This window comes from Haliotis cracherodii, unplaced genomic scaffold (genome assembly GCF_022045235.1).
Source record: "Haliotis cracherodii isolate W230 unplaced genomic scaffold, xgHalCrac1.p SCAF_10, whole genome shotgun sequence".
In the NCBI taxonomy this organism is placed as follows: Eukaryota; Metazoa; Mollusca; class Gastropoda; order Lepetellida; family Haliotidae; genus Haliotis; species Haliotis cracherodii.
In genome coordinates this window covers 59,240,889-59,312,977 of record NW_027266265.1, presented here as the reverse complement: position 1 = coordinate 59,312,977, position 72,089 = coordinate 59,240,889, and the positions used below count along the sequence as shown (strand labels likewise).

The 72,089-nt window shown below is 39.4% G+C and overlaps 3 protein-coding genes across 4 annotated transcripts; all 3 read left to right on the top strand.

Moving 5' to 3' along the window:
* Window positions 1-20,659: 20,659 nt before the first annotated feature.
* LOC139453076 (uncharacterized) lies at window positions 20,660-22,066 on the top strand. 2 transcript variants are annotated; one of them, XM_071234710.1, is made up of 3 exons: window positions 20,660-21,262; window positions 21,386-21,609; window positions 21,920-22,066. In XM_071234710.1, exons 1-3 carry the CDS (start codon window positions 20,886-20,888, stop codon window positions 21,928-21,930), a joined length of 612 nt encoding a protein of 203 aa, XP_071090811.1. In that variant the 5' UTR covers window positions 20,660-20,885; the 3' UTR covers window positions 21,931-22,066. The 2 variants fall into 2 exon arrangements, with proteins under 2 accessions (XP_071090811.1, XP_071090803.1); XM_071234702.1 differs by having other exon boundaries at window positions 21,386-22,066.
* Window positions 22,067-27,137: 5,071 nt separating this feature from the next.
* LOC139453943 (uncharacterized) lies at window positions 27,138-32,134 on the top strand. Its single transcript, XM_071235385.1, has 5 exons — window positions 27,138-27,182; window positions 29,478-29,598; window positions 29,871-29,938; window positions 31,431-31,616; window positions 32,018-32,134. Exons 1-5 carry the CDS (start codon window positions 27,138-27,140, stop codon window positions 32,132-32,134), a joined length of 537 nt encoding a protein of 178 aa, XP_071091486.1.
* Window positions 32,135-36,251: 4,117 nt separating this feature from the next.
* Window positions 36,252-69,646, top strand: LOC139453942 (uncharacterized). The gene is made up of 48 exons (XM_071235384.1): window positions 36,252-36,349; window positions 38,322-38,423; window positions 39,027-39,047; window positions 39,218-39,250; window positions 39,944-39,964; window positions 40,434-40,488; window positions 40,723-40,799; window positions 41,544-41,576; window positions 42,076-42,096; window positions 42,874-42,931; window positions 43,757-43,812; window positions 44,197-44,217; window positions 44,512-44,578; window positions 44,920-44,975; window positions 45,674-45,740; window positions 47,245-47,300; window positions 47,999-48,065; window positions 48,410-48,465; window positions 49,164-49,230; window positions 49,572-49,627; window positions 50,326-50,392; window positions 51,897-51,952; window positions 52,651-52,717; window positions 53,061-53,116; window positions 53,815-53,881; window positions 54,225-54,280; window positions 54,979-55,045; window positions 55,387-55,442; window positions 56,141-56,207; window positions 56,549-56,604; window positions 57,303-57,369; window positions 57,711-57,766; window positions 58,465-58,531; window positions 58,873-58,928; window positions 59,627-59,693; window positions 60,035-60,090; window positions 60,789-60,855; window positions 61,197-61,252; window positions 61,951-62,017; window positions 62,359-62,414; window positions 63,113-63,179; window positions 63,521-63,576; window positions 64,275-64,341; window positions 66,031-66,118; window positions 67,298-67,421; window positions 67,618-67,685; window positions 68,248-68,442; window positions 69,477-69,646. The coding sequence occupies exons 1-48, from the start codon at window positions 36,256-36,258 to the stop codon at window positions 69,609-69,611; spliced, it is 3,114 nt and encodes a 1,037-aa protein (XP_071091485.1). The 5' UTR covers window positions 36,252-36,255; the 3' UTR covers window positions 69,612-69,646.
* Window positions 69,647-72,089: the final 2,443 nt, after the last annotated feature.

The window sequence follows — 72,089 nt, the reverse complement described above, 5'->3', positions numbered from 1 at the left end:
GGAAAGCATTCTGTTCCTAAAATCACAAATTAAATACGCTCTCTGCAATGAGTGTGCTGAGTGTCCCACGCCTATTGTATGTACATATGTATACACCACATGTTTGACATTCGCCAACTACCGTATTTTCCTCAATATCAGAAGCCGGTCTGTATTAGAGAATCTAGTTCTATTGTAAGTAAAAGTTGTTTTTTTGGCTTTTAGTTTTTCTTCAGCTGTTCAGAGCTTCAAATAGAGGAAATACGGTAAGCCTGCAGCTTTCGAGAGCCGTATAGAATATCGGGAGACATTGCACTGCAGCGTATATGTCATATGTTTTGTTTTGTTTTTTGTTGGTTGTTCTTTGGGTTTTTTTTAGCTATATTAGGTATACTGTTTCAAACCTATGTGTACGTGTAAATAAACGTCTGATGTGTTTTCCGAAATGTTGCGAATTGGAAGCTCATTGTTGCTCCCTACCGACGAAATGATCTTGACATTGCATCCACATCCCTAGAACTTGAGACCAGCAAAACTTTACATCTGTACATCTCATATATTTGAGATGGGTGGCGACAAAGTGCATTTCTTCTCGACACATGCATAATAATACGTTTTGCGTATATTTTAAATAAGATTTAGGGAATTTTCTTTCAAAAGAGGGAATTTGCGAATCATGGCGTTCACACTAATCTTTGATGATACTACATCGAATTTCAGGTTTCAAATTGGGAATGATCCTCAAGGTCTGAGTAATCAGATTTTAGTCTTTAATGTATCTCGTCAAGTGAAGGATATTTTCATCTACTTCCTGTCCGAAATTGACAGTTTCCAACAGAAAAGTTTCTCCATGGCATACAACGCCCAATTATCACTCGCCATCGATGACACGTTATTCATTTGTGACAGGCAAATGAAAACACTATCTGTTCAAACCACGGGATATAACCATATCGCTCTGTTGGCTGTTAGTGATCTCAAGGAAGCCGTTGAGCAGATCATTTCAAGCGTCACAACACTCCAACTTACCGAGTTTCGCAACAGATTTGTTCATTTGAATTAAGGTAAGTTTTTCAAGATTACTCCAGTTGGATTATTAAAAAAACACGTTTAACACCTGATATGAAATTTCATACAGGTTTTATTTGTCAAATAACGAGTTTCGATTTCGATATAAGCTGTCTAAATAAGCTCTAAGGCTCCCAGTCTCCTGCTCAGTTCATTCACTGACATTCAACTTCAGACAATAGACTGGTTTTTGTTTTAAGAAATAGTGAGTGAGTGAGTGAGTTGGGTTTAACGCCACTTTTAACACTATTCCAGTTATATCGCGGCGTGTCAGCTTAATGTGGGAGGAAAGCCCGAAGTGATGCAGGTCTCGGACGTTTACCACTTCGGTGAAACCTACGAGCTAGGGTATGGTGCCGACAAACCTAGAAACATAATCGGGGCGAACCAGGATTCGAACCCACATTTTTCTGACGTGACCAAGGGACGCAACTCTGCACAGCGACTGGGTCCCCCGTGCCCCCGTTTTAAGACATAAAAAACAAACAGGTCAAAGAAGATTACATAGTTCTTTAATAAAAAAAACGAACAATGACATACATTTAACTGTCATATCCCTTATCAACGTAAAGTACATGATCTAAGATTATATAGTAACACATGGTAAGTTTTTTCAAGAAATTCCTTCTCTCCTCGATTTACCGAGAAATTCACCTCTATTGAATACACAGTTCTATGATTACAGCTATCTTCTACTGCTAGATTCCGATAAGTTTTTTCCTGGAAGTTCACAGGAGGGCGGGAATCGTCCTCTATTGAATACACAGTTCTATGATTACAGGCCTCTTCTACTGCTAACTTCTGTAAGTTTTTTCATGAAAGTTCACAGGGAAATCCTCTTTCTCTACTGAGCTGTAGATACTGGTCACTGAAAATAAAAAGAAGTAAGCAATGCATTAAATCAGTATAGAACAACAACAGAACCAACAGATAATTGTTCAAACACTCATTCTTTAAAACAATATTTATTCTGTGATCTAATATATTATGAAACTAAGTACCTAGATTGGTATTGTATGGGCTGAATCACAAGTTAATTGCTGCGTTACTAAGCAAACTCATTAAGGGTTGTTAATGTAATCACATTAAGTTAGCTCATTTACTCAGTGATAAAACGATTGTGTGACTAACCTACATACGTCAATGCATGTATTAAGTCATGGATGAGAAATTGTGATATCATGGACATGTGAACTAGTTAGGCAATCAATAATTTCTAACCTGTCCATATACCTACATATAAAATAAAAATTCCTATTATCTTTCAATTTAATTCTTTCTTGTTAATTGTATGCAGACAATTAGGTCTTGCATGAGTGGTTGACCTGCGTCATCCGTAGTGTTTTGTTGTCATGGTCACAGATAGCCACGACCAAGGTCATAGCACGCAGAGTTCTAAAATTCCATCAAATAGTTTAGCATGCATATTATTATTATATTATATATCACTTTTGGTTGAGAACAGTGAAACGTTGCACCATTTCGCAATATAGACATTGTCATCCATAATAGTAAATCTTACTTGACAAAGGAACATAATTCTACATTGACTATACAAATTCTACATTGACTATACAGAAAAATAAATACTTTTTAAATGTTAGTATAGTAACAGATGTGATTGATAATGCGTGTTGACTTAATAGTAGAATAAAACCAGTCCATTATCATAAATAATTGAAAAATAATTCTCACCTCACCTCACATGTGAGTGGAATCTTCAAGGGCATCCAAGTATTGATGGTTCAGGAGAACATCAAATCTGTTATCACCTACTTTCTTCTCGACAGTCGATAGGATAATCTTGCAAACATCTTCATCGTGGATTTTGAAAGTTTCAGAGGACAAGATCTCTAATACTATGTTTTTGGGTAGATCACTCACTTTGCATCGGATTGTACATTCCTGGAGACCACCGTTATCGTCTAGCTTAGACATAAGCTCTTCCTTTGAAACAATAACGACTTCAGGTTTAAAGACCTTGTTGGTGACGATGATATCATCAACTTCTGTTGACGTCCGCTTTAGAGACTTTGCCATAATTTGAGGATGATGGTGATGGTGTTTAGGCGTGGTTCAGATAGAATGTGTTCAGACTTGAAATATACGTTCTTTATAGTCTTTCTTGTTTTGTTTTTTTCTTCTTCTCACAGGGGTTATTTACTTGATGGGAGTGTCACAGTAGTTTCAGATACGGTTTTGTTAATATGAGCAGTTCCCTTTTCAAAACAGTCTCGTGTTTACACGAGTGTTGTTTTTTTTTTCCTTTCAACTGTCCGTATACGTCTTGTTGATACAGCTGTTAAAATATAATCTGTAGGTTCACTCGAATAACAGTAACTAGAGACGTTACAAATACGCCCTCGTTGATTTAAGTATTTCCTTTCAAAACAATCTCGTGTTTACACAAGTGTTTTTCCTTTCAACTGTCCAGGAAACGCCTTGTATTTCCTTTCAAGACAGTATCATGGTTACGCAAGTGTTTTTCCTTTCAGCTGTTTTGGAAGGCCCTTCCGTGGGAACTGCACCATCACAATGTTGACGTAGTTGTTATCTTTCACTCATGTGAAATCTGTAGGTTCACTGTCCTCCATCTCAACAGTCGGGGAAAAAAATATGTAACTTGTTCTGTGTGTCTAAAACGTTCTGCTTTAATGAAATTAAAACCACTGGCTTCTTTATCGATATCACACGTACGGGTTAAGCGTCGCTCCTTTTAGATTTTTTATTTTTGGGTTAGGTAGTATGTAACCCAGACACGAACTGAGCAATGTGGTCCACATGTTGGAATTGGTTTGGTTTAGACTCAAATTCACGATGCAAGTTGTCACTACGATATAAATGATAACGATTTGAGAAAAAAAGACAGCTTCTGTTTTGGGTATTCTTTTCCCAAAGAGCTTCCATGAGTCGGTTGAGGTGGAACAAGTCATGGATGTGTGTACTGCTGACTCCTCCATGGTAAATGAAAAAAACTATCACCAACTCCTGCATTTATTCATATATTTGTCTTCATATACATGTGACCTTTCTCAAACACTAACTGGAGACGGCCTTGTTGATATGAGTAGTTCCCTTTTCAAAACAGACTCGTGTTTACACAAGTGTTTTTTCCTTTCAACTGTCTGGGAATGCCTTGTTGATACAACTGATAAAAAATAATCTGCAGGTTCACTCGAATAACAGTAACTGGAGACGTTTCTAACACGCCCTCGTTGATTTAAGTATTTCCTTTCAAAACAGCCTCGTGTTTACACAAGTGTTTTTCCTTTCAACTGTCCCGGAATGTCTTGTTGATACAACTGATAAAAAATAATCTGTAGCTTCATTCCAATAACAGTAAATGGTGACGTTTCTAACACGCCTCGTTGATTTAAGTATTTCCTTTCAAAACACCCTCGTGTTGACACAAGTGTTTTATCCTTTCAACTGTCCCGGAATGCCTTGTTGATACAACTGATAAAAAATAATCTGTAGCTTCACTCACTCGACTAACAGTAACTGGAGACGTTTCAAATACGCGCTCGTTGATTTAAGTATTTCCTTTCAAAACACCCTCGTGTTTACAAAAGTGTTTTTCCTTTCAACTGTCCGGGAATGCCTTGTTGATACAACTGATAAAAAATAATCTGAGTAACTGGAGACGTTTCAAATACGCGCTCGTTGATTTAAGTATTTACTTTCAAAACAATCTCGTGTTTACACAAGTGTTTTCCTTTCACCTGTCCGGAAATGGTTTGTTGATACAACTGTTAAACGAGGTCACTGATCGCATGACAACAACACCACCACCCCCCCCCCCCTCCCCAAGGTCAAAGTTATGTGACGTCATCAGTCACGTGAGGTTACTAGGTGCACTTGTGACGTCATCAAATGTGGATGTGTGGATGGATACATCTTAAATATATACTACTTACGTGGATCTAGCACCAAGCGCAAGCACCAGGTACGTGGATCTAGCACCAAGCGCAAGCACCAGGCACTACAGCTGGTGCATCTGGACAATGGTCCTTCATTATTACCTTCAGTTGGCTAAGTTTCTACTTTGCACTAATTCAGTTGTTCACATATGTATAACTGCTGTCCGTATCATACTATGGTCAGATTAGCAAGAACTTTGCATGCTATGACATCGGTTTTGCTCTGGTTGGAGGTCTACGTGTTATTCTCTGGTGGCTGTGCCCTGGTGAGAAGTCTACGTGTTATTCTCTGATTGCTGTGCCCTGGTGAGAGGTCTACTTGTTATTCTCTGGTGGCTGTGCCCTGGTGAGAAGTCTACGTGTTATTCTCTGATGGTTAACTCGATCTGACATGCCGTCCTTTTATCGACTTTCCAGCCTCGAACTTCCAAAGAGCCTACGATGTATATCTCTACATGAAATTTCTTTATTATTGTGCACGTGTTGTTATTCAGCTGCTCTTGGGATGCATTTGTTAGGCTACACTTTGTTCCTGTGCACCTGCTGTTATGAACTGTGTATGTGAAGAATATTTCCTCAAGTGTAGTGCCCAGACTTTTATTCACAGGTTTACCTGATCCAGACCCGTGGATTCACATCCGACAGTGATATAATTGTAATATTTGTGAATGAGGTGTTCAATCTAAATACCTCCGTTTATTACGATCAAAGGTTGTCTGTTTGACATTCAGTTGATAAGTAATTTGTTTATTTGCGACTTTTACTGGCAGGTCATCGCACAGGAAACAGCGGGTTGGTCCACTATCTGTGTACCTCTGACAAAGAGTAATACGCGTGCATCTGACATAGATTAATACATGTACATCTGACAGAGTCATACATGTACATCTGAGATAGATTAATACATGTACATCTGACAGATTCATACATGTACATCTGACATAGAGTAATACATGTACATCTGACATAGATTAATACATGTACATCTGACATAGAGTCATACATGTACATCTGACATAGACTCTATCAGGAAGAGGAGTTTTCTGGACACCCAGTATGAGTGAATTCGGCTTCCATAGTTTCATGAACCCAAATTTGTCCACATGCCACAAGGAAAGCGTGCTTTACGTGTTGCTGTACCCTATCAATAGTAAAATTCAAGTTTCAGACACGTGGCTGGATTTTGCTCCTGTGTGAGATTCCCCTTCCAATAGAGAGGTTCAAAATCAGCCATGGTGAGGAGAAACGCTGAAAGATGGAAAGTGATAGGCATGAAAACTGATGGCATGTCATGCAGGGCCATTGCAAGATAAATGGGTCGTCATCACAGTGTTATCACTCGTTTGATTGTCAAACATGGTCAAACCAATGATGTCAATGACAGGCATAGGTCTGGTAGGCCAAGAAAGACCTCTAACAGAGAGGATAAACGTCTTTTCAGGATAGTCAGACGAAATCCATTTGCACCCGAGTGCATTGGATTACCCCTCAGAGACTCATGACGATGACCGTAAGGCGTCGCCTCAGAGCGGCTGGTTAGAACGCCAGAAGACCAGTAAAACGTCCTCAACTGAGTGAGAGGCACATGCGGAATCGTCTGATATGGTGTCGTGCCCGTGGTCGATGGAACTTGGTCAACTGGGGAAGGATCCATTGGCTACGAACTGTTGATGGTCGAATACGTGTTTGGAGGCAACGTAACACTCGTTTTTCACCAAAGAACATTCAGAAGACCTTAGCATGTGGCGGGGGTCTGTCATGATATGAGGTTGTGTTTCTTTCGGCTGAAAACCTCCGCTGGTGACAATTCGTGGAAACCTGAATGGCCAACAATACCAAGATGCCGTTCTTCGTCCAGTGGTAGTCCCTCATTTTGACAACCATCCTCTTCAGACAAGACCTGTTTACATGGACGACAATGCTAGACCACACACATCTCGGGCAGTTTTGGCTTATTTGCATCAAGAAGCTATTGTCACTGTTCCTTGACTGGCATATAGTCCGGATCGTAATCCGATTGAGCATCTCTGGGACATTCTTGGACGGAAAATCAGACATCGTGATCCCCCAGTTCAAAATCTCGCTGGACTTGAAGCTGTACTTCATGAAGAATGGATCCGTTTGCCTCAGAGAAGCATTCAACGACTTGTAATGAGTATGAGGCATAGAGTTGAAGCTGTGGTCAATGTCCGTGGATCGTACACACGTTACTGACGTTTATGTGTTGCAATAGACTCTGCACTCCCTAGGGTGTCTATGTGACACCTGATATGGTCTGCTGATATAATGACAGTTACATGTCAAAAAAAGTTTTTTAATGTTTTCTAATCCTTCAATTTCTGGACTTCGGGAAAATTCCTTTCTGCTCATATTCTTTTGGAACACAAGATTAACTTGCTTTGGGACAACTTTTGCATCATATACGGCTTATAACAATCGTATATCTCGTTATAATAGTCATTATTAAGTGCCAAATGTAAAAGCTCACAAATATGGTGGGTGACGCTTAACTTTTGTGCATGTGTGTATAATAAAAGGTCAGCAATTATGTAGGGAAACATTGGATCTCAGGTATTTCTCGTCATATGTAGCACAACTTATGGCATTGCAGCTCCTCTGGTGACCGGGTCACTGTCTTATAACACCCCTCTGTGAGAGAGTTCTGTGTCAAGTAAACTCAGAATCAGAACTTTATAATATTTGACTTTCTTCAAAGACTGAAACAAACCATTTGGAATAATTGTTTTACTAATTCTGATTTCAGACATCGGAAACATCGCCCAAAGTAAGCCATATTGTTTTTGCATATTTCTTAATGTTTAAATTTCCTATCAGCAATTGTTGTATGCAATAAAGAGCTGGGAGAGTAGAGTAGAGATTTCAGTGAAATTCAAGAATACGCTTCACACGTCGTTCCAATGCAAGGCTTAAAAATCAAACGATTTTAAGACGCAGGCTTTCTTCAAGTATATGGTAGTGAAGCAAGGTCATAGAAATCTCTCATATAATGGGTGTTTAAATTTCCTATCACCCATTGTTGTATGCAATCATAAGTTGGGAGAGTAGAGCTTTTAGTAAAATTCAAGAATAAGCTACACACGTTCCAATGTAAGGGGGCATGGGTGGCCCAGTCGTCTAAGGCGCTGGGATTCGTTGTGCAGTGTTGCGTCCCTTGGGCACGCCAGAAACCTATGATTGTTGGTTTGAATCCTGGCTCGCCCCGATTATGTTTCTAGGCTTTTCAGCACCATACCCGTGCTCGTGGGTTTCACCGAAGAGGTAAACGTCTGAGACCTGCATCACTCCGGGATTTCCTCCCACATTAAGCTGACACGCCGTGATATAACTGGAATAATGTTAAAAGCGGCGTTAAACCCAACTCACTCACTCACTCAACCCTAGTTTGGCAAGGGTGGAAACTGGACTTTTATAGTCAGTTTGCAATGTGACTGCTGGTTCTCATCGTATGATTTAAACCATGTCAGAATACCCTGTTAGGTGAGATGATTGAAAGCAAGTTGTTAGATGTTAAATGAGTTAAATATTGTTAACATTGTACCATACACCTGATGTCTGATGTAAAATGTTGATATTAATGTGTGCTGTGATTCAGATATGCCTTCCTCCCACGTTAAGCTGACACGACGTGATATAACTCACATACTGTTAAAAGCGGCGTTACACCCAACTCAATCACTCACTCACTCCAAGGCAAGGCTTAAAATCAAACGATTTTAAGACGTAGCGTTTCTTCAATCGTATATGGCGGTGAAGTAAGGTCATAGAAGTCTATCATATAATGGGTATGTTTCTCGGCAGGACAAAGCCTACGAATAAAAACGGTATCCGTTTGGGTCATGTAGGTTCAAATTATACACGTATGAAAGGTGAGGTAAGTACAACTTTCAGTGTTTACAAACAAACGGGGCTCAACTTCTTGTCACTGTGTGACCTTGTGACGTAATATATTGATGCGTACATTCAAGGAAGGACATTTAACATCCCAAAACACGCTTGTGTGATCACATCTGACGTAACGAGATCTCACGAACTACACGATTTTCCCTTGTAGAGGCACTCCATCGGGAAAGGTAACTATTGAAAAAAGTATTTTCTAGTTAAGTATAACAAGCTATGCAATAGACTTCTTTGAGTGGCATTCAGAAGTTGTTAGTTATGCAATAGACGACAATCATTCGTTTGATACGTTGGTGGTGATTTTTTCCTCATTATCTACTGAGGCATATATGTCGGTGTTACAGGGACACTATGCTCGAGGCATATCCCAAGGGTAGCCAGTTAACTTTTAATGTTTATCAACCTATCCATTGACGTAAAATTACTCAACAAAAATGCTGACACATTCTGTCATTAACAACGAGAATATTAACAATGCTGTTTTGGTTTTATTACAGATATTCTACCCACTTTGGAAAGTAAGTTCAATAGATATGACATTTGTAACATGCAGTGACTTGGTTTAGAGTTATTCCAAGTTCTTTCTGAAACATGCAGTGTCTGGGGGAATGTTATATAGGTATTGTAAGTTCTGTCTCAAACGTGCAGTGTCTATGTGTAGAGGTATTGTAAGTTCTGAAAAAATGCAGTGTCTAGGTGTAGAGTAAGTGAGTGAGATTTGTTTTACGCCGCATTTAGCAATATTCCAGCAATATCACGGTCGGGGACACCAGAAATGGGCTTCAGGCATTGTCCCCTTGTCGTGAATCGAACCTCGGATCTTCGGCATGAAAAGCAAAAGCTATAACCACAAGGCTACCCGACCGCCCCAGTTATTGCAAGCTCTATATGAAACATGCAGTGTCTAGGCGGGTGTTTTAGAGTATTTCATTCTATGAAATCACAGAGTTTACATCGAGTGTTTTTTGCAGTGAATTATGACGTTAACATTGAATTGATATTGGTTCAGTGTGTTTTGTGCTATGTTATGCTGAAATTAACATTCAGTCAATGTGTTGTGTGCTATGTTTTACTGCCATTATTATTTTCAGTGCTGTGTAAGAATGGCGTTGACATTCTGACAGAGTGACAAGGTGGTTGTAATAGAGTTATTACAAGTTATATCTGAAACATGCAGTGTCTAGATGAATGTTATACAGTGCTTTATGCAATGAAATGACGGAGTTAACATTGGGTCAGTGTCTATTTTTGCAGTGATTTACAGCGTTAACATCGTGCTATGTTATTCTGACATCAGTATTGGTTCAGTGAGTTTTGTGCTATGTTTTATTAGTATTGGTATTGGTTCAGTGTGTTTTGTGTTGTGTCATACTGACATTAATATTGGTTCACTGTGTTTTGTGTAATGTTATACAGGCATTGATATTTGTTCAGTGTGTTTTGTGTTATGTTATACTGACATTAATATTGGTTCAGTGTGTGGTCTGCTGTGTTATACCGACATTAATATTGGTTCAATTTGTTCTTTTTGCATAAGCGTAATATAGGAAACGTGATAAACTATTTAAGACTGCTTCATTGTTATTACACATAATAGATTTGAAATGGTTCAAACTAGGATATCGGCAAAGTTTTGCCGGTAAGTGTTCTTTTCTGAGATCATTATAACATGAACAAATGTGTAAAAAATGAAATTATCCTCTACACCATTATTACAGAGTGGACATATTCGAAGATACGTTTCTATCGACAGATATCTGCCTTCATTATTCTTCAGTTTTAAAAGACCTGCTCTAAATCTTACAATTATGTTTCTAAATTTTCTCTCATACAAAACTGTAAGATTTTTTTCAGGTTCTAAAAGACCCTATTAAACTCTGCATATAAATGATATCTTGAACTAGAGTTTAAGACTGATCTCCAGTTTTGGTAAAACATGTTTATACAAGTGTCCTTAAAAAGTTGTAGAAATGAAAGCTGGTTCCCAACTGTTTGCTATATTCATACAAAACCATAGCCATGAGAAAAAAGAAGTAAACGAATGTTAGAAGCCCATGTATGGCGTCCACAGTTATCTAAATACAATGACATATTATATGCTTTTTGGGCCATCTGTCTTCATTCATATGAATTAATTTAAGCCAAAACTTAAGTGTTCTAACATAGGAGTTGATCTACAATGGAAAACGACCCGTTTCCCTGTAGATTATAGCTTTTGGGGTTTATTGTCCTACTTGCAGGAATTTCTTACAGGCTAATAGATGAACTTCATATTGCTGAAATCCCCACACTTCAGAGCCATATAAAAGTATAGGTTGTATTTGCGAATCAAATATCTTAAAGAACACTGACTTTGAAATAAGATCAATTTTTCTTAAAGTTGCAATCAATTCGACCAAAGCTCTTTTTCTCTTAGTGCTAGATCAGATGTACTATTACTGAATTTTCCTGATGATAAAAAGGTAAACAAAGATATTTGCAGCTTGACACTACCTCAACCCTTTCCCCCATTAATTCCAAATATCCTTTTTTGAAAGCACCCCACCTCATCTGAATACCACCATTTTTTTCAGATTTACCGTTAAATTCCATTTTTCTGTGTGGGTTTCTAGAATATTCAACTGGATCTGTAACCCCATGACACTACCTGATGTTAAAATAACATCGTCAGCAAACAACAATAACAGTATCTCTATTAAATCAGGGATAACTGTACACCATGTTTTCCATTAGAAATAACTTCATTTGATAAATCGCTTATGAAAAAGTGAAAACAGTAATGGACTCAAAATACATCCTTGTCGTAGACCAGTAGGGCAGTCAAAATACTCTGTGAAACCTAGATCACATTTTACACACTATTTAACACTTTTACATAAACATCTTAAAACTTTTAACATTTGACTACTTATTCCATAAGACATTAAGAGATTATCACGGTTAACAAAATCAAAAGCCTTTATAAAATCTACAAATGCCGCATAAAGTTTTGATTTCTTTTAACATAAACATTTCTGAATAATAGCATACAGAGTAAATATGTGGTCAGTGGTTGCATAACATTTTCTGAAACCGGCCTGTGTTTCTGGTATTCTGTTTTTGATGTTTGCCCATATAGTTATTCGTTAACTTAAAACAGGCGTGTAAACTTTACCTATAACACTGAGAAGTGAAATACCATGATAGTTATCAGGATTACTATTCTCTCTTTTTTTATGAACAGAAATTATAATAGCTTTTGACCAAACATCAGGAAAAACACCAGACTCAAATATTCTATTAAATAACACATTCAGAAAGGACATGACAACATTTTCAGAGACTTTTAACATTTCAATTACCACATCATCTATACCTGAAGCTTTGCCATCTTTCAAATGAGATATAGCATTATGTATCTCTTCATCTGATATGGAGGAGTCCAATATATTCCCTTCCACATTGTTTACCACATTAGCACAGTTGGGTTTTAGATTTACTTCGTTGTCTAAGGGACATGTAAAGGAATGTGTGTGCTGGATACGCCACTTTTAGCAATGAAATAGTCATTATATGGCAGATAAATCGAGAAATGGGCCTTAAACATTGTAATCATGTGGATATGTGAACGTTTTAACCAGTGTCGTATGTAAGTGCAGAATCTAGGAAAACTGTGACATTCTACTTATCTCCGCTATTAATTCTTTATATTTGAGATGAAGTGTCAAAATCATGTGATGAAATGATAACAATAGAAACTGCCACATCTGAAAACAGCATTACAACTGTCTTTCCTGTCACAGCGAGAGAAGGAATATATTTGATGACATAAAGAAAGGTCTTGAAACAGTCGGGAATGCCATGGCTACCGCCGCCAAAGGTAAGATGTTATATCACCATGGTAACGCCACTGCCGGTTCCTGTTCCTTAAGACATGTATTCCAAGTAGACCTATACATACGCAGTTTATGTTGCCAGCATTCGAATGAGTGAGCAGGTTGATAGATTAGCATAAGCAGTGCCCAGAACAATAGGAAAACATCGGAAACCAAAGATATCCACCATTGCAGAAGATGTCAAGACACACAATAACCTTGTACTGCAAACACTTCCAAAGAATGTAACTTCGCCTGCTATATCATTTATTCATATTATGCAAATAACAAGCATATTATTTTCTCCAGTCACTCTACCTGTTGTTGAAGAGTTTGGAAAACGTAAGTTGTTGGGGTTTTTTCTCAGATATGCACCTACAACATGTCCTCCGTGCTCCTTGTACTCGAAAAGAGGAGGTTTGAAAACGATCGGAACGTGTGGTTACATATGTAAAATAAATAATTTGTAACTGCCTGACCTTAAGTGAAGATATCAGAACAACTATGAAATAACATTTTGTACGTTTAACAGGTCTCACAACAGAATAATTTTGTTTCAGAGGTACTCCCAATTGTTGACAGTGAGTTGTCTACATATGTACATGTCTAACGTGCGGTTCTCACCATGTTATTGATGTTGGCGTCATTATCGATTGATTCCAACAACAGTTTTCCGCCACATAGCTAGATTCGTTAACAGAAGCAATCAGTATCACGTCTCCTTTGACACACCAAACACTGTCACATGCCTCTCTTGACACACCAACTTATCAGGCCTTTCCAAACATACCTGACACTGGTACAGCACCACCAACAGCCACTAAATACATTGCCAATTGGTACTTCGCAAACTTACGCCTGTAAACAGTTTCATTCAAAATTGAGACCTTTGCATGGATATCCATCAGCAGAGTGACAGGTTCGTTAGCAATGAACAGGTCACATTTCTTGAAATTTCCTTGATTTGAATTTACAGTGAATAGAACAGTATCTTCTTCATAATAGGAATTGTCAAACTCTTCAGAGGAAAGTTCAAACTCTGTGTCATCAACCATTTTCACAGATGGCATGGTACCGCCCTTGTTACTTGAACAACGCATTTTCGTAAGATGGTTCATTTTCCCACAAGATCAAAATTTCTTGCCTTTAGGTTGTAAGGTCTTCTGGCCCACATAACATACAACACAGACGTACGAACACAAGACGTTTACTTGACAAGGACAATAGTAGTTGAATGCAGGGATCTGGAACCAGAACCAAGATGTCGGCACATCCGTTTCCGGTGGCGCACGCCTTCAAGATGTCGGCACTTCCGTTTCCGGTGGCGCACGCCTCCAAGATGGCGTCGCATCCGTTTCCGGTGGCGCACGCCTCCAAGAGGGCGTCGCATCCGTTTCCGGGGAGGAGGGGAAAACCCGGAGAAGCGCACGTAAAAGGTGAACGGGATCGACATTGAAAGAAGCGCGTCAAAAATCGTTTGTTGTTGTTGTTGTTGTTGTTCTAAACATAGACGTGGTGGCGGTGGTGAAGGGAGGGAGGGAGGGAAGGAGGAGGAGACGGGTTCATGGTTTGGGTTGGAGGGTCGTCAAAGCAAAGGATGAGAGTTGTCTTTTGGGTGAGATGGGTGGCCCTGAAAAGGGCCGTTTTGATGCTTACATGCAAGTGCACGCAGCGGTGCAAAGACACGGGTGGACATTCATCTGTCTCCTCACAGGACACCTACCGGTGTGCGTCAATCGGCGCACGTAGGTGTCCTTGAGGATGGTCTTACAGTACACACATTGAAATGTCCCATCCCGTGCCCTTGTGCCAAGGGCGTACACAGGCAGACCTCCTTGGCATGTACTGCATTGCCATGGTGGAAGCAATGGTGGTGATGTGGAAATTAGTTCCACATCCCAGTTTTCTGATTTTTCAGTCATGATGTAGTTGTTGCTTCTGCTCATGATGAGGGTTTCTTTTTTATCACAAGTGACACTGATCCACTCGAATCCACTCGATTTTATAGGAGAGGCACTGACACCCTGCTTCTTGGTTGGTTCCCCAGGCCGCAGCCCTGATTGGTTCGTTCCGGTGCCTGGCCAGCATCTCGGTTTTCCAAAACGGACCGACCCCTGTGTTTCTTTTCCATAGGAAATGGATTTTACCATGGGAGAGAAAGCACAACCCCGGTTCGACCAATCAGAGCCCAGCCTGATCCGAGCGCGGCCTCTGATTGGTCAACAACCCAGGCTTTGGATTGGTCAGATTTCGATCCGGTTTTTCTTCTTGGGTAGCCTTGATATTTTTTAGGTAGACGGTCGTCTGAATGCTAAAGGTGGACCGTCATAAGTAGACATGAACGTGATGTAAGAATGCTTACGTGATGTACGTTGTGTCACTCCCATGCCAATCGGAATGTTCTGTGTGTGTTTGTATTCAAACAGACGTTGACGTTGATCCATAGAATGATTATTATTATTATTATGAATGATACCGAGGTGCTGACACACGTGTAGGTTGACAGGTGTACTGTCATACGTGTTGCCACACGCGGTGTTTCACGCATGTTGCCAGGCAAAACGTAATGTCCCGTGTATGTATGTGTGTGTGTGACTACAACCATGGATGTAGTATTGAGATGAATAGAGAAAGATCGATACACCTACGTGACGTTTTCACGCGTAATGTGAACGTCGTGTACTTTGTGTGTGTGTGTGTGTGTGTGTGTGTGTTGTCATGCAAACGTAGTGTCCTGTGTGTGTGTGTGTGTGTGTGTCTTCAAATTATTATTACTATGATTATTTAATGATACCGAGGTGTTGACACCCGTGTAAGTCGACAGGCGTACTGCGACACGTGTTTTCATGCACACGTGATGTTTGACTCGTGTCTCCATGCACACGTAGTGTACTACGTGTCTCTATTTATATATTTATATTTATATATATTTATTTTATTTTTACACGTTAGCCTCCAAGAGGTCTAGGGGAGGGTGTGGGGTTTTTTTTTGTGGATTATCGTTGTTTGGCAAAGCAAAGGATGAAAGTTGTCTTTTGGGTGAGATGGGTGGCCCTGAAAAGGGCCGTTTTGGGAAAGAAGAAAACTTTTCTGCTGCTGTCCAAGAAGAATCATCATGTCCAAGCTTATGACAAGACAAGGATTGTCGAAGCGGTACTTGCTGTCATCTGGGTATACCATCTGGGTATGTCATCGGGGTGCCCAACGTGACACCACTTGTGGGGTCCAACAAAGAAAAGCTTGTAGGAAACAGGAAGCAGAAACAGACTGAACCATCCACAACAACAGCAGTAGACAAACAGGAACTTGAACGGGAACTTGAACGTGAACTTGAACAGGAACACAGGACACGGGAAACGTCGCCCTCCTAGGCATCCGGGCGTGCTACGCCTTTCGTGTTCTTCTGATTCACATTCACCTCACGGAGATAGTGGTGTAGTTGTAGCTTCTTCTTGTGTTTCACCAGACCGGTTAGTCTGAGGTAGTCACAGTGTGGGGACCACCTGTGATGTTCCACCCAAGGATCGTCGTGGGGCGCCCATCGTCTCAGCCGCACGCCACATTGGAAACAGTACACGCCATCGGCACCCCCTGTGTAGGCAAAGCCCGCATGGGCCATCTCTTCACCAGTCTGGTTCATTTGCGTAGGCCACGTCTCAAACGAAGTGAGCCTTCTTTCAAACCGTAGAAAATAGGGCGATGGCGTGTTACTGAGCGATGGTATCCCATCCTTAACATCCATACTCTTACTCCAACATCCACGAGTATCTGCACTATCCGTCACCACGTCTCCGCCACCCGTCGTCGTACCACTCTTCTTTGTTTCAGCCATTCTTCATTTTATAAAATAAAATTTTACAAGTGACACTGACCCACTCGAATCCACTCTTGTTTTATAGGAGAAGAACCGGATCGAAACTCGCTGCTTCCTGGTTGGTCCAAAATGCAACGCGCTCATTGGTTCATTCCGGTGCCTAGCCTGCACCTCGGTTTTCCAAAACGACCAGACCCTTGTGTTTCTTTTCCATAGGAAATGGATTTTACCATGGGAGGGAAAGCACAACTCGACTCAGGTGCTGTCTTCTGATTGGTCAACAACCCAGGCTTCGGATTGGTCCGATTTTGATCCTGTTTTGGGGAAGGGTTGTCCATCAATCAGACGTTCGGTCAATCTTAGAGTACAGACGTTCATCAGACACGCATCGCTATCATGACGAGCAACCAAAGTACGCCCTATCGTTTGGAGAGGAAAGATACCACCCGCTCCAGACGATTAAGAACTGCTAACCATACCTATCGTTTGACTTTCAACCCAGACTACTTGGACACCGTACCACCGGACCGCGTTCCCATGGAACTGCCAGCTTTATTTGACAGAGTGATCGATGACTTTTATCAACAGATGTCAGGCCAGAAGGGAGATCGTATTGGTCTAGGTATCGATCATCCCGCTTTGAACACCCCCAAACGGATTCCCTTTCGTCGCTTTGAAGATCTCCATGGGCTAAATATTTTACATGCCGTGGAAAAAGTCCAACAGTCCAACAAAGACCTGAACATCGATGCCACCATGGTTGTGACTTTAGTACACGTCACAGATCCCGACAAGGTAGGATTGGGCAGTGGAGTTCCCCGCCTGAAAAACGTGATTGGACTCGAAGCCTTTTTAACACGCAAACAGTGCATTGTACGGATCAAGAACGAAGATCAATCCTGTTTGGCACGGGCCCTGGTGGTGACACAACATTATGCCCAGAAGCCTCACCCTCTGACCCCAGAATGGACCGCCCAGCGAATGAGGCTGACGAGAACGGATCGCGTCGACGTTCAAGGCATACGGGCACGGGACTTGTTTCGACGCCTTGACCTGCCTGAATGTCCCTGTCAAGGCCTGGACGACCTCGCACGCGTGGGACGGGGCTTGTTGCCCCTGAATTATCAACTGAAAGTCTACAGTCAAGAGGTGGGTTAGAGACTGTTGTACAAGTGGGATGAGGCTCCACCCCACGCCACCGTACTGCATTTATATCATCATGATCAGCACTACGATGTCATCACTTCCATGTCCGCTTTTTTACGGGTCTAACCATTACTGCGAGCGCTGCGACCACCGTTATGATCATCCCGAAAAACACCCCTGCACCAAGCAATACCGCTGTCACCATTGCCTCCACTCTAGCTATTGTGGACCCAAGTAAGAGCGCGGGATCCCTTGCTTGACATGTCAACGTTGGTTCCCCAATCAACAGTGTTACACTCATCATCTCCAGTCCCCGTCAGAGGGAAAACCCAGTGCCTTTCAATCGATTCACAGGTGTCCGGCCTGTTTTCAGTTGGTCCGCATCTTGGAGACCCCCATGGTTCATCACGAGTGCTCCAATGAAGAACATCCCTGCTTGGTGTGCCGAGAACCCATGAACCAAGACCATCGCTGTTACATGACGCCTCTCCGTGAAGAAAACGAGGAAGAAGAAGAGGGGGAGGAAGAGGTGGAGGAAGAGGGGGAAGACGAACAACATCACGTACGAGACGACGTCCAATACGCGTTCTACGATTTTGAATGTATGCAAGACACAGGGGAACACATTCCAAATTTGTGCATGGTGCAACTGGGATGTGGACGGTGCATCAGTGAAGTGAGTAAGGACTTGTGCGAACACTGTCCATGGAGAGAAGAAGGGTATGGTCCCAGCCGTGAGATCGTGTTTCAAGGTCCCACCACGCAACATGATGTGTGTGTGTGGTTGACCATGCTGGCTGAAAAACCCATGAAGAACAAGGACCAAGAGGAAGAGGAGGGCTGCACACGCAAGGGGACAACAGTCCACCTGGGGAAAAAAAGAAAACGGGATGACTCCCCCTCAAGAAACCACGCTTCCAAACGTCAACGACATGCATCACCCCGGCAGGAGGAGGAGGAGGAAGCGTTGCTGGAAGAGGTGGAGGTGGAGGGGGAAGAGGTCATGGAAGTGGAGAAAACAAAGAAGCCAAAGAACAAGAACTCCGCCACCACCATGACAGTCCAGAAGGGGGATCGCATTTATGTGATGGCCCACAATGCACGATCCTATGATTTACACTTGATCCTGAAGGACTTGTTCCCCCTCCTGGTGAAACTCCCCACCAAGATATGACATGGTCAACAAATTTTGCAGGTGACTCTGGGACGACTGTGTTTCCAAGACAGCTTAAATTTCATCCCTTTACCCCTGAAAGCTTTTACCAGGAGCTTTGGGCTGAAAGAAGTGAAGAAAGGGTATTTTCCGCACTTTTTCAATACCGAAGCCAACCAGACCTACAGAGGTGCCTATCCACCACCCGTCATGTACGATCCCGATGGCATGCCTCCCGCGGAACGCACATCCTTCCTCCAGTGGCATACCCAAAAAGTGCAAGAAGGAGCCTTGTTTGACTTACAAGGAGATCTTTTAGCCTAATGTCAGAGCGATGTGGACATTTTGAGACGGGGATGTGCAGACTTCCGACAGAACGCCATCAACTAGGTTGGCATGGATCCCTTTGTAGAAGTGATGACAGCTGCTGCGTTCACCATGAAATCCTTCCGAAAACACGACTTGAAACCCAATACCATCGCCATTCTTCCACCTCAAGGCTACCAGCCCTAGAGAAACTATTCCAAAGCCTGTATGCACTGGCTCCAATATCTGATGGAAACGGACCCCCATCTGCACCTCCAGCACGCCAGGAATGGTGGTGACAAAGAGTTCACGTGTGGAGAGGGCCAACATCGGTACAGTGTGGATGGCTACGATCCAGCAACAGGCACCGTCTACGAATTCCTGGGCTGTTTCTGGCATGGGTGCCGGGCCTGTCACAAGACAAAACGTGGAGAACCACATCCCGTCCTGGGCACATCGTTGGGAGCCCATCACACCAACACCCACTACCGCTTGAGTCTCTTGAGTCAACACCCTGAGGAGAAATGGATCGTCACCCTGTGGGAGCACGAGTTTACACAAATGCAATGGGAGGACTCTGCTCTGCGTGCTTTCATGCAGGGACCCCACTGTATTCACGTCCCCGGACCGCTCAACCCTCGCGACGCCTTCTATGGAGGGTGCACCAATGCCACGCGATTGTGCTACGAAGCCCAAGAAGGTGAAACCACCAAATACATCGATATTTGTTCCCTTTATCCCTACATTTGTAAGACCGGTGCGTTTCCCACGGGACACCCGACCCTTCTCCATCAACCCCCTGTGGACACGTTGTTTGAACTGAAAGGACTGATCCAGTGTCGTGTCTTACCCCCGAAACGACTCTATCATCCGTTACTGCCTTACAGATCAGGTGGCAAACTGCTCTGTCCTTTGTGCCGCACGTGTGCCGACACCCGGTCAGACTCCCCCTGCGAGCACACGGACGAAAAGAGGCTGGGTGGGGTCGTACGCCACCGTAGAACTCCAGGAAGCCATCGCTGCTTGGGTCACCGCCAAACAACGTCTCAAGCTGTACGAGACCCTTGCCCTGGTGGGTCGCAGGGTCTTGTACTTTGACACGGACAGCGTCATTTACATTCATCGGCCCCATGATGCGAATCCAGAGCTGGGCCATTCGTTGGGTGAGTTTACAGATGAACTGGACGGAAACACCATCAAGACGTTTGTGTCAGGAGGCCCCAAAAACTATGGCTATGAGTTAATGAACCCCAGACCCGATGGAACACGTACAACCTGCAAAGTGCGAGGGTTCACTTTGAATTACCGAAACCAACAACATCTCAACTTTGACACCATGAAAGGACTGATACTGGGGCAGCGACCTGTACCTTTGGGTACAGAGATCACTTTCTATAAAATGATATACCATTGGGGTTTCATTAACGGATCGAAACTGGGTCGGACCGGTTTGGAAAAATTGAAGCTCAGACCAGACACCGGAACGGACCAATCAGAAAGCAGGACCTCAGTGACTTTTAATACGTCCAACGCTCTCCGGTCATCACTTTTCACTGAACGGACCAAGCAACAACATCGTCCCTCTGATTGATGTTCCTCACGTTGTGTTGGTTGTTGGCGTTTTATCTGGAAGAAACACGTGTTTGGAGAGAGTACCATCAAGTGTTGACACATATCCGTGAAGACTTGGAAAGAAGAAACAACGAACAGAAAATCTGGACAACATCATGTCGACACGGTTGAATGCCAAGACACGGAGCGACATGGGTGGTAAAAGAAGCAGGGGAGATGAGAACGGTGGCATGACTGCTGACATGTGGGGTGATGTGTACGACATGTTGTGTGCCAAAATAAAGGCTGATGACATGTACACCGAGTTGCGTTCAAAGATGTGGAAACTGTCTGAACCCCAGAAAGTAGCACCGGTGAAGACGATAAAGAAGACCCAGAAGAAAAAAACCACCACCACCCCAGCAACAACAGCAGCAGCAGCAGGCACCGAAACGAAAGGGACATCCTTTTTGAAACCTGCAACACCTGCAACGCCTGCAAAAAGACGATCCCGGAAGAAATTATCTCTGAAGATTGCTCATCAAGAACAACTGTAAGTACCATTCAGTACTTCTTTGTCTCAGTCATTCTTGGTGTGATGTTGATCTTCATGGTGATGCTATGTTGATGATGAATATGACTCTTCATAGAATTGACTCTGTCCTATGATTGACAGAACCCCTGATGTCAGTTCAGCCCAGTCCGTGCTAGAACAGTGGTGGAAACAAACCCCTCGGGAGCCCACCTATTCACCGAATGCACCTGTGATGCTGACGACGGGTGACAGTGAAGACAATGAAGCACTCAAGCTGGCCACCCTCCCTTCCATGGATCTGGATACGCTCCCCCTGCTTGGTGCTTCTTGGTCACCAGCATCACCAGAAGATGTCTTCTCCTCAGGTATGCCCATGGCTTGCGACGATGACAACGTTGACCAGGATCCTTATGGAGAAGCTCAACTCACTCCCCTACAACGTGAATGTAGTGTTTGCCGACACAACAACATGTTAAGATACATCAGCTGCAACAGCGGGCAAGTGATGTGTCATGTCTGTTGTCTGGAGCTCATAGACTGTACTTGTATGTTGACCTATGACAAGTATGATGACAGTCCTATCACATCTGAGGATCATATCTTATGGTGATCCTCATCTTCACTCGAAGAGCTTTACTGCACCAGTGATCAAGTGATGTGCCATGTCTGTTTCAGGGAGGTCATAGACTGTACTTGTTTAACCGATGGGACCTCTCACATGTTTGATGGAGGACCACATCTTATGGGGTTGAAGATAGAAGAGCTTGAAGAGGAAAGAGGAAAACGTTGCCGCGTTGTTGTAGGGACATGCAAAGCTCTCCCTCCGCCATTGTCTTTTCGCATTTCCAATGTATCTGGTTGTGATTGTTTTTTTTCATTATTAAACAGTGATTGATAGAACTGACTCTTTGTGTCTTGATTGATCTCAACTCCAATAGAGTGCCGAACCGAGGGTAGAGGTTGAGTTGAGATGTCGTCTACGTTGTCTGTCTGTCTGTCTGTCTGTGCATCTGTCATGTCAGTGCACACCTAAGTGTAAAATTAAAATAAACGACAAAGGTCATGTTTGAAAGATCAGCTGCCTGGTGTCAGTCATTCCAGGTCACATCACCACACCCACCGTGTGTCATGTCATGTGTCATGTATCATGCCGTATGTCAGTCAACCAAAACACAGGATGACGTCACGTGATGAGATGAAGGAGGTGGAGGTGGAGGTCATGACCTTCCGTTGAAGGGAAGTAGGGAGGAGAGTTTCATAAAATCAGGCGAACCCTCAGACCTTCTTTCAGTGAAATCACAGTCATCATGGAGCAAAGACGGTCTATGAATGCCATGTCATCCTCCCGAGATGTAGTCCCCGATTCCGAGTGGGTGTCTGAAAAGGCGAGAGAACAAGAAGCGAGAAAACGTCCACTCTTTAGGGACGACACCCTCTTGATGGACGACACATGGCGACTCAGTGACATTCTGGAGGGACCTTTTCCTTCTTACACCTTGTGTCATCCTTCTCATCCTCACTATGATTCATTTCAAGAACGTCTGAGGTCTTTTAAAACGTGGCCTAAACAGATGACCCAGACCCCGTATGACATGGCCATGGCTGGCTATTTCTATCCATGACGAGGTGACTGTGTTACCTGTTATTGCTGCGGTGATGGAGAAGTGAACGAAAAATACAGACGTTTGGTGTCCCAAGAAGCACGGAAGAGAAGAGTTGAGTGTCTTGTTCACCCCAAGTGACAAAGTTTCTTTTTTCAAAGTGTACAGACGTTCATACCCTCGTGGTCAACCCCATGGTCACCACCCCCCTCGTGTTCACAAAAATCACAGGGTAGCCCCTAATCCTGTGACTTTTTGTTTTGTTGTGTTGGTTCATGTGAGCACATAGTCGTGTTATGCTGTGTGTAGGATGAAGAAAAACAAAACAGGATCGAAATGCACACAGCGATACAAACTGGATCGAAATCTGACCAATCAGAGGCCATGTTTGGGTCATACTGGACAACCGGGGTTGTGCTTTCTCTCCCATGGTAAAATCCATTTCCTACGGAAAAGAAACACAGGGGTCGGTCCGTTTCGGAAAACCGAGGTGCAGGCCAGGCACCAAAACGGGCCAATCGGGGATGCGGTCTTGGGAACCGATCAGGAAGCAGGGTGTCAGTGGCTCTCCTATACAAACAAAACAAGAGCGAAGCCACTCACACACTGCATTCTATGAAACCAATCATGTCACCTCGATACAGTTGTATGAAGTGCCAGACCGACAGTCACAGTTACCTGTACTGCCCTGAAGTGACATGTCTCGAGTGTGATGCTCAAGGTCACCGTCACTAATGTCTGTCCGAAGATGAACAGTCAAGAGAAGCAGAACCTGGGCCCCTGTTACAACTGTAAAGCCATGGGCCATTTCGCTGCAGATTGCCCAGAACCCAGTCGAAAGAAGACACCCCAGCGTCCCTGTGACAACTGCCAAGTCGTGGGTCATTTCGCTGCAGATTGCCCAGAACCAAGTCGAAAGAAAACGTCAGCAACACCGTCCACGTCGACACCCGTGGCATCCGTGGCACCCATGGCACCCGTGACACCCGTGACACACGTGACACACGTGACACACGTGACACAAGTGCTTCATCTCATAGAAGACATGCACGCCGATGTCCTCGACCTAAAACAATGCATCGCACAACTCTGTGCGGGCATCACACCTCGTGTAGAGAAAAGAAAACGGGACAGAAGCCTCTCAAGAAAACACGCTACAAAGCATCGACGACATCTTAAGTCTGAGGATGAGATGGAATTAGAGGATGAAGAAGATAGATCATCTGAACAAAGTGACCAACGCATGAGGGGCATGCTGCTCCACTGTTTTTACCAGTGACCCATCGTTTCCAGTTTTTTCCAGTGTTCCAGTGTTCCAGTGTTCCAGTGTTCCTACCGTTTCCTGACGTTTCCAGTTTCCAGTTTGTTTTCCAACGGCCCTTTTCAGGGCCACCCATCTCACCCAAAAGACAACTCTCATCCTTTGCTTTGACGACCCTCCAACCCAAACCATGAACCCGTCTCCTCTTCCTTCCCTCCCTCCCTCCCTCCCTCCCTTCACCACCGCCACCACGTCTATGTTTAGAACAACAACAACAACAACAACAAACGATTTTTGACGCGCTTGTTTCAATGTCGATCCCGTTCACCTTTTACGTGCGCTTCTCCGGGTTTCCCCTCCTCCCCGGAAACGGATGCGATGCCCTCTTAGAGGCGTACGCCACCGGACACGGAAGCGACGCCCCTCTTGAAGGCGTGCGCCACCGGAAACGGATGCGACGTCATCTTGGAGGCGTGCACCACCGGAAACGGAAGTGCCAACATCTTGGAGGCGTGCGCCACCGGAAACGGAGGTGCCGCCATCTTGGATGCGCACGCCACCGGAAACGGATGTGCCGCCATCTTGGTTCTGGTTCCAGATCCCTGCATACAACTACTGACAATAACGAGACTGGTTACAATCGAAATCGGATCACGCGTCATAGTCCATGATTCCACGTGCAGCCACACACTACTGTTGGGGACCGTTGCGTACCAGTACCGGGAACAACCTCACATCCCTCCCCCCTCAAGAAAGGTCTGGCACGACTTGATCAACACTTACAACGACTGTTTCTCTCGATGAACGATCTGATGACTTGACTTGCAGGAACTCACCATAACACTTGGATATCACAAATCCAGACTTGAAATGCTGTTTCTTGAACCTATGTCCTCCTAATATTTTCACAGCAACACGATCACAAACATCAAACATCCTTGAAACTCTTTCAGGTGTCTGTTCTTGACGATGTAATTTAGCTGATATATGAGATTTGACACACTTATCCCATAACTCTACACAGCCAGCCATTTCCTCCCCCACAGAAGAAAAATCGTCTGACACAACTGGTGAATCAAACTGTTACGACCAAACATAACAAAATACGGAGCAAAACCAATGGTGCGATTTATCAACGAATTATGTGCTAATACAATTTCTGGCAAAACTCTGTCCCATGTTTTCTCTAACGAAGTTTTTAATGTTCTGTGAGCTCTTTCGACTGGATTAGCTTGTGGTCTAGCAACTGGAGTATAACTACATCTAGTTCCCCAATTGGAAGTAAACATACTGAACTCTTTTGATGTAAAGACAGTACCATTATCCATATGTAAAACACTGGGCGGACCAAATATGGAAAACAGATGTTCCAACACTGTTGCAGCACTAGATGATGTCGCCGTACGAACTGGAAAGGTGAAAAACATCCTACTCAGATCATCTAAACATGTAAACACATACACCTAACCACAGGACGAACGTGGAAGTGGGCCAACACAATCGCAATGAAGAACCTCCCAAGGACGCGAAGCAGTAACCATAACACCTAAAGGAGATCTAGGTATAGCATGTGGACCCTCTATACACACAGTACATTTCTCCACTATTTCAGCTACCTCGGGTTGAGTAATTGAAGAATTTACTTTCTGTGCTAATTGCCATGTTCTTTTTACATCGAAGTGACCCAATTCATGAGCTTTCCGAATAATAGCACGTAGTTTATCTTGATTTCTAGTCACAGCAAATACAGGCAATTCACTTCCATCTTCAACAGGCATACGACTCAAAACATCACTTAGAATGTTTTCATTCCCTGGAATATGATCTATGTCAAATGAGTATTCAGAAAGTTCTAAACTCCATCTGGCGAATTTCTCAGATTTTGAAGTCAAAATGTATGTCAGTTGCGTATGATCAGTTCTCAACCGAAAAATCTTCCCGAAAACATAGGGTCGAAATTTTCTAACAGCCCAAATTATCGCCAGTGCTTCTCGGTGGATAGTGGAATAATTTCGTTCAGTTTTTGAAAGTAAAAGTACTCCCGCTAAACCTGTCTTACTTGCATCAGTTTGTATATCAAATTGCGACGCTTCTGCAGTGAAATCAGGATGTTTCAAAACAGGGTTAGACGTCAAGATCAACTTGAGCCTTTCAAAAGATTCCTGATGTGGCGACTGCCAACAGTAGACACGCTTTTCAACAATACGACTGAGAGGCATAATAAGATCTGAAAAATCTGGAATAAACCTCTGAAAGTACGTTGCAAGACCTACCAACGAACGAACCTCTTCCCATGAAGTCGGAACCGGAAACTGGAAGATTGTTTCTAAACCTTTCTTACCTGGACTAAAACCTGAAGCAGAAATCTCATAACCAAGATATTGGACACTTTCCATGAAAAAGAAACATTTGTCTGCCTTCAGAGTTGCATAATCAGCTTTGTTATCATCAGGGATATCGTTAAATACCCGTGAGCAAAACCCTGCAGGAAGTACTAAAGCTAAACCACGTAACTTCTTCTCAAAGTTCCAATTGAGACACCAAGCTTTTACTTCATACACATTTTCAATAAAGTTCGCAAAAGTTGACTATTTTGGATCAAACAAAGGAATTCGGAAGTGCTTGATATCACCAGAATATTCTTGACTTTTACCACCTTCAGCCATGATGAATGGAATAGTATTCTTGAACAAATGTTCAAAGTTAATCACAAAGTAGACGAAAAAGTTCAACCACAAGGTCAAAATGGCAAAATGGAACAAACTCACGTTATAGTTCGATGAAGAGCACATTCCTTGAATTTCTGCTTAAACACTTTCTTTAAAGTTCTTTCATGAGTTAACACTTCAACACCACTGCCATCATTGTAAGGTCTTCTGGCCCACATATCATACAACACAGAGGTACGAACACAAGACGTTTACTTGACAAGGACAATAACGAGACTGGTTACAATCGAAATCGGATCACGCATCATAGTCCATGATTCCAGCCACACACTACTGTTGGGGACCGTTGCGTTCGGGCGAAGATGTCCAGTACCAGGAACAACCTCACAAGGTGGACAGATTTCACTGTTAGTGGGATGTGAAGGCGATCCAGAACAAAAGCAATATGGCTGTGATGAATGTCCAGTTTCACTTCTTTTCTTTACATTTTTCCTATTGACGTCTTGAACACTGGTTGTTTTCATCTGTTTGGTAAAGTCAATGTATCAGGTTCCATCAGTAATCTTTCACGAATATGTTGGTGGCAAATTTTCTCAATTAGCTGGTGACGAACAAGTTCATTTGTCGCAATGACGAAAATGTCATCTTTCGAGAATAAAGCTTGTTTTAGAAGTTCTGACATTAGTCTCTGAAGCAGTAACGCCCAAACGGTGTCATGAAAGTCGTAAGCTTCTGACTGTCATTGTGCAATGGAATTTGATCAAATCTACTTGCAGCATCAAGGGTTGTGAATATTGTCGAACCTGATAACTTTGGTGCAATATCCTCCAAAGAGTGAGTGAGTGAGTTGGGTTTAACAGTATTCCAGTAATATCATGGCGTGTCAGCTTAATGTGGAGGGAAAGCTTGAAGTGATGCAGGTCTCGGACGTTTACCACTTCGGTGAAACCCATTGGCATAGGTATGGTGCTGACAAACCTAGAAACATAATCTGGGCGAACCTGGATTCGAACCCACAATCATAGGTTTCTTGCGTTGCCTAGGGGCTCAACTCTGCACAGTGAATTGCAGCGCTTTAGACGACTGGCCTACCCATGCACCCTCCTCCAAAGATGGAAGCATGAATCTCTCACGCTCAACAGCGGAGTTCAGTCTTTTCAGATCCACACAAATCCTTATACGCCCTGAGCTTTTCACGACTGGAACCATAGGCACACACCATTCAGTTGGCTCTTTCACTTCTATGATGTCAGCATCTATCATTCGCTTTAAGTCGTGTTCCACTTTTCCCAAAAGTAGAAATGGAATTCCATGTGGAAATCGAGTATGGCTGAAAATCTTCTCGCAACTAGATTTTAACTGCATCACAATCCAGCAATCCATGTGTGCCAAATAAGTCTGTTCGTGAGAGAACATAAAGAATTAAAGTCATTCGTTTCAAAAGTTTATTCCTGCTACACCATCACTTGGATACATGAAATTGTGTTTGTGTTTTGCTTCATGCGTCTCATAGCACGTCATACATGTGTTTACCTTCAACCGAGTTTCTTCATGTTTCCAACTGTGTTGGACCGCAGGTGACACTAAGGGGAAGTAATTCTTGAAAGTTACGGAAAAACATAAATTGCTATTCAGTAGCAGCTTAAATTAAAACGAAAAATGATTCTACATATTGTCAACAAAACCCCTGGAAATCTCTGCAACATACTTTATCAGTCCCATTTTCTCGCAAATATCTCTTCCAAGTATCTCTTCTGACAACAACACAGAACCTGTAAATGTCCCCTCTGTATCTTGTGAGTTCACTGAACTCGCAAAGGCATTTAATTTTTCCCATGCCGCTCAGCTTTGTCGTTGCATTCTCCAACTATGGAACAATGTTCAGTTTCTTAAAAGTTTCCTCATTGATCACTGTCGTATCAGAACCATTGTCAATCTTCAGAACAACAGGGGTGTCTTGAATCTTTAGTTTTACATACCATGGTTCTCCTGAATCATTACAGTCCACAGCTACAAGGAAGAAATCAGTATCACTCTGTGGTTGCTTTGGGCCAGTGTCAACCTCATGTGCAAACTTACTATTGCAAGCGGCCTCAAGATATCCTATTTTCTTGCACTTGTTGCGCATTTTTTTTATCACGTTGGACAACTCCAACCAGTATGATGTTTGTCATCAGTATATTGACTGCGAATATTTGTTGATATGGTAATGACTCTTGCCAGCAAATCCAAGATTGCAATGGAAACCAGAAATAGTCCCACCAAGATGTGAACCTTGTTAATGACTGGCCCTTTTTGTGAGCTTAGAGCGACTTCTTAGCTGCTCCTAGTCTTTCCTACTGTTGTCCAGGGCCCACTTGCACAAAGCGATCTTAGCGCTAAGACTATTGTAAGCCTATGCTAAAGTATAGGACAATCAACCGTATAAATCCCGATAAATGAGCATTTCAAAACATTATCTAGGTATTGCGTCTGAACCTTTTACCAACCAATATCCGAATGTAAATGAGCAGACCGATCATTTGTTGATATGCACAGCTCAGGTTTGACAACCAACCAACTTGGTCAGGATGAAGGAAGTTACAGTGTGGAAATCACATCATCTGATACAGTTCATTTTGAGGAATGATTACATTTATTTTGTAAATTATGACGTTAAAAAGTGACTTCAGTGACAAAGTGTCCAATGTTTCCATGTTCAGATCGCAGACTTTGAGGGCAACCTGAAGACAGCTGCCAAGGGTCTGACCAGTGGCCAGGATGTCAAAGCCATCGCCCAGATGATGGTGTCGATCCTGGAGAAGGATGTCGAGTCAATGATGGGTACGAATATAGGCACATGCACCGAATACGTCTAATGATTAAATATGAAGCACATGTGGGTATTAGCTTACAGTAAGCTTGTGCAGTTACATGCATGTGTCAGTGTTTGAGTAATGTGGTGGTATGTTGTTTTTACAAGGATAACCCCACTGAGATGGCTTTTTTGTATACATTTGAAGTAGACCTCTGTGAAATATGTATAAACTTACCAAGATGTGAACAACACAGCGACCATGACATATGACAACTGCCTGTTTTGTTGATTGTTTCAGAAAAGGGAACATTTGACGTTGATATTGATGCGTTGATCCAGAATATCGAGCCCAACGCTGTTGCAAAGGTAAATATAATGAGGAGATTGCAATAAAACTTTTTGAGGATTCTACAAACAGACGTTATATTAAGCCAAATATTTTGATATAAAGCAGTGTTTAATCCAAATCACTCACAACCGTTTTCAGGTTTTGTCGCACTGTACTTATAAAAGTAGGGGATCATGAAGTGTAAATGTCAATACCAAGTATGGCATCAAACACGCCACACACGTGCATAGGGTGTCATTCCTGAATTTGATACAATCCTGTGACATTCCGGAATTCACTTTATCTCTATGGGCCATTATTTCTGTCAATCTTATCGATTCTGCAAATCATACAGTTGTGATTTTCTCGACTTCATCTTGGATCATCTACGATATTTTCATGCTGTTAACTGGAAGAAGTCAGCGTGCAGTGGCCAATACATTATATTCCACAGTCTGTGATTAGCAGACTATAGAACAGGTATTAACGAAGCCAAAATATTGACGATCGAACCCGTTCAGCATGTCCCAGGTCAGTGATGAGAGAATAGGATCGATTGATCCATACAAGGCTCTACGAAATCGAGCTCACACGGTAAATGAAATAACGGTCAGATGATTAGAAATCGTCTACATGCAGCTCATCTCCATGTTCGACTGTCACATGTAATGCCGCCCCTAACACACCGTCATATAGCTGACAGTATCCAATAAAGTATAAACCAGGGATAATCGTCGCTGGTCACGTGTCATGTTTTCAGATGAGTCCCGATCCACTTTTCACTAACTTGATAGACATCTGGCGACATCGAAATGAACGTCAAACCAATGTCAAACTACCAACCATGACAGATTTGGCGGTGGATCGGTTATGGTGTGGGGTGGCATCACTGCGACTGAAACTCCATATTGTTCAAGGAAGGTTCACTGGACAGGACTATTGGGAAAACACACTGACAACCTTTGTTGTCCCGTTTGCAAGGCATGTGCGACAACGCAAGTTTGTAACATGCACGAATCGTGAATTCTCACAGCAGCAGCAATAGAATGCCATGGCCAGCTATGAGCCCCGACATTTTTCCCTCATTGAACATGATCGAGGGACGTGTGTGTCAACGTCATTGGCTGAACGTGGTCAGGCGCTGCAAGAGGAGTGGGACAGATTCCCTCAAATCTTCATAAGGAGACTCATACGCAGTTTGCCTCAGCGAATGAATGAATATTTAAGTCGTGGTGGAATAGCACTCTACTGATCCAAACTCGTCAATTTCCCCATCTTACCACTTTCGTCTTTAAAGGTCGTTGTCGGTCATAACATCTACTACCATACTTTACTACTTTGCAACGTGTTCCCAATTTGTCCATTAGTATCATGCAACTATTGCTAGAAACTACTATCTCATAAAAATGTGGATTTTTTTATTAAATTCCGGAAATCCTCTACAGTTTTTTTTAAGAATAACGTTAAACTAGAGGTGCTTATTCCAGATACAGTACAGCGGAGAGTCGTGACAATGCTGTATGTTTTCAGCTCTTCTCCAAGCACAGCCGTCGTGGTCTTCTCGGCGATATTTTGAACGGATTGAAGGGCACACTGGGTGACACTCTTGGTCTTCTGTTTGGCACCGCCTTTGCCAATCTTAAAAGATTCCTTGACAGCGTGACGTCAAACGCCGAACAAAGTCTTACCCTGGCACTGAAGAGTCTCGCCCACACAGTAAGTTCCATAGTAAAAATGTGTTCAGGGCTTTGTCCAGACAGTAAGTTCCATTGAAAATTGTATTTAGGGGCCTGTCAAGACAAAACATGTCATAACATCGGATACATACTTGGAAACAGTGATTGCAAACACTCTCCAAGTTCCAAAGAAACAATTTTACTGAGATTATTGGGGACATTGTATACACGGCCTTGGCCAGACAGTACGCATTATAATTTTAAATGCAAGTGAATACCCTGAACAGGAAATATATTCTTGGTCAAAAAGGAATCTTCTTCTTAAAGTTTCACTTTGTTCGCAGTTAACCAGACACATAATTGTCAGTATCGGTCCCCTGATACACAGACATGACATGTACAATATGATAATCTCTTGCAACTATCTGTGTCTCTGTCCAGTTCCTGGCCAACACTGGAAATGCCACCGCACAGGTTGCTGCTGAGGCCGTCAAGTTCTTCCAGCCATTCCAGACTCAACTGGGGACATTAAACGACTATACAAGGGATTTAGAATAAAAGAACATCATAAAACATTGCCTCCTTGTTTGTTCTGTGAAGCATGAATGTGTGTACTCGTGTTTTACGCCATGTGTGAAACCCACTCTCAATGTCAGTACACTACAAGGGCGGCAATGTGACAAAATGAAGCGTGACGCCATAAGATCAGTCACTCATTTAACAATTTCGGTTGGAAAGTAAAAGAGACAGTGCCTGTCTGTCCCAGCAGAGACAAAATATGAATCAAATCATGTTCGTATTTATTTGAAAAACAAATAAGAGAGGACACCATTTGTATACACCAACTATTCCTGTTAGCACTGCACAAACACTATGGTAGACGACCTACTTATGTTTCAACAAAAGTCGAATTCTTATGACTGTGACAAACTTGATGATTTTGGATTGCATGAAATATTGCAGAGTTGAACGTTTCTTCTGTTGTGAGATGTGGGCACTATCAGCTGTTCAGATCATGTATAGTGAACATCAACTTGATTACAGTGTTGGAACATACAACTGTCGCTGATAACTGTAATGAAGAAGTTGTTCATCCATATCTTAAAGACGATAACTGTTTGGAACATTATGTGAAGAAGTTTGCATCCATAACGCTTTCATGTCTTCTTGTTGTCTTCCGCTATGTTTGAAACATCATGTAAACTGCTTCCTCGTATCAATGTGAGGACTGCACTCATCAACCATGTTATCCTTGCAATTTAGTAACATTGATGCTAATCATTTGCAAAGTGTTGGTTCCCATGTTCAAAAGCGAAGGTTAACCCAAAAGTCGGTTCGCACAGAAGTAAATTGTGTAATTAGTAACTACTTACTATTAACACATCATATTGAATTATATTGGATTAGGTTTGCATTCATTCATCAATATATAATAGGCCCTATTTAATAAATAAGTGCACTCATGACTTGCAGTGATATTGGACAATTTTGAATGAGGCACGTGCTCTGTTCTTGAATCAAGGAAAGAGCGGGGGAAAAGTCTGTGTTTAAGATAGTATCCTGCCTGCTCTGGAGAATAAAATAAGTCACAAATCGCTCACTTCTCGCTCTTACATAGGTACAGATATCCTTTTCGAAACTGCGACCTCGAGGCATCACAAACCAGCCAACTGATTTATTTTTGTTGCAGAGCACAAGCACAATCTGTTGACTGACATCGAGAGAGTACCCGGGTTTTCTACCAGGAATACAGCCCTTCTGACAATCTGGGTACTGTTTAAGGCTGCAGTGTTAGGGAGTCTTCACATTCTCCGAAAAGTTCTTGGTGGGTTTTACTAGATAGCACTTCCAGGGAGAATTCCCATTCGCTGTCTGGGCTGCATGTAGAGGGGCAAGGGCCCTGAGCAGATAATGAGCCTAACCAGCCCGACTGTGCGAGGGTCATCCAAACCCTCTTTGCTGCATTTTTTATTTAATCTTTAAATAATAATAATTGTAATAATTGTACTTTTGCACACATTTATTTTCTGATGATCCTCTTGTGAAGCATGTAAGACTCATTATGAAAACAAGTCATTCCACAATTTTTGGATCTGGGACATAATCTTAATGTCAATGTTGATTTAGTTGATGGTTCTGTAGTGCTGGACGGTACCGAAATGAGTGTCAACCAAGTAAAGTGCCAAATCAAATCGGCCCAGAGAGGCTTCTGAACGACCACTGAATCGAGTTTATGTGCAGTATGTTTAGAAGATCAGCATTCCAGCAGAGACCTTCTCTTGGATGAAGTCGGCTGGCCTGAAAAGTGAAACAGAAGTGAAACCGTCAATTTGTGATTTTGCATAAAAATGTAAATATGAAATGTAGAATATGCAATGATTTTAATGAGACTGTACAATTCATTGTCAGTGGATACCCAATTTGGACGACCCAGAATATGTCAGAGTTTGTCATGGAAAATATGAATATAAAATTCTGTAGGTGAACAGTTGACTTTATTTTGAAATTATTTGTGAGGGTGCCACTGGTGGGGGAGGATATTCTCGCCTTTTCGCATACACCTGGTATCACACATTGATGGTTTTGGATGCAAGCATGACATTTGCCAAGTTTTTCTTGAAGCGTGTCAATCACATTAGTGTCAAAAGGGACGGAGAATTTAAGTCTATAAATGATTGAAGCGGATTATCAAACAGGACATGTTCAGTTTTGAGGCTGTATTCTAAAGAATTTTATAGCTATCATTTTCTACTTATATAGTGGGTCATACTATGTTTGGACCTCAAGCATGGTGAGGACGGTAATAAAAGGATCGAGTCATGCCATCATGCTGTTAAAGATACTGTTAATATATCATTATTATTATGAACATTAAGAATATTATGAACTTGTGGAAGATGAGAACACAATTGTATGCATTTGAAAGTATGAACAGTGAGACAAATAGACGGAACGAATGACAGACAACAGGCATTGCTGGAATACTGGTAAATGAAGAGACAAAACACTGTCCATATCCAATAGAAGGAGCAATGTGTTTATGAATCACTATCAAATAGTCATGTTACCAGGTGGCACCCGTCACAACAACGGAATATTTATGAGAGACCTCCTACGTAAGATGTATGGAATGACTGTAGTATTGTAGCTGGAGGCTGACAGCAGAGCTGAGTTTACAGAGCTTTTATTCCCAGAAGGGTTATTTCCCTCAAGAGCAAGTGTGTAAATCCATGGGTTACTCTGTATTGTTGAAATGATCCTAAAACTGTTCAACCTGTCGCACAGACTCGACTACCGCTTGCAGAAGTCCTGTTGAAAAGAACTGTCATCAAAACAGTCCACATTTGTGATGGCATAGCAAAATATGCCTTAGCCATTATCTTAATCCACCTAGAAACCGGAATCATCGACAAGCAAACATCGACCTCAATACAAACCGTTGTTAACAAAGATAACAGTCTATTGATGATGCGTTCAAAGTAGACACAGCGGAAAGACACGCTGAGAAAGAAGCAAATGTCTGTGTCGTTATCAGAAAGTAAGGAGTGCACTAGGGCAGGCCTTGTCCACTCCTTGTGCTGTGTGTATATAACGCCATGCCTCTCCCAGCCCAGTGTCCCAGCCGGCCATTAACAAAGTAGGTATGTAATCCTTTACTTCAGACAACTACAGGTGTCTCCAGTCAGCAATGTCATCTGGAGAACTGGTGTAACTGACATACGATGTGGAATACCTGACCTTATATATTATTGGACATGTTTAGATATTTCCACCGGTTTAATATATCACCGGTACATTTTCACTCCAATATGTGAAGCCCATTTCTGATGTCCGTTGCTGTGAAAGTGCAGGAATATTGCTAAAAGCAGCATGAAGCCACTTACTCACTCACTCACTCTAACCCCACGAACGCATGCAATAAAGTTAGTTCTATTAGTTAATGACTATATTATCTCACGCAGGTAATGTAAAGTTGATATGTGTTCGCATGGTTATAACAAAATGTAAGAATATATGTCTGTGATTTGTATGGGTGTTAGTTCTAATGGAGACATCAAGATGGATGTTAAACATCCGTCCCCGTCCCTCTAGAGTTTGCCGCCATACTTGCAACCATACTCAGAGTTTGCCGCCATACTTGCAACCATACTCAGAGTTTGCAACAGCATTCAGACAGACTGTAGCTAAATATAAACAACTGATGAAACTGTTTGTGACATGAAAATCAAATGAAATATTACTGAGCATTCGTTTGACCAATATATAATTTACATAATTTAACCGTGTGAAACAATACGTTTATATCACCCCAAACAAGGGCATATTTACATCTGAAGTAACTCAACCTACGTGGCCAAATGCGTTCGTACGACACAAGTGTGTGTTTACAGACGTGAGTAAAAAAAGGTGCATGTGTTCGTGTAAAAGTCTGTCGAAGAACTTCTCTGTCTGATTATTTCATGTCCAACCATCGCCAGCGCTATGCACCAACCCCCGTGAACAAATGTTCAACTACTTGCAGGATTGTCACATAACTGTAACAGGTGCTTTAGCCGAGGTTACTTGTAGATCAGACCACATCAACTGAAATGGCTGCCTGTTTATCCAGCAGCATGCACCACAGCTGACGTACGTCTGTCTACACAAACTGTTTACTATTTGTCTGTTTATTCAGCACCATGAGGGTCTTCATTGTTCTCTGCATCCTCGCCGTGAGCCAAGCCAATCTACTGCAGGACCTGACTACCGAGGTCATCGCCAAAGAACATGAGGGTTGGTACTTCTAACTCATCCCCGTCTGAACCACGAGTGTTGACTCCTTGGTCATCCGTGTTAGAATTAAGCTTCAGCAACCCATGCTTGTTGTAAGGGGCGACTAACGGGATCGTGTGATCAGGCCCGCTTACTTGGATTATGCATGTCATTGTATCCCAGCTCAGTAGGTTGATGCTCATGATGTCAATCTCTGAAGTGTCTGGGACGGATTCGATTTTTCTAAGGCCGACGTCATAAGGTTGGAATGTTGATGAGTATGACCTAAACAACAAGCAAACATACATTATTTTACCAATATTAAAGGATAGTAACTGTGATATATATGAAGTAAGACGAGTTCTGTGATGATCACTTGCTTGATAAAGGTGTTAGGATCTACACCGAAACGTCGTACTAATTGTAATAAAGAAGTTGTTCATCGTCTTACTTCATCACACCAACTTCTAAATGCCACTGAAAGTTGTGATATATATGTCGGCCCTACAACCTGTATGCGGTCCATATTATCTATATGTGGGATCCATATCTTGTAGGCAGTCCATATGACCTGTATGTTGGCCTCACAACCCATGTGTAGTCCATATGACCTATATGTTGGCCTCACAACCCATGTGTAGTCCATATGACCTGTATGTTGGCCCCACAACCCATGTGTAGTCCATATGACCTGTATGTTGGCCCCACAACCCATGTGTAGTCCATATGACCTGTATGTTGGCCTCACAACCCATGTGTAGTCCATATGACCTGTATGTTGGCCCCACAACCCATGTGTAGTCCATATGACCTATATGTTGGCCTCACAACCCATGTGTAGTCCATATGACCTGTATGTTGGCCTCACAACCCATGTGTAGTCCATATGACCTGTATGTTGGCCCCACAACCCATGTGTAGTCCATATGACCTGTATGTTGGCCTCACAACCCATGTGTAGTCCATATGACCTGTATGTTGGCCTCACAACCCATGTGTAGTCCATGTGACCTATATGTCGGCCCTACAACCTATGTGTAGTCAATGTGATCAATATGTGTTAGAAAACAGTTTCTTGCAGCTGTTTAGAAAGCGTTTATTGGATTGTAACAAACAGAGTATGCAGATGAAAATATAAGAGGTGTGGATAATTAAGGTATTATTCACACGTCAAGATATTATTGGATATGGAATATTAGATTACAGCTTTCAGAAATAGAGACCATAGACGTATGCTGTAGCTGTTGAGATTAAGTGAATTGCCCATACGGAGTTATCTGGGCAGAAGAGATGATATTGTTTATTCACAACGCTATTGCCGGCTATGTAACAATGGTTGTATTGAAGACGAAGTCCATTTTGTGTTTGTCTGCCCGTTTTACGCATCATTAAGACAAACTTATATTGATGTAAGATTATATAACAATCTATGTATCAATACTTTTAGCAATCTCTTAAATAGCCAAAATGACTGTATACTCAGAAATGTAGCTAAGTTTTTGAAGGAAGTTCTATTATTACGTACAAAGACCTAATATTGTACCCTTAGTATTGTTTCCAATGTAAATTGCCTCAATTGTGTGTTATTATATATAATTGAAATGTACATGGACCTATGGCCTCCCATACATTAAGAAACATATATATAGATGATATATATATATAGATATATGTTGGCCCCACAACCAATGTGTAGTCCATATGATCCACATGTCGGCCCCAAAACGTGTATTGTGAGCCTTCTGTATAAACAGAGTTCATTGTGTCAATACTTTTAAAAGGATACTGTAACATGTATATTTCCGATATACAAATATGGTTTCACCACTTCCTATAACATTTGTTTGTACTATTAACTTGGTCCATCTCACGCTTTTGCGTCATTACTATTTGGTCCATTGTCCTTACAATGTATATTATCTAGCGTGTGAAAGTTTGGAACGCAAGAATGATTGTTATTATAGTAGGTGTGTCCGCTTGTTTATCACTGCAGCGATCTCAGAAGTTGAGAAGGAGCTGCAGAGTCTGTTCCACAAGCTGGGGAGGAGGAACTTCCTCGACACCCTGAAGTCTGGTTTCGAGAAGTTCGGACAAGGTAAGCAACTGTGGACAAGGAACGCTCTGAGGTCACACGTAAATGGTTCAAACCAGCTTTTTGCTGCATCCCAGTCTTTTGTTAGAACGTGCATCACAGTCACTTACTGCTGCATGGAAGCCTCAACATTCACTGTCAGCTGCAAATGTCCAGTCAAATACATTACAGTGCATTAACGCTGCCTGGTCTATGCAGCTAGAAATGTCTCAAAATAAGGGAACCAGTTTCTGCTTTAACCAGATCTGGTATAGATATCTAAATGTGTGTCTGTCTGTAAACTAGTATTGCTAATAGTTATGAGAGGAGGGACTTCAAAATTCAAGAAACGTTCTCCACTAATGGGAGAATGAGTCTATAGTGGAGGCAAATTCCTGAGGTTGGATTGAGACATCTTCCATTTTGTGTTTTTCATTTTACCCAGCACAGTCCAGTGTTTTTAATCCAAGCTGTACTCTTTGCAATCGTTCCTTGTCAGACTTAAGACCTATATGAATGTCAACATGACAAGAAAACTTCATAGTCCATACTGTTCTATGTTTATTTTGTCAAAATGCAAAACGAAATGTTTGCTTGAATACATGATTTGATATTTTTTTATTTCAGATATCCAAAACTTTGGCCACCGTGAGTGTTGTGTGCTATTGTGTTTATATCTATTATGCATTGTTCCAATCAGAAACATGTAGTGAGTAGTCATTTGACGTGTAACAACTGCATTGTGGCCCATATAGTTTCTAACATATTCCCTTATGTTGAGACATGAGAACTCACAAACCACACATTTTCCCTTGCAGAAGCACTACCTGTGTTGGAGCAGGTCGGGAAAGGTAAATATATATGCAGTAAGATACACAAAATATACAACATAAAACAAAGATGTTAAAAAAACTTCAACGATATACTCACCGCTAAAAATAAATGCGAATACCATACATGTTGTTTAATATATAAAGACTTACTTAAGTTCAAGAGATACTAGATTGGTTCGATGCACAAACGAACATTCTGGTATGTTGTGTGAATCAATGCTTATGAACGCATCACATGTGACGTCATAGAACCATGAGACGAGATGCAACATTTCTCTCGTGCAGGATTAGCGTGTAACGTTTGGAATCCACGTGATAAGAACTCTGTGGTAAGACTTGTCATTAACTGACACACATTGGAAACTTCTCTTTTTAACGTACATACTTCTCTATAAGTTTCTATGTTTCGCGGGGTTTTTTGGCGGTGAGTATATAATCAGAATCGTTCAATGGACTCTGCAACTACTACAGATTTGTTTTAATCATGGACATTCTTTTTATCGCCTATATTTGAGAGTAATTATAACATACGTGTGCCAAAGCATTTTTTAACGGAAAATACACGCTCGATCAATCAGTGTCTGTTATCCACTGGGATGCGAGGGAGGTATATTTACCTCTGTAGGAGGTCAAAGGTTTAACGATCAGCTTTTGCTTATGTTATTCTGGCAGCTTATCTATTTATAATGTTGCTTTGGTCTTTTATTACAGATCTTCTGCCAACTTTGGAGAGTAAGTACATTCCATAGCACCTGTCTTCATCTAATGCGTTATGTACATGTCAGCTTCACAACATCGCATTAATAACATCTTCTGGTGGATTAACATATCATGATCATGATAACATATTCCGATGTTTGGTTAGAAAATCAACTCTTGACCTTTAAAAGGAAACGCGCTACACCCAGGTTCCCCCTAAGCTCGGGTAACCTCCTGAGCCTTCCTAACCCACTGTGACACTGGGGATAGCAATAAACGACATTAGATAATAGATTCTAGACAAAGTAGACACTATTTATGTATAGCAACTTCTTTAATACTGTAAAGGCGACGTTTCGATATAGATCCTTATACCGTTGTCAAGCAAGACTCTAGTTGTTATCCATAAATTGTGCCTACTTTGTCATCCGTCAACTTCTAAGTAATACCTATCAAACAATTCAATATATTCTAGGTAATATGTATGGTATCGTTCTGACAGAGTTGGCCCCGACACTGATCAACACAGCAGTCACAGCTCTTGGAAGAAGAGATGTGTAAGTTCAAAACATAGCTTTAAAGATAATGCGTCATACACAAAGATAAAAAATAAAAATTATTCGCACAAAAAAGGACCAAAAACCTAATTGTAGCAACCATTGGGTGAGAAATATGTTTTGGTTGACTTTGTAAACCTTTTCTTTCAGTAAAGTAATAACCGCCTGTATTGAAGGAATAGTTATGTTCAGCGAGGTGTGAAGTAACAAGCTTTAATGTGTTCCTTTCAACAGTGAGAAAAAAAATATCTTTGATGACATCAAGAAAGGGCTGGAGACTGCCGGCAAAGCCATAGCTACTGCTGCCAAAAGTAAGATGCAGATTCACCATTACCTTGTCACATAGTATGACATGGACGCTTCAAATGAGTTTAGTCACAGATATGCACAATCGCATGAATACTTTACATTACACCCAGGGACAAAGAGATCACACTTCATGTATATGTTACGGTATCATCACTACCAACTTTCTCCATTCCATTTCAATACACCTTGATCATGAAGCATGAGAGTGAGTGATTGAGGTAGTGAGTGAGGTTTAACGCCGCTTTGAACAGTATTCCAGTTATGTTACGGCTTGAGGTGTTAGACGTTTACCACGTTTGTGAAACCAACGGGTATGGTGCTGACAAACCGAGAAAAATTATCGGGTTGAGTCGGGATTCGAACCCACGATCATAGGTTTTTAGGGTGCCCAATAGACGCAACGCTTCACAGCGAATTGCGATGCCTTAGACGAAGGGTCATCCGTGTTCCATGTAGCATGAGAACAAAATATATAAACTACAGACAATAATACATTTCACATAAAGATACATGGTGTGCATATCATTGCTAGGATAAAAAATATCGTGTGTAATTTGACTCTTCAGAATGATATTCCAACAAACAGGATTCAACCCAAGAGGATTTCCCAGTTTGTTTTGGGGCTCTCCGTGAGGCACTTATATTTCATAAGAACGTACTGCACACGCTATTAGAAAATGTTGAAAAGTGTTTAGTAGAACATGAAAATATATGCATATCATGAATAGCAAACATCTTTTGTCCAGATGCTCTGCCCGTCATCGAACAAGTCGGAAAAGGTCAGTTTCTACCTCAAATCATGATATAGGAGTTCTCTATTATAAAATTCAAACTTCAACGTTTGTTCGTTTGTTGTTTAACGCCGCACTCAGCAATATTCCAGCTATATGACGGCGGTCTGTAAATAATCGAATCTTGACCAGACAATCCAGTGATTGACATCATGAGCATCGATCAACGCAATTGGGATACGATGTCATGCATCAACTAAGTCAGCGAGCCTGACCATCCGATCCCGTTAGTCGATTCTTGAGCTCATTAAGACCTATTCTACCTCGGACCTTCACCGTATAATTGTTCATCACATTGTCCGAAATATTAAAATGAAGTTGTGTCAAGTGTAAGAAGGCACCAACGCCTGGGAATAATCAGTCTATAATCCGAAACAGAATCTATTAGGCATAACCGGCGTTAAAAGGCTGAGCAGATCCTGCGTTACCGGGCATTACAAAGTTTTAAAAGAAACACCATTTTACAAACATACTTCTTTTCTTTCAGAGGCGCTTCCAATTGCTGAAAGTGAGTTGTCTACATACACACACATACACTCACTCACACATACATACATACACACACATTCCCTAACACACACACACACTCTCTCACACACACACGCATTCGCATACACTCACCCACATTCTCTCACACTCACAGACTCTCACACTCACACACACGCTCACACTCATACACACTCTCACACTAACACACACACTCAAACTAACACACACGCTAACACACATTCACTCACACATTCTCACACACACACGCTCACACACGCTCTCTCAAACTAACACACATTCACTCACACACGCTCACACACACACTCTCAAACTAACACACACACGCTAACACACATTCACTCACACACACACGCTCACACACACGCTCTCTCAAACTAACACACACAAACTAACACACATTCACTCACACACTCTCTAGCTCACACCCACGCACTCTCAAACTAACACACAAACGCTCACCATACGCACTCTCAAACTAACACACACTCACTCAGAACCATGTACTTTAACATTATGTCCTTCCTGGCGATAACCAACTAACATGTTGGAGGGGACGATCTATTTGTACAGTTCACGTGCGTGAATACATCTGTATCTATTGTATGATGAAGCTAATAATCTGGTTAGTGGAAAGAACAATCAACATTTCACATCTATTTGTATTTGCTTCGACTCTTCCCACACATCAGACTCCCTTGACTGTGCCAGCGTCGATTTCCACGTTTGTCCACTTGACATGTGTTTGTAAAAGCCAAATAAACGGTCCATCTTTCAGAGGTTGCTCCAAGTCTTATCAGTGCCGGGCTAACTGCTCTTGTTGGAAAACGCGACATGTAAGTTGAATCTATGAATAATATTCCTCTTGCAACGACAAAACCCTCACCATACACATTATATGAGTGAGTGAGTGAGTGAGTGAGTGAGTGAGTGAGTGAGTGAGTGAGTGAGTGAGTGAAATGGGCTTCACACATTGTACCAATATCGGGAATCGAACCCGGGCCTTCGGCGTGACGAGCGAACACTTTAACCACTAGGCTACGCGACCGCCCCAAACATTATATGAAATGTCAATGAAAGAAAATAACCAGTCTTCATTATCCGCCGTAACAGATTCCATTTGGAGTAAAGGGCAAAACAGCTGTAAAAATGATATGAATGAAACAATGGAAATCAATGATGAAACCAGGTGTTTGCGATTAGGGTGAGCATGTCTTGCCCTACCGGTAGCACACGCCATTGAGCACCCGTATTTATTGCCTGACGCCGCACATCAGTAATCCTGCCATGGGACTGTACGGCAAAAGATATAGAAAAATCATACTCACTCACCCAATCACTCACTCGAGAAGTTGAGATTTCATATTTAAGAAGAATCATACCTGTATCTTGTACAAGAAATGTTTTCAAAGATTAAGCAAAACATGAATTGCTTTCGTGAATGTGTTTTCAGAATGAAAGTGATGTGTGAAACTTTTTGCGCTCAGATTTTCAACGAGCGCAAAAACATCATCGATGATTTCAAGAAAAACAGGAATACCTATTCTTGTTTCGGGATTACAGTACAAAACAGGTTCCAAATTCTCCGTTTTCGCCTAAAATGAAAATAACCCTTAAATAAACCAACAGTTATAAAAGAAACTTTCTGTTCTCAATTTCAGTGAGCGCAAAAACATCCTGGATACACTGAAGAACACTCTTAAAGATATTGGCAAAGGTTAGTAATATGAACTTATCGGTGAAATAAATACTAACAGTAATGATTTAAACACGTCATGCATATCGTGTATCAAGAAAGGTAGTATTACATATATATGATAGTTATTATTTAAAATGTTGAGTTTCACCAATTCAACTTGTGTGAAAACAAGGAACTGTTTGGAATGAAGAGATTGGCTTATTAGTATTATTATACCCATAACCAAAATGAGATAACGTTTAATGATTGATAAAATACATTAATGGCATCAACATGAAATAGATTCAACTGTTGGGGATTAAGCATAATACATAGGTCTCAAGAGGATAAGAGAAATGGTATGATTGTTGATGTACTAGTGTTCGAAGTGATCGTCTCACAGAGTTTCAATTTACTTTACAGAAGCAGTCCATGAAATTGAGAGTGAGTATGTTACTGTTCACTTCAAGCATACAAAAATAGTTTTGGGCAAACATCGTTAAAGATTCATTCTCTTGATAAAAGGTGATATCAGTCAACAATTGTTGCATTTACCAAATGATGTGACAATGTCGAGAAATCAGCAAGACACGACAAACAACCTGTCATGGCACCTGAAGTATATGCTTACAAATAATGGAAACATGGTGTTTTCCAATTCTACATGAAAAGAAAAAACATTTTTACTAGAATCATATTAATTTTGTTTGGAAATCTTAATATTCGAGTCCTTTCCAGATCTTGCACCAACACTCATCCAGAGCGCCCTTCCTACTCTTCTCGGTGGTCTTGGAAAACGTGATGTGTAAGTAATGTCCTGATATACTAAACATTAGTTTGATATCATATGCTTTTGCTTTTCAATTGATTTTTGATTATGAGTAACTCTGAGTAATAAAACAGCTATCACTCTCTCAGCCACGAAGAGCTATTCTTGTTTCGGGATTCCAGTAACGAATAAGGTCCAAATTCCCACATATTTGTTGAAAAGTCGACTAAGATTAAAATCGCCCTTATTTCTCACCAAAAAAAGGGAATAGAATCATGCTTGCTGTTCATCATGCTATCATTATCATTTTCCATTAGGAAGTCCTTTTCATTCACAAACCAACAGTTATAAAAGAAACTTTCTGTTCTCAATTTCAGTGAGCGCAAAAACATCCTGGATACACTGAAGAACACTCTTAAAGATATTGGCAAAGGTTAGTAATATGAACTTATCGGTGAAATAAATACTAATAGTAATGATTTAAACACGTCATGCATATCGTGTATCAAGAAAGGTAGTATTACATATATGTGATAGTTATTATTTAAAATGTTGAGTTTCACCAATTCAACTTGTGTGAAAACAAGGAACTGTTTGGAATGAAGAGATTGGCTTATTAGTATTATTATACCCATAACCAAAATGAGATAACGTTTAATGATTGATAAAATACGTTAATGGCATCAACATGAAATAGATTCAATTGTTGGGGATTAAGCATAATACATAGGTCTGAAGAGGATAAGAGAAATGGTATGATTGTTGATGTACTAGTGTTCGAAGTGATCGTCTCACAGAGTTTCAATTTACTTTACAGAAGCAGTCCATGAAATTGAGAGTGAGTATGTTACTATTCACTTCAAGCATACAAAAATAGTTTTGGGCAAACATCGTTAAAGATTCATTCTCTTGATAAAAGGTGATATCAGACAACAATTGTTGCATTTACCAAATGATGTGACAATGTCAAGAAATCAGCAAGAGAAGACAAACAACCTGTCATGGCACCTGAAGTATATGCTGACAAATAATGGAAACATGGTGTTTTCTAATTCTACATGAAAAGAAAAAACATTTTTACTAGAATCATATTAATTTTGTTTGGAATCTTAATATTCGAGTCCTTTCCAGATCTTGCACCAACACTCATCCAGAGCGCCCTTCCTACTCTTCTCGGTGGTCTTGGAAAACGTGATGTGTAAGTAATGTCCTGATATACTAAACATTAGTTTGATATCATATGCTTTTGCTTTTCAATTGATTTTTGATTATGAGTAACTCTGAGTAATAAAACAGCTATCACTCTCTCAGCCACGAAGAGCTATTCTTGTTTCGGGATTCCAGTAACGAATAAGTTCCAAATTCCCACATATTTGTTGAAAAGTCGACTAAGATTAAAATCGCCCTTATTTCTCACCAAAAAAAGGGAATAGAATCATGCTTGCTGTTCATCATGCTATCATTATCATTTTCCATTAGGAAGTCCTTTTCATTCACAAACCAACAGTTATAAAAGAAACTTTCTGTTCTCAATTTCAGTGAGCGCAAAAACATCCTGGATACACTGAAGAACACTCTTAAAGATATTGGCAAAGGTTAGTGATATGAACTTATCGGTGAAATAAATACTAATAGTAATGATTTAAACACGTCGTACATATCGTGTATCAAGAAAGGTAGTATTACATATATGTGATAGTTATTATTCAAAATGTTGAGTTTCACCAATTCAACTTGTGTGAAAACAAGGAACTGTTTGGAATGAAGAGATTGGCTTATTAGTATTATTATACCCATAACCAAAATGAGATAACGTTTAATGATTGATAAAATACATTAATGGCATCAACATGAAATAGATTCAACTGTTGGGGATTAAGCATAATACATAGGTCTGAAGAGGATAAGAGAAATGGTATGATTGTTGATGTACTAGTGTTCGAAGTGATCGTCTCACAGAGTTTCAATTTACTTTACAGAAGCAGTCCATGAAATTGAGAGTGAGTATGTTACTATTCACTTCAAGCATACAAAAATAGTTTTGGGCAAACATCGTTAAAGATTCATTCTCTTGATAAAAGGTGATATCAGACAACAATTGTTGCATTTACCAAATGATGTGACAATGTCGAGAAATCAGCAAGACACGACAAACAACCTGTCATGGCACCTGAAGTATATGCTTACAAATAATGGAAACATGGTGTTTTCTAATTCTACATGAAAAGAAAAAACATTTTTACTAGAATCATATTAATTTTGTTTGGAATCTTAATAATCGAGTCCTTTCCAGATCTTGCACCAACACTCATCCAGAGCGCTCTTCCTACTCTTCTCGGTGGTCTTGGAAAACGTGATGTGTAAGTAAATGTCCTGATATACTAAACATTAGTTTGATATCATATGCTTTTGCTTTTCAATTGATTTTTGATTATGAGTAACTCTGAGTAATAAAACAGCTATCACTCTCTCAGCCACGAAGAGCTATTCTTGTTTCGGGATTCCAGTAGCGAATAAGTTCCAAATTCCCACATATTTGTTGAAAAGTCGACTAAGATTAAAATTGCCCTTATTTCTCACAAAAAAAAGGGAATAGAATCATGCTTGCTGTTCATCATGCTATCATTATCATTTTCCATTGGGAAGTCCTTTTCATTCACAAACCAACAGTTATAAAAGAAACTTTCTGTTCTCAATTTCAGTGAGCGCAAAAACATCCTGGATACACTGAAGAACACTCTTAAAGATATTGGCAAAGGTTAGTGATATGAACTTATCGGTGAAATATATACTAATAGTAATGATTTAAACACGTCGTACATATCGTGTATCAAGAAAGGTAGTATTACATATATGTGATAGTTATTATTCAAAATGTTGAGTTTCACCAATTCAACTTGTGTGAAAACAAGGAACTGTTTGGAATGAAGAGATTGGCTTATTAGTATTATCATACCCATAACCAAAATGAGATAACGTTTAATGATTGATAAAATACATTAATGGCATCAACATGAAATAGATTCAACTGATGGGGATTAAGCATAATACATAGGTCTGAAGAGGATAAGAGAAATGGTATGATTGTTGATGTACTAGTGTTCGAAGTGATCGTCTCACAGAGTTTCAATTTACTTTACAGAAGCAGTCCATGAAATTGAGAGTGAGTATGTTACTATTCACTTCAAGCATACAAAAATAGTTTTGGGCAAACATCGTTAAAGATTCATTCTCTTGATAAAAGGTGATATCAGACAACAATTGTTGCATTTACCAAATGATGTGACAATGTCAAGAAATCAGCAAGAGACGACAAACAACCTGTCATGGCACCTGAAGTATATGCTTACAAATAATGGAAACATGGTGTTTTCTAATTCTACATGAAAAGAAAAAACATTTTTACTAGAATCATATTAATTTTGTTTGGAATCTTAATATTCGAGTCCTTTCCAGATCTTGCACCAACACTCATCCAGAGCGCCCTTCCTACACTTCTCGGTGGTCTTGGAAAACGTGATGTGTAAGTAAATGTCCTGATATACTAAACATTAGTTTGATATCATATGCTTTTGCTTTTCAATTGATTTTTGATTATGAGTAACTCTGAGTAATAAAACAGCTATCACTCTCTCATTCCACGAAGAGCTATTCTTGTTTCGGGATTCCAGTAACGAATAAGTTCCAAATTCCCACATATTTGTTGAAAAGTCGACTAAGATTAAAATCGCCCTTATTTCTCACCAAAAAAAAGGGAATAGAATCATGCTTGCTGTTCATCATGCTATCATTATCATTTTCCATTAGGAAGTCCTTTTCATTCACAAACCAACAGTTATAAAAGAAACTTTCTGTTCTCAATTTCAGTGAGCGCAAAAACATCCTGGATACACTGAAGAACACTCTTAAAGATATTGGCAAAGGTTAGTGATATGAACTTATCGGTGAAATAAATACTAATAGTAATGATTTAAACACGTCGTGCATATCGTGTATCAAGAAAGGTAGTATTACATATATGTGATAGTTATTATTTAAAATGTTGAGTTTCACCAATTCAACTTGTGTGAAAACAAGGAACTGTTTGGAATGAAGAGATTGGCTTATTACTATTATCATACCCATAACCAAAATGAGATAACGTTTAATGATTGATAAAATACATTAATGGCATCAGCATGAAATAGATTCAACTGTTGGGGATTAAGCATAATACATAGGTCTGAAGAGGATAAGAGAAATGGTATGATTGTTGATGTACTAGTGTTCGAAGTGATCGTCTCACAGAGTTTCAATTTACTTTACAGAAGCAGTCCATGAAATTGAGAGTGAGTATGTTACTATTCACTTCAAGCATACAAAAATAGTTTTGGGCAAACATCGTTAAAGATTCATTCTCTTGATAAAAGGTGATATCAGACAACAATTGTTGCATTTACCAAATGATGTGACAATGTCAAGAAATCAGCAAGAGACGACAAACAACCTGTCATGGCACCTGAAGTATATGCTGACAAATAATGGAAACATGGTGTTTTCTAATTCTACATGAAAAGAAAAAACATTTTTACTAGAATCATATTAATTTTGTTTGGAATCTTAATATTCGAGTCCTTTCCAGATCTTGCACCAACACTCATCCAGAGCGCCCTTCCTACTCTTCTCGGTGGTCTTGGAAAACGTGATGTGTAAGTAATGTCCTGATATACTAAACATTAGTTTGATATCATATGCTTTTGCTTTTCAATTGATTTTTGATTATGAGTAACTCTGAGTAATAAAACAGCTATCACTCTCTCAGCCACGAAGAGCTATTCTTGTTTCAGGATTCCAGTAACGAATAAGGTCCAAATTCCCACATATTTGTTGAAAAGTCGACTAAGATTAAAATCGCCCTTATTTCTCACCAAAAAAAGGGAATAGAATCATGCTTGCTGTTCATCATGCTATCATTATCATTTTCCATTAGGAAGTCCTTTTCATTCACAAACCAACAGTTATAAAAGAAACTTTCTGTTCTCAATTTCAGTGAGCGCAAAAACATCCTGGATACACTGAAGAACACTCTTAAAGATATTGGCAAAGGTTAGTAATATGAACTTATCGGTGAAATAAATACTAATAGTAATGATTTAAACACGTCATGCATATCGTGTATCAAGAAAGGTAGTATTACATATATGTGATAGTTATTATTTAAAATGTTGAGTTTCACCAATTCAACTTGTGTGAAAACAAGGAACTGTTTGGAATGAAGAGATTGGCTTATTAGTATTATTATACCCATAACCAAAATGAGATAACGTTTAATGATTGATAAAATACGTTAATGGCATCAACATGAAATAGATTCAATTGTTGGGGATTAAGCATAATACATAGGTCTGAAGAGGATAAGAGAAATGGTATGATTGTTGATGTACTAGTGTTCGAAGTGATCGTCTCACAGAGTTTCAATTTACTTTACAGAAGCAGTCCATGAAATTGAGAGTGAGTATGTTACTATTCACTTCAAGCATACAAAAATAGTTTTGGGCAAACATCGTTAAAGATTCATTCTCTTGATAAAAGGTGATATCAGACAACAATTGTTGCATTTACCAAATGATGTGACAATGTCAAGAAATCAGCAAGAGAAGACAAACAACCTGTCATGGCACCTGAAGTATATGCTGACAAATAATGGAAACATGGTGTTTTCTAATTCTACATGAAAAGAAAAAACATTTTTACTAGAATCATATTAATTTTGTTTGGAATCTTAATATTCGAGTCCTTTCCAGATCTTGCACCAACACTCATCCAGAGCGCCCTTCCTACTCTTCTCGGTGGTCTTGGAAAACGTGATGTGTAAGTAATGTCCTGATATACTAAACATTAGTTTGATATCATATGCTTTTGCTTTTCAATTGATTTTTGATTATGAGTAACTCTGAGTAATAAAACAGCTATCACTCTCTCAGCCACGAAGAGCTATTCTTGTTTCGGGATTCCAGTAACGAATAAGTTCCAAATTCCCACATATTTGTTGAAAAGTCGACTAAGATTAAAATCGCCCTTATTTCTCACCAAAAAAAGGGAATAGAATCATGCTTGCTGTTCATCATGCTATCATTATCATTTTCCATTAGGAAGTCCTTTTCATTCACAAACCAACAGTTATAAAAGAAACTTTCTGTTCTCAATTTCAGTGAGCGCAAAAACATCCTGGATACACTGAAGAACACTCTTAAAGATATTGGCAAAGGTTAGTAATATGAACTTATCGGTGAAATAAATACTAATAGTAATGATTTAAACACGTCGTACATATCGTGTATCAAGAAAGGTAGTATTACATATATGTGATAGTTATTATTCAAAATGTTGAGTTTCACCAATTCAACTTGTGTGAAAACAAGGAACTGTTTGGAATGAAGAGATTGGCTTATTAGTATTATTATACCCATAACCAAAATGAGATAACGTTTAATGATTGATAAAATACATTAATGGCATCAACATGAAATAGATTCAACTGTTGGGGATTAAGCATAATACATAGGTCTGAAGAGGATAAGAGAAATGGTATGATTGTTGATGTACTAGTGTTCGAAGTGATCGTCTCACAGAGTTTCAATTTACTTTACAGAAGCAGTCCATGAAATTGAGAGTGAGTATGTTACTATTCACTTCAAGCATACAAAAATAGTTTTGGGCAAACATCGTTAAAGATTCATTCTCTTGATAAAAGGTGATATCAGACAACAATTGTTGCATTTACCAAATGATGTGACAATGTCGAGAAATCAGCAAGACACGACAAACAACCTGTCATGGCACCTGAAGTATATGCTTACAAATAATGGAAACATGGTGTTTTCTAATTCTACATGAAAAGAAAAAACATTTTTACTAGAATCATATTAATTTTGTTTGGAATCTTAATAATCGAGTCCTTTCCAGATCTTGCACCAACACTCATCCAGAGCGCCCTTCCTACTCTTCTCGGTGGTCTTGGAAAACGTGATGTGTAAGTAAATGTCCTGATATACTAAACATTAGTTTGATATCATATGCTTTTGCTTTTCAATTGATTTTTGATTATGAGTAACTCTGAGTAATAAAACAGCTATCACTCTCTCAGCCACGAAGAGCTATTCTTGTTTCGGGATTCCAGTAGCGAATAAGTTCCAAATTCCCACATATTTGTTGAAAAGTCGACTAAGATTAAAATTGCCCTTATTTCTCACAAAAAAAAGGGAATAGAATCATGCTTGCTGTTCATCATGCTATCATTATCATTTTCCATTGGGAAGTCCTTTTCATTCACAAACCAACAGTTATAAAAGAAACTTTCTGTTCTCAATTTCAGTGAGCGCAAAAACATCCTGGATACACTGAAGAACACTCTTAAAGATATTGGCAAAGGTTAGTGATATGAACTTATCGGTGAAATATATACTAATAGTAATGATTTAAACACGTCGTACATATCGTGTATCAAGAAAGGTAGTATTACATATATGTGATAGTTATTATTCAAAATGTTGAGTTTCACCAATTCAACTTGTGTGAAAACAAGGAACTGTTTGGAATGAAGAGATTGGCTTATTAGTATTATCATACCCATAACCAAAATGAGATAACGTTTAATGATTGATAAAATACATTAATGGCATCAACATGAAATAGATTCAACTGATGGGGATTAAGCATAATACATAGGTCTGAAGAGGATAAGAGAAATGGTATGATTGTTGATGTACTAGTGTTCGAAGTGATCGTCTCACAGAGTTTCAATTTACTTTACAGAAGCAGTCCATGAAATTGAGAGTGAGTATGTTACTATTCACTTCAAGCATACAAAAATAGTTTTGGGCAAACATCGTTAAAGATTCATTCTCTTGATAAAAGGTGATATCAGACAACAATTGTTGCATTTACCAAATGATGTGACAATGTCAAGAAATCAGCAAGAGACGACAAACAACCTGTCATGGCACCTGAAGTATATGCTTACAAATAATGGAAACATGGTGTTTTCTAATTCTACATGAAAAGAAAAAACATTTTTACTAGAATCATATTAATTTTGTTTGGAATCTTAATATTCGAGTCCTTTCCAGATCTTGCACCAACACTCATCCAGAGCGCCCTTCCTACACTTCTCGGTGGTCTTGGAAAACGTGATGTGTAAGTAAATGTCCTGATATACTAAACATTAGTTTGATATCATATGCTTTTGCTTTTCAATTGATTTTTGATTATGAGTAACTCTGAGTAATAAAACAGCTATCACTCTCTCATTCCACGAAGAGCTATTCTTGTTTCGGGATTCCAGTAACGAATAAGTTCCAAATTCCCACATATTTGTTGAAAAGTCGACTAAGATTAAAATCGCCCTTATTTCTCACCAAAAAAAGGGAATAGAATCATGCTTGCTGTTCATCATGCTATCATTATCATTTTCCATTAGGAAGTCCTTTTCATTCACAAACCAACAGTTATAAAAGAAACTTTCTGTTCTCAATTTCAGTGAGCGCAAAAACATCCTGGATACACTGAAGAACACTCTTAAAGATATTGGCAAAGGTTAGTGATATGAACTTATCGGTGAAATAAATACTAATAGTAATGATTTAAACACGTCGTGCATATCGTGTATCAAGAAAGGTAGTATTACATATATGTGATAGTTATTATTTAAAATGTTGAGTTTCACCAATTCAACTTGTGTGAAAACAAGGAACTGTTTGGAATGAAGAGATTGGCTTATTACTATTATCATACCCATAACCAAAATGAGATAACGTTTAATGATTGATAAAATACATTAATGGCATCAGCATGAAATAGATTCAACTGTTGGGGATTAAGCATAATACATAGGTCTGAAGAGGATAAGAGAAATGGTATGATTGTTGATGTACTAGTGTTCGAAGTGATCGTCTCACAGAGTTTCAATTTACTTTACAGAAGCAGTCCATGAAATTGAGAGTGAGTATGTTACTATTCACTTCAAGCATACAAAAATAGTTTTGGGCAAACATCGTTAAAGATTCATTCTCTTGATAAAAGGTGATATCAGACAACAATTGTTGCATTTACCAAATGATGTGACAATGTCAAGAAATCAGCAAGAGACGACAAACAACCTGTCATGGCACCTGAAGTATATGCTGACAAATAATGGAAACATGGTGTTTTCTAATTCTACATGAAAAGAAAAAACATTTTTACTAGAATCATATTAATTTTGTTTGGAATCTTAATATTCGAGTCCTTTCCAGATCTTGCACCAACACTCATCCAGAGCGCCCTTCCTACACTTCTCGGTGGTCTTGGAAAACGTGATGTGTAAGTAATGTCCTGATATACTAAACATTAGTTTGATATCATATGCTTTTGCTTTTCAATTGATTTTTGATTATGAGTAACTCTGAGTAATAAAACAGCTATCACTCTCTCATTCCACGAAGAGCTATTCTTGTTTCGGGATTCCAGTAACGAATAAGTTCCAAATTCCCACATATTTGTTGAAAAGTCGACTAAGATTAAAATCGCCCTTATTTCTCACCAAAAAAAAGGGAATAGAATCATGCTTGCTGTTCATCATGCTATCATTATCATTTTCCATTAGGAAGTCCTTTTCATTCACAAACCAACAGTTATAAAAGAAACTTTCTGTTCTCAATTTCAGTGAGCGCAAAAACATCCTGGATACACTGAAGAACACTCTTAAAGATATTGGCAAAGGTTAGTGATATGAACTTATCGGTGAAATAAATACTAATAGTAATGATTTAAACACGTCGTGCATATCGTGTATCAAGAAAGGTAGTATTACATATATGTGATAGTTATTATTTAAAATGTTGAGTTTCACCAATTCAACTTGTGTGAAAACAAGGAATTGTTTGGAATGAAGAGATTGGCTTATTACTATTATCATACCCATAACCAAAATGAGATAACGTTTAATGATTGATAAAATACATTAATGGCATCAACATGAAATAGATTCAACTGTTGGGGATTAAGCATAATACATAGGTCTGAAGAGGATAAGAGAAATGGTATGATTGTTGATGTACTAGTGTTCGAAGTGATCGTCTCACAGAGTTTCAATTTACTTTACAGAAGCAGTCCATGAAATTGAGAGTGAGTATGTTACTATTCACTTCAAGCATACAAAAATAGTTTTGGGCAAACATCGTTAAAGATTCATTCTCTTGATAAAAGGTGATATCGGACAACAATTGTTGCATTTACCAAATGATGTGACAATGTCAAGAAATCAGCAAGAGAAGACAAACAACCTGTCATGGCACCTGAAGTATATGCTGACAAATAATGGAAACATGGTGTTTTCTAATTCTACATGAAAAGAAAAAACATTTTTACTAGAATCATATTAATTTTGTTTGGAATCTTAATATTCGAGTCCTTTCCAGATCTTGCACCAACACTCATCCAGAGCGCCCTTCCTACTCTTCTCGGTGGTCTTGGAAAACGTGATGTGTAAGTAATGTCCTGATATACTAAACATTAGTTTGATATCATATGCTTTTGCTTTTCAATTGATTTTTGATTATGAGTAACTCTGAGTAATAAAACAGCTATCACTCTCTCAGCCACGAAGAGCTATTCTTGTTTCGGGATTCCAGTAACGAATAAGTTCCAAATTCCCACATATTTGTTGAAAAGTCGACTAAGATTATAATCGCCCTTATTTCTCACCAAAAAAAGGGAATAGAATCATGCTTGCTGTTCATCATGCTATCATTATCATTTTCCATTAGGAAGTCCTTTTCATTCACAAACCAACAGTTATAAAAGAAACTTTCTGTTCTCAATTTCAGTGAGCGCAAAAACATCCTGGATACACTGAAGAACACTCTTAAAGATATTGGCAAAGGTTAGTGATATGAACTTAGCGGTGAAATAAATACTAATAGTAATGATTTAAACACGTCGTACATATCGTGTATCAAGAAAGGTAGTATTACATATATGTGATAGTTATTATTTAAAATGTTGAGTTTCACCAATTCAACTTGTGTGAAAACAAGGAATTGTTTGGAATGAAGAGATTGGCTTATTACTATTATCATACCCATAACCAAAATGAGATAACGTTTAATGATTGATAAAATACATTAATGGCATCAACATGAAATAGATTCAACTGTTGGGGATTAAGCATAATACATAGGTCTGAAGAGGATAAGAGAAATGGTATGATTGTTGATGTACTAGTGTTCGAAGTGATCGTCTCACAGAGTTTCAATTTACTTTACAGAAGCAGTCCATGAAATTGAGAGTGAGTATGTTACTATTCACTTCAAGCATACAAAAATAGTTTTGGGCAAACATCGTTAAAGATTCATTCTCTTGATAAAAGGTGATATCAGACAACAATTGTTGCATTTACCAAATGATGTGACAATGTCAAGAAATCAGCAAGAGACGACAAACAACCTGTCATGGCACCTGAAGTATATGCTTACAAATAATGGAAACATGGTGTTTTCTAATTCTACATGAAAAGAAAAAACATTTTTACTAGAATCATATTAATTTTGTTTGGAATCTTAATATTCGAGTCCTTTCCAGATCTTGCACCAACACTCATCCAGAGCGCCCTTCCTACTCTTCTCGGTGGTCTTGGAAAACGTGATGTGTAAGTAATGTCCTGATATACTAAACATTAGTTTGATATCATATGCTTTTGCTTTTCAATTGATTTTTGATTATGAGTAACTCTGAGTAATAAAACAGCTATCACTCTCTCAGCCACGAAGAGCTATTCTTGTTTCGGGATTCCAGTAACGAATAAGTTCCAAATTCCCACATATTTGTTGAAAAGTCGACTAAGATTAAAATCGCCCTTATTTCTCACCAAAAAAAGGGAATAGAATCATGCTTGCTGTTCATCATGCTATCATTATCATTTTCCATTAGGAAGTCCTTTTCATTCACAAACCAACAGTTATAAAAGAAACTTTCTGTTCTCAATTTCAGTGAGCGCAAAAACATCCTGGATACACTGAAGAACACTCTTAAAGATATTGGCAAAGGTTAGTGATATGAACTTATCGGTGAAATATATACTAATAGTAATGATTTAAACACGTCGTACATATCGTGTATCAAGAAAGGTAGTATTACATATATGTGATAGTTATTATTCAAAATGTTGAGTTTCACCAATTCAACTTGTGTGAAAACAAGGAACTGTTTGGAATGAAGAGATTGGCTTATTAGTATTATCATACCCATAACCAAAATGAGATAACGTTTAATGATTGATAAAATACATTAATGGCATCAACATGAAATAGATTTAACTGTTGGGGATTAAGCATAATACATAGGTCTGAAGAGGATAAGAGAAATGGTATGATTGTTGATGTACTAGTGTTCGAAGTGATCGTCTCACAGAGTTTCAATTTACTTTACAGAAGCAGTCCATGAAATTGAGAGTGAGTATGTTACTATTCACTTCAAGCATACAAAAATAGTTTTGGGCAAACATCGTTAAAGATTCATTCTCTTGATAAAAGGTGATATCAGTCAACAATTGTTGCATTTACCAAATGATGTGACAATGTCAAGAAATCAGCAAGAGACGACAAACAACCTGTCATGGCACCTGAAGTATATGCTTACAAATAATGGAAACATGGTGTTTTCTAATTCTACATGAAAAGAAAAAACATTTTTACTAGAATCATATTAATTTTGTTTGGAATCTTAATATTCGAGTCCTTTCCAGATCTTGCACCAACACTCATCCAGAGCGCCCTTCCTACTCTTCTCGGTGGTCTTGGAAAACGTGATGTGTAAGTAATGTCCTGATATACTAAACATTAGTTTGATATCATATGCTTTTGCTTTTCAATTGATTTTTGATTATGAGTAACTCTGAGTAATAAAACAGCTATCACTCTCTCAGCCACGAAGAGCTATTCTTGTTTCGGGATTCCAGTAACGAATAAGTTCCAAATTCCCACATATTTGTTGAAAAGTCGACTAAGATTAAAATCGCCCTTATTTCTCACCAAAAAAAGGGAATAGAATCATGCTTGCTGTTCATCATGCTATCATTATCATTTTCCATTAGGAAGTCCTTTTCATTCACAAACCAACAGTTATAAAAGAAACTTTCTGTTCTCAATTTCAGTGAGCGCAAAAACATCCTGGATACACTGAAGAACACTCTTAAAGATATTGGCAAAGGTTAGTGATATGAACTTATCGGTGAAATATATACTAATAGTAATGATTTAAACACGTCGTACATGTCGTGTATCAAGAAAGGTAGTATTACATATATGTGATAGTTATTATTCAAAATGTTGAGTTTCACCAATTCAACTTGTGTGAAAACAAGGAATTGTTTGGAATGAAGAGATTGGCTTATTAGTATTATCATACCCATAACCAAAATGAGATAACGTTTAATGATTGATAAAATACATTAATGGCATCAACATGAAATAGATTCAACTGTTGGGGATTAAGCATAATACATAGGTCTGAAGAGGATAAGAGAAATGGTATGATTGTTGATGTACTAGTGTTCGAAGTGATCGTCTCACAGAGTTTCAATTTACTTTACAGAAGCAGTCCATGAAATTGAGAGTGAGTATGTTACTATTCACTTCAAGCATACAAAAATAGTTTTGGGCAAACATCGTTAAAGATTCATTCTCTTGATAAAAGGTGATATCAGACAACAATTGTTGCATTTACCAAATGATGTGACAATGTCAAGAAATCAGCAAGAGACGACAAACAACCTGTCATGGCACCTGAAGTATATGCTTACAAATAATGGAAACATGGTGTTTTCTAATTCTACATGAAAAGAAAAAACATTTTTACTAGAATCATATTAATTTTGTTTGGAATCTTAATATTCGAGTCCTTTCCAGATCTTGCACCAACACTCATCCAGAGCGCCCTTCCTACTCTTCTCGGTGGTCTTGGAAAACGTGATGTGTAAGTAATGTCCTGATATACTAAACATTAGTTTGATATCATATGCTTTTGCTTTTCAATTGATTTTTGATTATGAGTAACTCTGAGTAATAAAACAGCTATCACTCTCTCAGCCACGAAGAGCTATTCTTGTTTCGGGATTCCAGTAACGAATAAGGTCCAAATTCCCACATATTTGTTGAAAAGTCGACTAAGATTAAAATCGCCCTTATTTCTCACCAAAAAAAGGGAATAGAATCATGCTTGCTGTTCATCATGCTATCATTATCATTTTCCATTAGGAAGTCCTTTTCATTCACAAACCAACAGTTATAAAAGAAACTTTCTGTTCTCAATTTCAGTGAGCGCAAAAACATCCTGGATACACTGAAGAACACTCTTAAAGATATTGGCAAAGGTTAGTGATATGAACTTAGCGGTGAAATAAATACTAATAGTAATGATTTAAACACGTCGTACATATCGTGTATCAAGAAAGGTAGTATTACATATATGTGATAGTTATTATTCAAAATGTTGAGTTTCACCAATTCAACTTGTGTGAAAACAATGAACTGTTTGGAATGAAGAGATTGGCTTATTAGTATTATCATACCCATAACCAAAATGAGATAACGTTTAATGATTGATAAAATACATTAATGGCATCAACATGAAATAGATTCAACTGTTGGGGATTAAGCATAATACATAGGTCTGAAGAGGATAAGAGAAATGGTATGATTGTTGATGTACTAGTGTTCGAAGTGATCGTCTCACAGAGTTTCAATTTACTTTACAGAAGCAGTCCATGAAATTGAGAGTGAGTATGTTACTATTCACTTCAAGCATACAAAAATAGTTTTGGGCAAACATCGTTAAAGATTCATTCTCTTGATAAAAGGTGATATCAGACAACAATTGTTGCATTTACCAAATGATGTGACAATGTCAAGAAATCAGCAAGAGACGACAAACAACCTGTCATGGCACCTGAAGTATATGCTTACAAATAATGGAAACATGGTGTTTTCTAATTCTACATGAAAAGAAAAAACATTTTTACTAGAATCATATTAATTTTGTTTGGAATCTTAATATTCGAGTCCTTTCCAGATCTTGCACCAACACTCATCCAGAGCGCCCTTCCTACTCTTCTCGGTGGTCTTGGAAAACGTGATGTGTAAGTAATGTCCTGATATACTAAACATTAGTTTGATATCATATGCTTTTGCTTTTCAATTGATTTTTGATTATGAGTAACTCTGAGTAATAAAACAGCTATCACTCTCTCAGCCACGAAGAGCTATTCTTGTTTCGGGATTCCAGTAACGAATAAGGTCCAAATTCCCACATATTTGTTGAAAAGTCGACTAAGATTAAAATCGCCCTTATTTCTCACCAAAAAAAGGGAATAGAATCATGCTTGCTGTTCATCATGCTATCATTATCATTTTCCATTAGGAAGTCCTTTTCATTCACAAACCAACAGTTATAAAAGAAACTTTCTATTCTCAATTTCAGTGAGCGCAAAAACATCCTGGATACACTGAAGAACACTCTTAAAGATATTGGCAAAGGTTAGTGATATGAACTTAGCGGTGAAATAAATACTAATAGTAATGATTTAAACACGTCGTGCATATCGTGTATCAAGAAAGGTAGTATTACATATATGTGATAGTTATTATTTAAAATGTTGAGTTTCACCAATTCAACTTGTGTGAAAACAAGGAACTGTTTGGAATGAAGAGATTGGCTTATTACTATTATCATACCCATAACCAAAATGAGATAACGTTTAATGATTGATAAAATACATTAATGGCATCAACATGAAATAGATTCAACTGTTGGGGATTAAGCATAATACATAGGTCTGAAGAGGATAAGAGAAATGGTATGATTGTTGATGTACTAGTGTTCGAAGTGATCGTCTCACAGAGTTTCAATTTACTTTACAGAAGCAGTCCATGAAATTGAGAGTGAGTATGTTACTATTCACTTCAAGCATACAAAAATAGTTTTGGGCAAACATCGTTAAAGATTCATTCTCTTGATAAAAGGTGATATCGGACAACAATTGTTGCATTTACCAAATGATGTGACAATGTCAAGAAATCAGCAAGAGACGACAAACAACCTGTCATGGCACCTGAAGTATATGCTTACAAATAATGGAAACATGGTGTTTTCTAATTCTACATGAAAAGAAAAAACATTTTTACTAGAATCATATTAATTTTGTTTGGAATCTTAATATTCGAGTCCTTTCCAGATCTTGCACCAACACTCATCCAGAGCGCCCTTCCTACTCTTCTCAGTGGTCTTGGAAAACGTGATGTGTAAGTAATGTCCTGATATACTAAACATTAGTTTGATATCATATGCTTTTGCTTTTCAATTGATTTTTGATTATGAGTAACTCTGAGTAATAAAACAGCTATCACTCTCTCAGCCACGAAGAGCTATTCTTGTTTCGGGATTCCAGTAACGAATAAGTTCCAAATTCCCACATATTTGTTGAAAAGTCGACTAAGATTAAAATCGCCCTTATTTCTCACCAAAAAAAGGGAATAGAATCATGCTTGCTGTTCATCATGCTATCATTATCATTTTCCATTAGGAAGTCCTTTTCATTCACAAACCAACAGTTATAAAAGAAACTTTCTGTTCTCAATTTCAGTGAGCGCAAAAACATCCTGGATACACTGAAGAACACTCTTAAAGATATTGGCAAAGGTTAGTGATATGAACTTAGCGGTGAAAAATATACTAATAGTAATGATTTAAACACGTCGTGCATATCGTGTATCAAGAAAGGTAGTATTACATATATGTGATAGTTATTATTTAAAATGTTGAGTTTCACCAATTCAACTTGTGTGAAAACAAGGAACTGTTTGGAATGAAGAGATTGGCTTATTAGTATTATCATACCCATAACCAAAATGAGATAACGTTTAATGATTGATAAAATAAATTAATGGCATCAACATGAAATAGATTCAACTGTTGGGGATTAAGCATAATACATAGGTCTGAAGAGGATAAGAGAAATGGTATGATTGTTGATGTACTAGTGTTCGAAGTGATCGTCTCACAGAGTTTCAATTTACTTTACAGAAGCAGTCCATGAAATTGAGAGTGAGTATGTTACTGTTCACTTCAAGCATACAAAAATAGTTTTGGGCAAACATCGTTAAAGATTCATTCTCTTGATAAAAGGTGATATCAGACAACAATTGTTGCATTTACCAAATGATGTGACAATGTCAAGAAATCAGCAAGAGACGACAAACAACCTGTCATGGCACCTGAAGTATATGCTGACAAATAATGGAAACATGGTATTTTCTAATTCTACATGAAAAGAAAAAACATTTTTACTAGAATCATATTAATTTTGTTTGGAATCTTAATATTCGAGTCCTTTCCAGATCTTGCACCAACACTCATCCAGAGCGCCCTTCCTACTCTTCTCAGTGGTCTTGGAAAACGTGATGTGTAAGTAATGTCCTGATATACTAAACATTAGTTTGATATCATATGCTTTTGCTTTTCAATTGATTTTTGATTATGAGTAACTCTGAGTAATAAAACAGCTATCACTCTCTCAGCCACGAAGAGCTATTCTTGTTTCGGGATTCCAGTAACGAATAAGGTCCAAATTCCCACATATTTGTTGAAAAGTCGACTAAGATTAAAATCGCCCTTATTTCTCACCAAAAAAAGGGAATAGAATCATGCTTGCTGTTCATCATGCTATCATTATCATTTTCCATTAGGAAGTCCTTTTCATTCACAAACCAACAGTTATAAAAGAAACTTTCTATTCTCAATTTCAGTGAGCGCAAAAACATCCTGGATACACTGAAGAACACTCTTAAAGATATTGGCAAAGGTTAGTGATATGAACTTAGCGGTGAAATAAATACTAATAGTAATGATTTAAACACGTCGTGCATATCGTGTATCAAGAAAGGTAGTATTACATATATGTGATAGTTATTATTTAAAATGTTGAGTTTCACCAATTCAACTTGTGTGAAAACAAGGAACTGTTTGGAATGAAGAGATTGGCTTATTACTATTATCATACCCATAACCAAAATGAGATAACGTTTAATGATTGATAAAATACATTAATGGCATCAACATGAAATAGATTCAACTGTTGGGGATTAAGCATAATACATAGGTCTGAAGAGGATAAGAGAAATGGTATGATTGTTGATGTACTAGTGTTCGAAGTGATCGTCTCACAGAGTTTCAATTTACTTTACAGAAGCAGTCCATGAAATTGAGAGTGAGTATGTTACTATTCACTTCAAGCATACAAAAATAGTTTTGGGCAAACATCGTTAAAGATTCATTCTCTTGATAAAAGGTGATATCGGACAACAATTGTTGCATTTACCAAATGATGTGACAATGTCAAGAAATCAGCAAGAGACGACAAACAACCTGTCATGGCACCTGAAGTATATGCTTACAAATAATGGAAACATGGTGTTTTCTAATTCTACATGAAAAGAAAAAACATTTTTACTAGAATCATATTAATTTTGTTTGGAATCTTAATATTCGAGTCCTTTCCAGATCTTGCACCAACACTCATCCAGAGCGCCCTTCCTACTCTTCTCAGTGGTCTTGGAAAACGTGATGTGTAAGTAATGTCCTGATATACTAAACATTAGTTTGATATCATATGCTTTTGCTTTTCAATTGATTTTTTATTATGAGTAACTCTGAGTAATAAAACAGCTATCACTCTCTCAGCCACGAAGAGCTATTCTTGTTTCGGGATTCCAGTAACGAATAAGTTCCAAATTCCCACATATTTGTTGAAAAGTCGACTAAGATTAAAATCGCCCTTATTTCTCACCAAAAAAAGGGAATAGAATCATGCTTGCTGTTCATCATGCTATCATTATCATTTTCCATTAGGAAGTCCTTTTCATTCACAAACCAACAGTTATAAAAGAAACTTTCTGTTCTCAATTTCAGTGAGCGCAAAAACATCCTGGATACACTGAAGAACACTCTTAAAGATATTGGCAAAGGTTAGTGATATGAACTTAGCGGTGAAAAATATACTAATAGTAATGATTTAAACACGTCGTGCATATCGTGTATCAAGAAAGGTAGTATTACATATATGTGATAGTTATTATTTAAAATGTTGAGTTTCACCAATTCAACTTGTGTGAAAACAAGGAACTGTTTGGAATGAAGAGATTGGCTTATTAGTATTATCATACCCATAACCAAAATGAGATAACGTTTAATGATTGATAAAATAAATTAATGGCATCAACATGAAATAGATTCAACTGTTGGGGATTAAGCATAATACATAGGTCTGAAGAGGATAAGAGAAATGGTATGATTGTTGATGTACTAGTGTTCGAAGTGATCGTCTCACAGAGTTTCAATTTACTTTACAGAAGCAGTCCATGAAATTGAGAGTGAGTATGTTACTGTTCACTTCAAGCATACAAAAATAGTTTTGGGCAAACATCGTTAAAGATTCATTCTCTTGATAAAAGGTGATATCAGACAACAATTGTTGCATTTACCAAATGATGTGACAATGTCAAGAAATCAGCAAGAGACGACAAACAACCTGTCATGGCACCTGAAGTATATGCTGACAAATAATGGAAACATGGTATTTTCTAATTCTACATGAAAAGAAAAAACATTTTTACTAGAATCATATTAATTTTGTTTGGAATCTTAATATTCGAGTCCTTTCCAGATCTTGCACCAACACTCATCCAGAGCGCCCTTCCTACTCTTCTCAGTGGTCTTGGAAAACGTGATGTGTAAGTAATGTCCTGATATACTAAACATTAGTTTGATATCATATGCTTTTGCTTTTCAATTGATTTTTTATTATGAGTAACTCTGAGTAATAAAACAGCTATCACTCTCTCAGCCACGAAGAGCTATTCTTGTTTCGGGATTCCAGTAACGAATAAGTTCCAAATTCCCACATATTTGTTGAAAAGTCGACTAAGATTATAATCGCCCTTATTTCTCACCAAAAAAAGGGAATAGAATCATGCTTGCTGTTCATCATGCTATCATTATCATTTTCCATTAGGAAGTCCTTTTCATTCACAAACCAACAGTTATAAAAGAAACTTTCTGTTCTCAATTTCAGTGAGCGCAAAAACATCCTGGATACACTGAAGAACACTCTTAAAGATATTGGCAAAGGTTAGTGATATGAACTTAGCGGTGAAATAAATACTAATAGTAATGATTTAAACACGTCGTACATATCGTGTATCAAGAAAGGTAGTATTACATATATGTGATAGTTATTATTTAAAATGTTGAGTTTCACCAATTCAACTTGTGTGAAAACAAGGAATTGTTTGGAATGAAGAGATTGGCTTATTAGTATTATCATACCCATAACCAAAATGAGATAACGTTTAATGATTGATAAAATACATTAATGGCATCAACATGAAATAGATTCAACTGTTGGGGATTAAGCATAATACTTAGGTCTGAAGAGGATAAGAGAAATGGTATGATTGTTGATGTACTAGTGTTCGAAGTGATCGTCTCACAGAGTTTCAATTTACTTTACAGAAGCAGTCCATGAAATTGAGAGTGAGTATGTTACTATTCACTTCAAGCATACAAAAATAGTTTTGGGCAAACATCGTTAAAGATTCATTCTCTTGATAAAAGGTGATATCAGACAACAATTGTTGCATTTACCAAATGATGTGACAATGTCAAGAAATCAGCAAGAGACGACAAACAACCTGTCATGGCACCTGAAGTATATGCTGACAAATAATGGAAACATGGTGTTTTCCAATTCTACATGAAAAGAAAAAACATTTTTACTAGAATCATATTAATTTTGTTTGGAATCTTAATATTCGAGTCCTTTCCAGATCTTGCACCAACACTCATCCAGAGTGCTCTTCCTACTCTTCTCAGTGGTCTTGGAAAGCGTGGAGCGTGAGTGGTATTATTTACCTGACAGAAATTTATCGTTTTATTGTTAAATCAAAAGGTTTTGTCGGGCGTAGGAAGTCGCTCCAGAATATCCCTTGTACACAGTTGTGGACTCATACTGCTTCTAAAACAGCATCAGCCTGTTGTGTGATGAGACATTCAGAAAAGCAATACCCCTCTTCACATTGACTGTCTTATAAACAAGGAAAATGTGTCCTGATGGTTGTGAATATATTTGCTGATCGATCTCGCTCTATATTGTAATAAGATAATGATAAGAAGCTTCCAGTGGCATTGCTGTTTGTTCATGCATTCAGTGTAAAAGATGAGAGGCCCTCTATAACAGTGTTGTGTATGTGTTTGTAAATCATGTTCAGTGTAAGATGGCATGTCATGTATGGATGTGTTTGTTCTTGCATTCAGTGTAAGAGATGAGAGGCCCTCTGTAACAGTGGTGTGTATGTGTTTGTAAATCATGTCCAGTGCCAGAGATGGCATGCCATGTATGAAAGTATCGTGTCTGTTCTCAGTGTGGAGGCCGGACTTCTGGAACATGTGAGGGATGAGATGCTCTCTGTGGTGGACAAGCTGAAGGAGTCTGTGGAGGGAGCAGAGAAGGTGAATACAATTCACGCTTATTATCTCCCAACTCTGAATAAAGATGTTTTCTTCTTATTTCACAACCCTGCTCGTCAAATGGACAATTATGAAGACTTTTTATGACATACACAAACATCGTAACATTTCCTCTGAAGTCACCAATAAATAAAATACACCCAATATAGATTGTCCTGTGTAAGGAGGAGACTTCCAGCTGAGGAGCAAACAGGTCAGGGTCAGGGTCAGGGTCAGGGTCAGGGTCAGGTGAGGAGTATACACTCAAGGCAGGATTCAGAAAGCAATCAAATGACCAGCATGGTCACACCTGAATATGTGGTGAGGATAGAATAGGGTTGACTTGCGTGTTTCATGTCTCTATGATAGTTTAGAGACATTCCAAATTGTTTGCCTGTCTCCCTACTTAACATGATTCCCGGAAACATATTCTGTCTGTGTGTCTGCCATGGGTGTCTATCGTGTTCCGTTCAGTTTCTGTGGACTGAACCTGCATGTAGTTCCGATGCATTTGACGGTCTTGACTCAAAGCATGCCCTCACAACGCCTGTTCAAGGTGTCACTGTAGCAATAAATCTCGCCTGCAGGCGATAGATGGTTGAACTATGTACATTCAATGCAAAAGCCACATCACCAGGGCTTGAGTTTGTGAATGCCTGTCCAAATCGAATCCTATATAACCTTTCACTGCAAGGTTTGAAGCCATGTAAAAGTTGATGTTACACGTGTTATCTATGTATGCGAGGGAAACAGTCAATGATTGATAACAATATGTACCAACATATATTTCTATTACGTAACTAGACGTATTATTTATGTTTTGGTTTTTCGTCCAGTATATACAGTTGTAGGCACAGGTCAAGAATAGAGGTCGGGTTGCCCAGTAGTTAAAGCGTTCGCTCGTCACGCCGAAGACCTGGGTTCGATTCCCGACATGGGTACAATGTGTGATATTGCTGGGATATTGCTAAAAGCGGCATAAAACCATACTCATTCACTCATGATTATTAGCCACTGAAACCGGTGAACGTGGAAACGGTCGAAGGCAAGATGACAAATCATTAGATCCGTATGAACTCCTTGGAAGGTGAAGTATATTTTCTTCTGGATTATAACGACGCCGTACACATCAATATTCACAAATGCATTCGATGACAAAATGTGTAACGTTTCCGTATTCAGATCGCCACGAACCTTGAGGGCAACCTGAAAACAGCTGCCCAGGGTCTGACCAGTGGCCAGGATGTCAAAGCCCTCGCCCAGATGGTGCTGTCCACCCTGGAGAAGGATGTCGAGTCCATGATGGGTACGTGCGAACCATGCTGGGCATATACTGCACCGTAATGTTTTGTAAGGTGATATATTTTGTTAATTTTAGCTTATGTAAAACTAATTCGTCAGATTAATATAACCCTAGTCATTCGTGACGCGCAATGTGTTTTTGCAAAACGATGTCAAATATATGTTATTCGAGTCCTGACATAATTTTTGTTTTCTTGCAGAGAAGGGAACGTTTGACGTTGATCTTGATAAAATAATCGGCGACATTGTCCCCAATGCAGTTTCTAAGGTATATAATGATTTCTTTTTAATTGTTGGCTAATTGTTTAATCATTTTTACAGGTGGTGAGGTGAAGACGGGTATAAATATCGGGTTCAAGATTATTGCACTTAATTTGCGACGTGCAAAAGAGATACCATGCCACAGTTTAACATAAATACCCCACACAGAATAACGACTCCGAGCTGACCAGTCCTTGTATTAATCCCTCAATGCCGAGCGCAAGGCAGGGTAAAAACGGCTACCATCTGTTAACGTCTTTTGGTATGACGCGGCAAACCCCCGACATTTCGCTCTCCGGACGGATGCTCTCCCACTAGACCACACTGGCCGTTGGCTTCCTTACAGGAAAGTGGTTGATAGAACAAGGCAAAATGGGGATTTGTGTCACGTGATAAGTTAACATTGCCATGACCATGTTTATGAATGATTATCAAGACCAGTTTATTTATCCAGATATAAGTAATGAGTCAATACATTCAAGGATTCTCCATTCAGATCCACGTCCTGCATGCGAAGTGACAGCATCTCTTTTCAGTCCTCATAAAATGACAGTGCTGTATGTTTTCAGCTCTTCTCCAAGCATAGTCGTCGTGGTCTTCTCGGTGATATTTTCAACGGATTGAAGGACACTCTGGGTGACACTCTTGGTCTTCTGACTGGCACCGCCTTTGGAGACCTTAAAACATTCCTCGGAAACGTGGAGTCAACTGCTGTACACTCCCTGACCCCAGCATTGGGCAACCTCAAAGGGCTGGCCCAGACAGTAAGTTGACACGCTCTATGTACACAAGGACAGGCCCAGATAGTAGGTTGACACGCTCTATGTACACAAGGACAGGCCAAGAAAGTAAGTTGACATACTCTATGTACACAAGGACAGGCCCAGGCAGTAAGTTGACACGCTCATTGTACAAAAGGACAGGCCCAGACAGTAAGTTGACACACTCTATGTACACAATGACAGGCCCAGGCAGTAAGTTGACACGCTCATTGTACACAAGGACAGGCCCAGACAGTAAGTTGACACGCTCTATGTACACAAGGACAGGCCCAGATAGTAAGTTGATACGCTCTATGTACACAAGGACAGGCCCAGACAGTAAGTTGACATACTCTATGTACACAAGGACAGGCCCAGACAGTAATGTGACATACTCTATATACACAAGGACAGGCCCAGACAGTAAGTTGACACGCTCTATGTACACAAGGACAGGCCCAAACAGTAAGTTGACACGCCTTATGTACACAAGGACAGACCCAGGCAGTAAGCTTACGTACTCTATATACACAAGGACAGGCCCAGACAGTAATGTGACACGCTCTATGTACACAAGGGAAGGCCCAGACAGTAAGTTGACACGCTTTATGTACACAAGGACAGACCAAGGCAGTAAGCTGACATACTCTATGTACACAAGGACAGGCCCAGACAGTAGGTTGACACGCTCTATGTACAGAAGGAGAGGCCCAGACAGTAAGTTCACATACTCTACGAGTGAGTGAGTGAGTGAGTGGGGTTTTACGCCGCTTTTAGCAATATTCCAGCAATATCACGGTGGGGGACACTAGAAATGGGCACATACTCTATGCACACAAGGACAGGCCCAGACCGTAAGTTGGCTAAGTTCCATGGAGACAGTACTAACAATGCCATCAATGGCTCCTTTAAAACTTCCAGAGTTTGCTGATAGCAAGGCCGAGGGTCCTGTGTACGATGATATTGTGTTTGTCAGCATCATACAACTGTTTGGGGGTTTCTTTACACTTGTATTAACTATCTGTGTCTGTGACCAGTTCCTCACCCACGCTGGACAAGCCACCGCACAGGTAGCTGCCGAGGCCGTCAAGTTCTTCCAGCCATTCCAGACTCAACTGGGATCCGTCTTCACTCAGATCAAGAATGTAGCCGCAAAGCTGACGGGAAATTAAATGACTATACAAGAGATTTAGAATAAAACAACCTATTAAAACATTACCTCTTCGTTTATTCGGTGACGTATGAATGTGTGTATCCGTGTTATACACCATTGTGTGAAACCCATCCTCAATATCAGTACATTCTGACATACACAATAAGGACGGCAATGCAACAAAGTGAAACGTGACGCTGCAAGATTATTTACACACTCACCTCAGCAAGTAGGACTTATGTCCTGCATACAGAACATATTGAACAATTCGGTAAGAAAGACAAATAGACAGTACCTGTCTACCCCAGCAGAGACAAAATATGAATTATATCGTGAACGTATTTATTTTAGAAACATTTTTTTTTATATATATATAACAGCGTTATAACCTGCACCGAATTGTAATAAAGAAATTGTTCATCCGTACACCTTATGCTACTCCAACTTCTAAATGTCTCTCAAAGACGATAACTTTTTGGGAAGTTACGTGAATTGGAATGCCATTTCTGCTTGTTTTCTTGGCGCCTTACTCCGTGTAGCGCTGCCTTGGCCTTTACCTATTGCGTGTGCTACCCATTCACGCACACCTGGTGTTATCCTGTGACCGTGCAGGTACTGACAAGTATATTCAATAAATAGATATGTTCCCATTATTCGCACATCTAAACTTTTCAGATTTAGATTGTCCATCGTTCCCTTGCAAAATTGTATTTAGTTGCTCGACCAGACAGTGCGTTCCATTGAAACATTGCATTTAGTGGCTCGACGAGACAATACGTTCCATTGCAACATTGTATTTAGTGGCTCGACCAGACAGTGCGTTCCATTGAAACATTGCATTTAGTGGCTCGACGAGACAGTACGTTCCATTGCAACATTGTATTCAGTGGCTCGAGCAGACAGTACGTTCCATTGATACATTGTATTTAGTGGCTCGCCCAGACAGTACGAGTACGTCCTATTGAAACATTGTTTTTAGTGGCTCGGCCAGACAGTGCGTTCCATTGAAACATTGTTATCAGGGCCTCGTCCAGACAGTACGTTTCATTGAAACAACGAATTCAAGGGTTGACCCAGACAGTAAGTTACATTGCAACATTGTATTCACGCATGTAACATATGTGTCTGTGTCCAGTTCCTCACCCACGCTGGACAAGCCACCGCACAGGTCGCTGCCGAGACCGTCAAGTTCTTCGAACCATTCCAGACTCAACTGGGATCCGTCTAGCCTGGTCATTCTGTAATTTAACCTCAAGAAAATTGCAACAGAATATTTTACGACTGTTTCCTTTTAATTGAATGTATTTGAGTTTGTATTAAAAAGTCTACCAAAATCAACCTTCGGGAAATTGCTTAATTCCCGCATCAAAAAAGATAAAAACCAACGAGGAGAATATGGCATCTACGGGTCGACGTACATCAAGAAGAGCTCGCAAAGGGAGATAATTCGTAGTGATCCTGCTAGTGCCTTGGAAAATATTCCAAAAAAAACAACGATAACGGAGCCGTATTATTTCATGGTATGTTGACAAATACACATTTATTTAAAAATGTAATTAATAATGATGCAAATAATAGCAGTTGGCTTCCAATATACTTCTAACATGCCTATCAACCATAAATTGTGTAGCGTCGTCTGCTATGTAACAACGGCCGCACCAGCAGAGAACATGTGTGTTAAACACGACCGATAACCATATTCCTGTCTTTTATAAATGCATCCAACATTGTTACAATTATTAGAAACATAATTATGTGAAAAATTATATCGAAAAGTGGACCCTCCTTAATAAAATAAAAAATGTATGGAAGCCCATGAGTGACATGATTTATAATCATTTGTGTAATGCGTACACAATTTGCAATTCATTAAATTCATTACGTTTTACAACCAATCTTGACAATATTGATATCGGAACAAGTTACCTATTTCTAAAACACCCGATTTTAACATTTCTCGTCTTGAGTGCATTTGTTTTACTGTTTAAAGTCACAAAATTAACTCTTTTAACCGGCTTGTAACCCTTTTTTTTGTCTGGGAAATTGGTGAAAAACGGAACCAGGAAAATTCAGCAAATGCAGATGTAAATACTTGAAATATATAGGAATTTAAACAACTTTACTCTCTTTTGGCACGATGCTGTAAGACATTTTTCTTCTTTCAGAATTACGGCTACCATTCTGGAACGGCATGATCTCAGACAACAGCGCCAGTGGATTCTGTCTCCGTTTCTTGACTTGAAACTAAATTTGTAGCAAGAGTAGACCAAATACTGTCCCAAAAGATTGTTTGGAATACAGCAAGGCACTTGTGTGTTTATTCGCCGAAGGCCCGGGTTCGATTCCCCACATGGGTGCAATGCGTGAAGCCCATTTCTGGTGTCCCTCGGGGCAATCTCATTAAAATCAAATCTTTGTACTCGCTACCGCCAAACAAAGATCTGAGGACATCCCATTAGGGGTCGCGTCAGAAAGACCTTTCATCCGACCAATCAGA

Coding starts and splice junctions, on each gene's coding strand:
- LOC139453942 (XM_071235384.1), top strand. CDS start 36,256: ATGAGGGTCTTCATTGTTCTCTGCATCCTCGCCGTGAGCCAAGCCAAT. Junction 48,066..48,409: donor GGTCTTGGAAAACGTGATGT/GTAAGTAAATGT, acceptor TCTCAATTTCAG/TGAGCGCAAAAACATCCTGG. Junction 58,532..58,872: donor GGTCTTGGAAAACGTGATGT/GTAAGTAATGTC, acceptor TCTCAATTTCAG/TGAGCGCAAAAACATCCTGG.
- LOC139453943 (XM_071235385.1), top strand. CDS start 27,138: ATGTCCAGTACCAGGAACAACCTCACAAGGTGGACAGATTTCACT. Junction 29,599..29,870: donor GGATGTCGAGTCAATGATGG/GTACGAATATAG, acceptor TGATTGTTTCAG/AAAAGGGAACATTTGACGTT. Junction 29,939..31,430: donor AGCCCAACGCTGTTGCAAAG/GTAAATATAATG, acceptor GTATGTTTTCAG/CTCTTCTCCAAGCACAGCCG.
- LOC139453076 (XM_071234702.1), top strand. CDS start 20,886: ATGTCGACACGGTTGAATGCCAAGACACGGAGCGACATGGGTGGTAAA. Junction 21,263..21,385: donor ATTGCTCATCAAGAACAACT/GTAAGTACCATT, acceptor TATGATTGACAG/AACCCCTGATGTCAGTTCAG.